This window comes from Corylus avellana, chromosome 7 (genome assembly GCF_965113065.1).
Source record: "Corylus avellana chromosome 7, dhCorAvel1.hap1.2, whole genome shotgun sequence".
Classification (NCBI taxonomy): Eukaryota; Viridiplantae; Streptophyta; class Magnoliopsida; order Fagales; family Betulaceae; genus Corylus; species Corylus avellana.
The window spans coordinates 20,755,161-20,826,227 of NC_142496.1; the positions used below are offsets into that span (position 1 = coordinate 20,755,161).

Sequence of the window (71,067 nt, forward strand, 5' to 3'; positions counted from 1 at the left end):
TAAAATATGAATAGAATATGTTCCAGCAATGAGCTGTACAGTGAAAAAAAAGTCTTAAAACTAATATAAAGAAAAATAAATTTGTCATATTTTATTATTTCAAAGATGAATTCTTGGCTCCACCACTCCCTTATACCTAAAATCACAAAGAGTTGAATGAGTTTCTTCAGCCAGCCAACTCAACAGGATTCCAGTAGTTTTCAGAAGAAGAACCAGAATAGCTTCTGCTCATAACTGGCCAAATGTTTCTGCGTTCAAACCAGTATTATGAAACCAAACTGATCTTATTATGAAGCGGGAATTAGAAATATAATACCAAGATATGCAGTTCTGAAAAACAACAAAGAAAGAGCCATATTGACATTGAAGTTCAAAATAGCTTTGGCATTGAATGAAAACCAACACCATCAAAGGTTACACACCAATGGTCTCAACTACATTGTAATTCCAAGCATAACCCTTAAATATAGAGAGACTCTAAAAGGCTATCAAATGCAAAACACTTAATGGAAACATAAATACTTTGCATCCCACTAATCCTATGTGTGGAGTTTAGAACAAACAAGAGGATTAGGAATTTTAGCAGCCTACAAATAATCAGTAGGATTTGTTTGTGAAACTATTCCAACATGCAGATCGAATAACGAACAATTGAAGCCTCCAATCCAAGCAATCATAGAGATGACTATTATTTTTCCATTGAAACCAAGGATGACCAACCTCAGATGTCAATCGAAATGAAGTTATCAAACCCACTTAACATCATCAAATGTCAAATAGGCTTTTATATACTTCAACATCAAACTCCTAGAATGCTTCAAAAGATGCCCATCTCATCCATGAGTGTTGATAGCTTCCCAGACTAAATTCTTCGGGACTGGATTGGCAAAATTACGAGCCTGTAGAGCTGCAGTCCGGAGTGTTCCGATTGTCAACACATTGGCCATCCAGAATGAGACACAGTTGTAAGGCAAATTATGCTTCTTGCATAGTTCCTTAACAAATGGAGCGACTTTCCTGAGATTGCGACGAGGTAAACGGGGAAACAAATGGTGCTCAATTTGAAACTGCAACCCACCATGAAACCAATCCATCCAAGAGGGGCACGATATATCCAGCGTGCCCATCGTCTGCTTCTCACACCAATCAGTTCCAGTAGGCGGGCCAACATAAACACTGGAGGAGAAATGGTTCAAACAGAACTGAACATGTTGAATTCCCGTGACAGCAAAACTTGCAAGAACAAACATTATTCTCTCACCCCAATTGGGTAAGAAAGAAACAAGAAAAGGGTACCAAATCCAATAAAGAAGAACTCCCAAGATCTCCTGCCCCCTATTGGACACCCTTCTCTTAGATGACAACAGTATGATGGATTGCGCAAACAAGTTAATCCTAGCAAGACACATGACAGGATAAAATGTCCAATGCTGGTAACTAACCAAGAACCTAGCAGCAGAATCAAACTTCAACTTCCTCTCATAAAAGTAAGACGTAATCGAATTGAAGAGTTTGGAAGATACCACAAAGAAAGGAATGTGCTGCAGGTCCGGATCGAAATCAAGACTGTTGCAGCAAATGTGATGGGCATTGTGGTTCTTCTTCCACCAGGCAATACTTATCCCTGCAAGGCAATTCCCAGTAAGGATCTGAGCGAAGCGATTGAATCGAGGGGAGGACATTATTTGGTAATGCCCAGAGTCATGTCCAAGCCACCCACTCTGAATCCACATACACCCCATCAAACCCCCACAACCCAGATGCACCAACGTGCTATCAGAGCACAGAATACCGTAAAGACTAAAAGCAAATAGCATTACCACGGAGAAAAGCGTAAAGAACGCCGTATGTCCCTTCTTTTCAAACAGGCCCATCTTGGAGAACTCTGAGACAAGTTTCCTATAATCCTTGGATGCCTCTGAGACAGAGTAATCTTGGAGATAATACCCAGTAAAGAATTTGTCAAGGTACTGCCACGCAGTACCGGGATGGTACGCAATGAACACGTCTGTGACATCTCGGCCAGAGAAACTGAGCAACGGAAGCTCGCCACCTGGGTGGTCTTTAGCCCAATCCGACACATCGTAAATCTTGCCCTGGATAGAGATCCATAGATCCCCACGTCTGTTGTGCTTCGACAGGTCTTCCTGTGAAATGTATCTCTTTGACTCTGCCATTGGAGCTGAAGTTGAAGAGATTCAGAGAGAGATCTGAGAACCCTCTCTCTCTCTAATCTCTCTTCTCTTCCCGTATGGTTTGCTAAAGGAAGAGACTTTCCGATGAATGATTACACCATGCGAGAAGAGAAAGTGGTTTTCTCTCTCTGCGACTGAATTTTCCCTTTTCAGAGTTCTATTTCTGGTTATTGGGGAACACCAGAAGGTGATATATAAAGAAGGGTGGGGAGGGATTTCGAGGTTCGAGCCAGCAAGATTCAAGATGAGCCGCAGAATAGTTTAAACATTTAAAAATATTAAAAAAAAATAAAATTGGCTTTTGTGAAAACTCGCTTTTACCCCCATTTACTTTCTCTCTCATTTTTTTTTTTTTCATGATTAAATACTTTTTTGCCCATCCTAGTTTAACAATTTTATTTTTTACTCCATCAGTTCATTTTGTATCATAAATGATACCTTGATAATGATTAAAAATAAAAATAGTACATCTGATCTAATTAAAAATAAAAAATTTTAAAACTAAAATGATTAAAAACCTTAAAAATTAAATTTAAAAAAAATGGTAAGGAGTGGCTCGAACCACCCCCAAGTTGCAAAATGGGGGTGGCCGAAACTACGCCCAAGGCTGTTGGGGGTGGCTCAGCCACCCTTATTTAGTTTGAGGTGGTTTTTAGCCACCCCAGACCGGCCAGTTTGAGGGTGGCCGAACCACCGCCATGGCCCTTAAGGGTGGTTCGTCCACCCCATATTGGCCGATCTAGGATGGTTGAAACCACCAAAGGCAAAATGAGGGTAGCCGGCCACCCTTTTTCATTTAAAAAAAAAAAAAAATTAATTTGTAAGGTTTTCAATCATTTTAATTTTAAAATTTTTATTTTTAATTAGGTATATGAACGCGTGTCAATTTTTTAGAGATTCTGACGTAGATTTTGTCAAATTTTGGATGGAAGTTATACAGAGGTACCATCTCCGTTTTTAGTGATTATCAAGGTACCATCTATGATACAAAATGAAATCAATGAGGCAAAAAATTAAGTTTTTAAATCACAGGGAATAAAAAGGTATTTAATCCTTTTTTTTAATTTAATTTTGGAGGGTATTTAGGTAATATTAGTTGTTGCCTTTGATTTACTTGGCTTGTCTGGCAAGCGTGCACAGGCAGGTAAATTGCATCTTTGGCATGCGGATTAATAGATAAGTGGAATTGGGTCGTGACGCACGCCATGCGAATTTTTTTTTTTTTTATTAAAATATTAAAAGGAAAAAAAAAATTTGTCTGGCGTGCTTAGTAAGCCGGCGTGCTTAGCAAGCCGGCGTGCTCTTTTACTTCACCCATTGGAATTGGGAATGATTGACAAAAGGAGTTTATGGGAGATTTAATTTCAAATTAAAAAAACAAAAATGTATAATATTTTATATTCTATGTATTTTTCTTGTTAAAAAAAATTTAAGGACTAATAGGCATCGTCACATTAGCATAATAAAATGAATGTATGTGTAATATATAGTATAAGTATTACTCTTTTTTTTTTTTTTTTTTTGAGTAGAGTATTACTCTATTAATAGGTATATGCTACATCATATAAATACATATGGACATAATCTTATATTGCGTATTAACCGTATAAATAATTTTGTTGAAAACTTATTTAAACGCAACGGAAAAACAAACCTAAAATTTTATGACGGGTGGTCTAGAGCGCAGGCCGTAGAGTATACCTCACTTTTCTCATGCACTACAAAAAGAGACATGGTAGTCCTACAAATTTAATGGTGAATTTGAAAATAATATATATATGAATGAAGATGGTTGAGAGATGAAAAGTAGCATCTCTTACAAAGATCATACGATAGTCGTTAGAGCTTAGAGATTATAAATTAGAAGAGAGAGAAAATTCAATATATAATTTTGGGACACTGTATTTTATCTGTCAATTACCACCTAATTTACATTATCTTTCCAAACTTCAAATAGTTGTAATTAACCTCCAAATCATTCGTTAGGATTTTCTGTTAAATCATTCCTATATATCATATGTGTGAAAAATACAATTATACCATTATATTTATAAAAAAAAAATGAAAAAAAAAAAAAAAAAAAAAAAAAAAAAAAGAAAAGCAAGAAAAGCTTCCCTAACAACGGGTGTTTGGCAGGAGACCAACAACTTGGACATGGGTCCTAACTGTGGAGACCATAGCCTAGTCTCTTGCTAAGAGTTTGTTGACCCATGGTCAGGTTGTGGGATTCTTTGGCCATAAAGCCATGAAACTACTTTGTTGTTTTTTGTTTTTAATTTTTATTGGATCTTGGGATATTATTATTGTCATTTTATTTTATATCAGCAGCCCATTTTTCATTGGATTTAATCAAAAATTCTAACGAATTGGTTAAGTAAAAAGGGTAGATAATTGGAAGAATCAATTCCACATTTGTAAGACATTGCAAATTAGACGTTAGTTTGAGAAGGATAAATATAATTTTTCGAACAATTTCACTACATGTGTACTTTTCAATATATACTGTTATACATATCATTTAGTGTACTTGGAGTCTTAATTAATTAATTAATTAATTAATTTTATTTTTTTTAACTTTTGCCAAAGCTCTAAGAAAATAAAACATAATGCTCTAACATTACAGTTTCACGGATACAACTGGAAATGTCTTCCATCCCATTCTAGTGCCCGTCACATCCTTTTTGTATCCTCCACGATCCAACACGAACATTGAATTATTTAATATAAATAAACTAGTGAATGTAATGTTTAATACATCAAGAGAGATAAGAGAGAGTATTTGGGTTATTGAATGGTAGTTGCCAGCCACATAAAGGAACATTGGAATGTTAGATATGGTAAGACAAAAACCAAAACAGCTGTTTTATATTTCCTTCCATTACACACAATTCAAAACTGTAATCTTCATTCTCTTTAGACTTTAGTGATATACATTATTTTGTAGCTGTTAATTTTTTTTTTTTTTGGTGTATTTTTTAAATAACCAAACACAGTTTATAAAAGATTAGAATATGCCGATTGGATATGCTATAACAAGACTGTCAGCACCCAAAATATCCAGCTTCCTTTTGCCCTTTATCAGCGATCACCATCATCAATGTTTCTTATTATGCAAGTTTCTTTTTTCTTTTTGGTTATCTGCAGTTTATTATTCCTGTCTCTGTCTCTCTCTCTCTCTCTCGTACGGCCAGCACATGTTGTGGGGATCAAAATGAAAGAGGAAGTTTCATTTGAATGGGAAAAAAACAAAAAAAAAAAAAAAATGAAAAGAGGATGTCACATTCTTGGATAAGGTCTGAAATGCTTTCTGTGATTGGAAACAGCATTTTGTCTTTTTTGTTTTGTTTTTTGTTTTTTTAAATATTAATAAAAATTTATTGGGTAAAGTCCATTTAACTCCCTCAAACTACCACCTCAATAGTAATATACCCCCCCTCAAACTATCAATTACAATAATTTACCTCTTAAACTACCAAAACAATGACAATGTACCTTCCCAATGTTAGCAAAATAATGAAAGTACCCTTATATAATTTTTAATAAGACAAAAATATCCTTGAAATTTGAAAAAAAAAAATTAAATTTTAGAATTTTGTTTTTATTTTAGTAAGGGTAATTTCATCATTTTATTAAAATTGGGAGTACATTATCATTGTTTTGGTAGTTTAGGGGTAAATTGTCATAATTGATTGTTTGAGGGATAGATTGTCATTGAAGTGGTAGTTTTACGGGGTTAAGTGGACTTTATCCAAATTTATTCATTAGATAAAAAAGTAAGGTAATTTTTGAATTTTTTTTGCAAGAAAGAAGTGAGACTAGTGTTTTTTAGTGTGGAAAAACAAAATTCTTGGATACATAGACAATTGAACAAGTTAGTGTAACACCTCACATTTTAGTGTAGGCTTAGTATGGGAATTAGTGTGAAGTGTTGGGTTTAGAAATGTAGACTATTGATATTGACATATTAGAGTAAAAAAGTCAAAAAAAGTACTATTGTAAATTTTTACCAAACAAGCTCATTTTTATCTGGCACAACTTTTTAAGTACTAAACGTATTTTTTATGCTTCCTAACGTAATCTCAAACATGCTCATAATGAGTGAAAAATGGACCAAAGCTCCTTTAATGAAATTATAAGAGCTAATGAATTTCATAATTTAATGGTTTAATTCATGACACATAACATATAGGACAATATGATATCAAATCTTATTATTTCAATTTAACAGAACTTGGGATTAATTAAGTGATTTACCTATTCTTAACCCTAATTAATTAAGTCAACCATTTCAAATCTTCCAACATAAGGACCACAAATCATTCATGCAAGAGACCACCTAGTGTTTTGAAAAAGAAAAATAAATTGCTTTTCATGATAGAACCTACACAAAAGGAGGTGACATTCTACTTTTGGGAGGGAAAAAGCAAATTTTGTTGGACTTCAAACTCAACTTTAATTTGGTGGCTTGCACTCAACCATACCCACCTCCTTTAAGGTAAAGAATAGGTAAAATCGCTTAGATTGAGGTATCCAATCTGTCTATATATTCCATATCAACTTGAGGTATTCAATTTGTCTTAGAGCCTGTTTGAGATTGCGTTTGATAAATAGAGTTTTTAAGTCAAAAAGAGATTTTGGGTAAAAGCTTCATTTTTAATTTTTGCCAAAAGTGCGTTTCGACAATTTTTAGGCTTTTTAGACCTTTAAAAGCGCTTTTAATATTTTTATCAAACGAATATATTTTTCTTCAAACGAACTTTATGAGTGTTAAAAGCATTTTTTCCCTCAAAAGCAATCCCAAACAGGTCCTTAATATTTATATTTTGAACCTTTTTAGTATAAAAGTACATTTTTGTCGTTAACAAACATAAAACAAAAATGTAGACATAAAACAAATTCATAATAAGTAATTAACATATCTAATAAGCCAACCGAGACAAAATCTAGCAAAAAAAAAAAAAAAACTCAAAGGATCACAAGTCGTCAATGATAAGCAACGATAATAGACAAATTGACTATGAAACTTCTCCAATTACTTCAACATCATCAATTTGATAGACGAAAAATATTGGTATGGAAGTCCGAGATTTTGCTTTATTTACCCTTTTCCATTTTCCTTGTGACCAAATGGAAAGAAAATTTTCTTTCTCAATCGACTTCTCCCTCTTGCTTAAAGAGAGAAGCTCTAAAACCCATAGGGTTTCCAACCGTCTCTTAAGAGACCAACTGCCTCGCCATTGTCCCCACCGGTTGATCCTCTCCTCTCTGCATTGCCATCTTTTGCAATTAAACTTGTTTATGACCCGTTTATTAAACAAGTGAAGCAGGTCAACTAGTTTGTGAGCTAAATTGGTTTATGCTAAATCGAAATCTATAATTTTGTGTCAAGTTCGTGAGTCGTGTCAAAATTTGCCAACCCTACTGTCAATTCTTAACTCAATCCAACTTGTGTAAGAGTACTAGCAACATAATTTCTAAATCTCGTTCCCTTATCTAAATGTAGGAAGAAAAAAAATTCTAAAAAGACCCTTGCAATAGACTCCCTTACAATGTTCCCTAAACCAAGAGAACTAAAAGTGCTATCCTTAATCTACCCTAAAAAAAACTCTAGAGAGAGAGAAGAGAGAGAAGGAGAAAAAAAATTGAGGATCTTAGGGTAATCTCCTACTCTAATCTCATCGTTAATATTGTTATGAGCATGTTTCCTATATATTTATCGTATGTATTAGCTCTATAATGGTAGTTTTACGTATGAGTTAGTAGGAGTAATTCTATAAGTCTTCTTAGAGTCATTCAAAATGTGATGTGGCTTTTAAAATCACCAATAGATTAAAAATCAATAAATCATGTCTCAAATCCAAATGTTATTGTAAAAGCCACATCACATTTGGAATGATTCTAGGAGGATTCTAGGAAAACTTATAGCATTGCTCGAGTTAGTAGTTTTAAGCTTAGATTGTATATTATGAGTTTAATGATAGTCAATGGTTAGATTGATTATGGGTTTTGATTAGCATGTCAGATCTAGTTATTTTCTTGTGATTAGCATACTACTTAAGAGATTAAATATAGATCTACATGCTTTGATATGGCTTAATGGTTGGATTAATGATGGCTTGGAGGTTTGATGTAGATGAGTAATCATTAATGCGTATGTATGTTATATTTATGCTTAGGATGGTGCTAGGAAGCATAATAGAGCCTTAGATCGTGTTAGAATATGTTAAGTTATGACTTTTTTTGTAAATGAAGTTTATGTTAGACCATCGAACAATCGATGGTATTAGTGTTGATTGATCAGCACAATTATCGAACGATTGATGGTTAGACAGAGTAATAATTTTGTCCTCATATTACGTTTAATGATATTTTAGCTTAGATTAAGGACTGGTGTTAGACCATTCACAGATTTTGAGGGTAAAGAATGTGATTGAGTTTATTTATAAGAACTTTACAACCAAGGTAAGTAAAACTCACACAGATACTTTTTAATTCATTTGTAAAATGATTACCTTATGTATTAAACGTGCATGTAAACACCTTACATTAAACACATTTTAAAATGATTCGAACAATATTTTTGTGAAAATGAGTGATGAATAATGTAATGATGTAACATGAGTTTTGTAAATGTACGCGTGTAAAAGATAATGATTAACTACATTGTATGATATGGTACTTCATGTACGGATGATGACCATGAGCTTATCATATATCATATACGAGTTAACCCTATAGTGTAGAGATTTATGCTTGATTGTTTGGCCTTGATTTTAATGATTTTATAGGTGACTGATGCAACCATTTGCAGGTGGTGGTCACAAGACGACATTGTTAGTGGCATGGATCATACGGAATTTAAATATGGTCGGCCCACTAACAATGACAATATGCGTGCTTCATCGGGGCATTGGTGTTGTACTACATGTCTCTCTAGATAACACCGGCTCTACCAAGCATGGGGTAAGGGCTTGAATAGACCTCATATGGAATTAAACTATAACATGTCTACTTTAAATATCATGTACTATATCTATAATGCATTGTCATGATATTCTTGTCATTAAACAAAGAATTGCACTTTATATTATTTATTAACCTATTTTTTAAAACAATTGAGTTCACCTTTGATATCATGTTCACCATGTGTATTTTTATTTATTAAGTTGTGTACTTATGCTTGTATCATTTCCACCTATAAAACATATGTTGTTTTTATAGTTGATTGTGATTTGGAGGATGTTAATGTATGTCAACCAACGCATGAGACTTACTTTGATGACTTGGCTAAAATATTCTTTGTGGAGAACTCCGAGACATGAAATTGGATCATCTCCAGTTCATTTGAATTGGATCCTCGTCTCTAATAATTTATATTTGAGGAGTATTTTTGTTATTTCACTTTTTGAGAGAACAAAAATATCTCTAAAATATAACTAACTAGAAATAATCCTAATTCCTGAAATGTTGGATTACATGTGGACCCACGAGCATGAAGAAATTTTTACTTTCCTAGGGCTTGTGTACACTTGGTATTGTACCTTTTATTGATTAAGCAATGAGAGTCTTTCACATTCTCTCTTCTATTCAGATAAAAAATTTGAAAGATCATACCTTGTAACCTTTTATCAATCCACCATTCACTACTAGACCAACAGGGAGTGGCACTCCCATGTTAGTTGAGCAACCGTTGTTCTCGCATTTTATTTTTAGTGTTTTTTTTTTTTTTTTTCTCTTTGAATTTTTTGAATTAAAGTTATTTTTGTCATTGTGGGATATTGACATAACTTATAATTTAGTGGGACATTAACAATCGGACGACAGTTTAAAGAAAATTGTAAACTTTTTATTTTTTTTTATTTTTTAAAAATAATAATAGTTCATTCAAGAATTGATTAGGATTGACCCATCCACATTATGAAATAATTTGTACATTATGGAATAATTTGTGAAATAATATTACTCTCTTTGTTTGTGAAATTGGTGAGTTTGCTAGAGACAATCGAGAGAGGACGAAACGGAGTATATCGAACTTAGAAAACGGTGCCGTTTCTGTGATTCTTAAGTTTGTGCGTACGTGGCATGTTCTACACCGTTATTTCAATTTTACACGGTCGAGATCAACCAAAATTCACCGCAAGATTTCTCCTCAAACTGTAGAGGAACTTGATCCCGTATCATCTGCACACACGATCGTTATCTCCTTCAGATAAAACGAATATTCAATATGCCTCCTCGAATTCGTCCTCAAGAATAGCAGACTAGAAAACCAAAAACCCCACTATTTGGGGAAAGCCTCCTTTCTTCCTATCTGATACTCACTCCACTCACACCCATTTCACCGATTTGCACGAACTTTACGGAACTCCCAGAAATCCCATCAAGGTAACAATCCTCTTTCAACGAGTTCTTGCTATTTTTACTGTTGTATATGCTTTTCTTGAATCTTAATCTACGTTTGCTGCGCTGGTCTCTGAGGAGAGCGAAAAGATCTTCAAAGAGCTTAGAAATGAATTGGGTATTTGAAAATTTATGTCTTGGTGTCTTTGTGGGTGTGTTTACTTGCTTGTTATGATGTTCCGAATAGCGTAATTTTTAAGACCCATAAATGTTACGAGCCATTATTTGATCAATTTTTAGTTTTCGTGTTTGTCTCTTTGGTTTTTTGTTAGTTCGACGGCTGCCTTCTACAAATCTTATTGGTTATCTCTACATTTGCAATGTGGGAAGATATAAACCGCAGGTTTTTTAGGAATGTGGGTATTCTGTTATGGGTTTTAATGTTGTCATATCATATTTTCGTTCATAGGAACATATCACATCACATGTTGATCATATCATTTCATTTGAACACTTATTTTATATAATCATATGTAATCTAGGAAAACATGTGGCAATGTATCATTTCAATGCATGTAAACATTTCCTTTGATAACATAGTTCTCAAAATGTGCTTGGATTACACATTTTTATGCACAAAATATAGTTTCTGTAATTGAGAACATGCAATAAATTCTCCTCGAATTAGTACTTAAGAAAAACATGATCTTATTATTAAAAAAAAAAAAAAAACTATTTCGGCATTTTTGAGAAAAGTACTAGGTTAACGAATATTCACTTAGCTTACCTCAGTCTCTTAACCACCTTGAAATTACGTTGAATGTCTGAAAAAGTTTCTGCCGAAAAGCCTGAATAAAATAACAACATTATTTCATCACATTATCGAGCCTTTGTGACCTATCTCACTTAATCTATTTATGGACAGTCTGCAGCTAACTCTCTGCCGTACCACCTATGAATGGCTACTGACCTGAATTTTCTAGGATCAACAGAGCACACATAGAAATTTCTATGGGGTCCGATTTGAGCTACAAACTCCATTGGACCTATTTGTAATCACTACTCAAAGTAATGATCAATTTGTTGGATTTTCAGAATTCCCAGTAATTGAGTCGAAACCTTGAACTGTCACTGCGATCGATCAATGACAATTTTTCGTATGAGATATACATAGAATTTTAGCTCTCTGCCCTATCTTTCTAATGAATCAAGAATCAAGTGATTATGAGGTTTGATGAGTCATAAATGGTCAATTCCACCTGAAGGACTCGCCGTTAACCGACTTACTGACCTATCCCCGTTTTTTGCGTGATAACTTTTAATGTACCTAGCATATGGTTTTAAATCTGGTATCACCTGAAACTAAACTTCCAGAGCAATTAAGGATGGGAGATGTGTGGATTATGGAGCTCTAAATAGGGAAACAGTTAAGGATAAATACCCTATCCTAGTGGTGAATTAGATTTAGATGAACTTTGTGGGGCCACAATATTTTTCTAAGTTGGACTTGAGATTTTGATATCTTTGAATCTGGGTACACTTAGATGATACTCGTAAGACAGCTTTTTGTCTCCCTCGACGGAGCAAGCTTATTTTCTTCCCTCTTCCCCTGTTTTATTTTCCAGAAACAGAGCACATGACATATTCACATGTTTGTGCTCTGGCAGTTGAGTTGTAGTACATGTGGGTATCATTCCTCCACAGCAACTAATAAGAACTATATAGTTAGTGGCATAACCAAAATTTTCCCTTACCAAGAAGATATTGGTAGTAAAAATTTGCTTTTTTTTTTTAATGATTTTGATGTGCTCTATGAAATTTTGTTTTAAATTATAGGAAGAGAAACTTTACCAAGCAATTAATTTCATGATCACAAAAAAATACATTTAAAGTAAAATAAAAAAGAAATTATCAAAGCGAAAGTAAAACATTAAACTAATTGTTGATCCGATGAAAACTAAAAGACACTTGAGCAATTTATTCCACTTTGCAGCTTCACTAATACTTGGTGGAAGCTGCACTCTCTTTTTCATCTCAAGTAAAGTTGGCAGGACATTGAAAATCTGTAGCTTGACCATCTTCATAATTCCATTACAGATTTTTGTGCATATTGGTTAGGGGAAGCAATCGTTGAGATGGCACATTTGCTTTCAACTTCATGCACAATAAATGTCTCCTCTGGCTGCAAACCTTATTATATTCCATTGAACCAAGGCTCAAGAGCATTTCCTACCTCTTTTACTTTGCAAGCTTCCAAATCTCCATTTGGAAGGCTTGTATCATATGGAGAGAAGCCACAAATTTTTTTTACTGTCCATGCAACCACACTTCCTATAAGCAAGGAAGCTCCTCCTCAACCCAGCTCTGGCTCCCATCAGACCTTCAATGAACCATCCAAGCCACAGCGGGTCATGGTCATTGGTGGAGATGGCTACTGCGGTTGGGCCACTGCCCTCCACCTATCCAACAAAGGTTATGAGGTTGCCATAGTTGACAGCCTTGTACGTCGTCTTTTCGACCACCAGCTTGGCATTGAGTCCTTAACTCCAATCGCCTCAATCCACAACCGCCTCCGCTGTTGGAAATCTCTCACCGGAAAAACTATTGAACTCCACATTGGCGACATTTGTGACTTTGAGTTCCTATCAGAGACCTTCAAGTCGTTTGAGCCTGATGCTGTTGTCCATTTTGGGGAACAGCGATCTGCCCCTTACTCCATGATTGATCGGTCAAGAGCTGTTTTTACACAGAACAACAATGTGATTGGAACGCTCAATGTGCTCTTTGCCATAAAAGAATTCAGAGAGCAGTGTCATTTGGTGAAGCTTGGGACCATGGGAGAATATGGGACTCCAAATATCGATATTGAGGAGGGTTACATTACAATAACTCATAATGGAAGAACAGATACACTGCCTTATCCCAAGCAAGCTAGCTCGTTCTATCATCTGAGCAAGGTTCATGATTCAAATAATATAGCCTTCACTTGCAAGGCATGGGGGATTAGAGCCACTGATCTAAATCAAGGAGTGGTTTATGGGGTGAAAACAGATGAAACTGAGATGCATGAGGAGCTCTGTAACAGGCTGGATTATGATGGTGTGTTTGGAACTGCACTGAATCGGTTTTGTGTTCAGGCTGCTGTTGGTCATCCACTTACTGTGTATGGCAAAGGGGGCCAGGTAAGAATATTCTCCTCAATAAAACGATGGCATTGCTGCATTACTATAAGATAAGAATGAATGTTTAGAAGCAATTATGAGGAAGAGTGATTTCTTATGGCTGTAGGACAATTTTCAGTTCCTTGTTTTTTTATTTTACAAGAAAAGCTCTTCATTGTTAATCTTCTTTAATCAAGTCTTCAGAAATTTCTTTGAAAGAAGGTTAATGTACGATGTAATAATTGATCATTTTCTGCATAGTTATTTCTATGGAAAGCTTTTGCATGGAATTTGGGTAAATAGGAAGAGGATAAGTTAATATTTGCTGTTTATTATGATGCGGTAAAACATGCTAAAGTTAGGAACGTACCATCAACTGCAGCAATTTTCTTGTTATTCATGCTACTCATGTTTATAAATGTGCCTTACCGGGTTTTTTGTGCTTTTTTGTTTTGTTTAATATCTTCAGACCAGGGGATACCTTGACATAAGAGACACAGTGCAGTGTGTAGAGCTTGCCATTGCAAACCCCGCACAGTCCGGTGAGTTTCGGGTCTTCAATCAGTTCACTGAGCAGTTTTCTGTCAATGAACTCGCCGCCCTCGTGAAGAAAGCGGGAGAGAAGCTTGGACTGAATGTTGAAAGCATTTCTGTGCCAAACCCAAGAGTAGAGGCAGAGGAACATTACTACAACGCAAAGCACACTAAACTTATTGAGTTGGGACTTGAACCACACCTTCTTTCTGACTCTCTTCTGGATTCGTTGCTCAACTTTGCTATTAAGTTCAAGGATCGTGTCGACACCAAACAGATAATGCCCAGTGTTTCTTGGAGAAAAATGGGGGTCAAGCCAAGGACCATTACGGCATAATCCAGTTGACGATAAACTTGGGGCTGTTGATACTAGATAGAGAAAATGTTTCATCCATAAACTTGGACAAACAATGATGTATTAGCCTCTTTATTGTCTTTTTTCTTTTTTGCACCTTAATGAACTTTTGACATAAATATAGCCCGTGATTGCTTAGTTGCAATCTAGGAAGTGGTTAATGAGTTGTGTCGGTAGAAATCATGTCTCCAGAGTTGTGAGTTCTAGGTATCTGTTCGGAGGTGTTTGACTAAATACAGAACCCAGTATTATGTGCTAATTATATGCTACAATTATGATAATAAAGTGAATATCTGTGAAGGAAGTAAACATAGATATATTCCAAAGTGTTTCAATTTATTGTTTCATTCATTTAATCTTGCTAATGGCAACTCACTTTTGTGCTTTTCACGCCTAAAGTTCAAATAGATTAAGCCATACGCATGCAATAAATGTTGTATCATTGGGCTCTAAACAAGGGATACGGATCATGCTTATAACACAATATGAATACCCAATTCATTAACTTGCAAATGGGTGAAATTGCAAAATGACCAGGCAGCAAAAGCCTTAAGCTTTGTCTGTGCGTTGAGCATTGCCTGTAGTGATGAACTTGAGGTCAGGACAAGGTAGAATAACTCTTGTTAACATCGAAGCACTGGCCCACTGTATTCCAACAACAAATTTCTCATGTGGTTCTCTAGTTTTTATCTGATGATACAAATGGAAATCTATCACAATCGTGAATGAATTGATCTAATTCTTGTCTGTAACGGCAACTGCTCAGACGTATCTCCGTCTCGAACAAAATTGAGTACAACTGAAGCCAACTCATCTTGATGTTTAGTGTATTCATGATCAGCTCCTTCTATAATATGTAGCTTATGATTAGATATGAACTTGGCAAACTCCATAGCATCATCAACTGGTACAACTTTATCCATGGATCCATGCACAGTCAACACCCTGTAAATAAATAGCATCGGAAAGGGTTCTAGATAATGGTGACGGTATAATATGTATGCGGAAGCAACATTTAATCAATTTGAGTGCAAACATAACTAAATGCCTCGCCGTTAGAATGATATTTTACATACCCCACAAGATGGCAAAGTGAAAGATCATATATTTCAATACCTTTACAAATATTACTTCCTACATAATATTTTTACTCCATAATATGGAGGGACACATGGACCACCGCCTATTCTCTTCACAAATCCGCCTAAAAGTGTGCCTTATGTACCACATGGGTGGGCATGAGCGTGACTGTTGCACATCGTGTACCAAGAGCAATTTATTATCCATGTGTACATGACATATCAACAGCCATATCGGGGAGTAAAAGAATCTTGTTGAGATATGTAGCATTTTCCATTAAAAAGTGGTGGAAGGAGAAAATCTAGAAGTAATTGTACTCGAACACAATGAAACACATGAGATTCATCTTGGGAGTCATTCAAGAGCAAAACACACATACATACATTCGACTGTAATAACATATGTTGGAAGAGAGCACATTAAGTAAATCCCTGGGCTCGAGTCAAGTACTGACTTGCCACTTGGTTGTATGCTAGTAGCTTTAAGTAAAAGCTGGTTGTTTTCCCCCCCAAACAGACCAACATAAATTGAAAAAAGACCAGGCACATTATAGGTATTTAGCCTTACAAAGTGGTCCTTTGTTTGACATTTATTGTTGAAACTTGAGGGAGATGATTATGCAGTACCACAAACATTGCAGATGCAATCCATTAAAGCAATAGTTGACCTGTCTGACCAACAAGGGAAAGAAAAAAAATCACTGACCTGCAGTCTTGATGAATCAAAAGGCAGGCTGCATGAGTATCAGTACTTAGACGGTCCCTCAAACTTTCTTCTGTCACACGATACTCAAACTTCCCTGTGAATAAGAAACAGTCAACCAGGTAACTGTCAATCTAAATGAAATATAATCCAGGTACTAGATAAATAGTTAAATACCAAAGAGCTGCTGAAGCGTGAGTGTTATTACCAAGAATATGTGCTTACAAATTTTGTATCAGCATTCAATTTTGAAAACCAAGGTAATAACTATCAGCATTCAATTTTGAAAACCAAGGTAATAACAAAAGCTTTCACGCAATGTTAAAAAAATGCAGATAAACAGAACATGTTATCAAATGACAAACACAAAACTATGTAAATGATATAACATTAGACTAATCAATCACATTCGATTGCTTTACCTCTTTTATTCTTAACATCAATAAATCCATTTTGCTTGATTCTTTGTAAAAAATCTTTACCCAAGCGACCTTCAATGCCTCTCTCCAGATTAAATCGGCCAGAAATGTTGACAACCTTTGAAACGTCATTAAACATCGAAGCATACAAGAGTGCTACATTGCCCCCTGCAAGACCTCTTTCAAGCATATATTAGACAAATCCAAACTTTGATTATATGGATCTTCTAAACTATCAAAAATCAATGAGGCACCAGAGAGAAGAAACTACTATTGTTTTCTTTGCTGATCAACAAAATTTGTTCTCTAGACAAACCCTTTAAAATGCATTGCATCTAAATCAATATGGCATGAAAAGTGATTTCCTTGGAAGGGGCTATCATCGCTCAAGAAGAAACTAAAGCTTCAAACTTAAGAATTTTCAGTAGTAACATATGGTAGTAACCAAAAAACCCTTGCATCCCGATAACTAAGGGAAGATTTTATATGCATACAAAAAGAAAGAAAAATAGTTGAACCATTAGCAGTGTAAAACCATAATCTTTCACCAGGGAAAAAAATCTACAAGTATCTTGACATCACCTAAACATGTAATAAGATTGGGTTGGAGTGAGATGACAGCTGGACTCTACTATACTGAACTCTGTTTAAAATTTTCACCTGCCTTTTAATATGGATTGCAAAATTCCACTCAGCAGTTATAAGTAGGATCCTATAGATTGGAGATGAATTATTAACACACCTTTACTGTGACCAACGATTGCAGTTATTAAACGTTTCTCCCAATGGAAGTGTTGAATTACTGCACGTAAATCATCAGTTTCTCTATGGTAGTTACCATACTGGAAGGAACCTTCACTTTCCCTGAAAAATCCGTAACATCATAAAATCATTTTAGTATTCCCATTTTCCGAAATTTTAATACTTAGAGTATCTAAAGGCAATTCCAAGAAAGAATTGTTCTATATTTAAATTTTGCAGCCGATTGATTCATTAGTCTGAAGTTACAGCCTGCTTTTTAATTGAAGGCATTTAAAAGGGGCCAGCATAATTGTTTCTGGCCATTAGAAGCCATCCTTCCTTACACTCATAACCACACCCACATATTAGGAGCAGAATCCAGGTAAAGAAAAATTAACAAAAATGCTAAGGAGGCAAAAAGAGCCCTTCAAAGACTGCAACACCTCAGCTGTGAAACAAACTTTTTTAATTTCAATCTCAATAAAGTAATTCACACAATTTTTTTCAAGGCAAAATACACAGATGCAAAAAGAATATTTACTTTGGCTATCTCAGAAAATTGAGAGCACAGGAAAAGACAACTTTCAGAGAAAACAGGATGGTTCGGGCACACTGTAGAATTAGGTAAGATTCATGTCAAATAAAAGCTGAAACAATGATACGTTGTTATGCAAGTACATCTGAGTCCAATCAGCCAAAAAAACTTAGCTGAGGTTTTGTACTATAGTGAATGCCTAATCACTCGAGACAGGCCACTAAAATATTTCAAAGATTCATCCCTGGACAACAGAAAAGAGAAAGTGGCACACAAATACAGAACCTCCAATCATATGTTTTATGTTCACTCTATACTGTTAACCAAACAGCCCTTTTGCTATTCCTTTTAGTGCAACCAGCTTACCCGTTGCCAGCAAAGTCAAAGCGGAAGGCACTGATTCCTTCTTTTTCTAGCGCAGCAGCAAGGTTCACCATTGGAATACGTTCCTAGAGATTAACGATCATCTAATCAATCAGATTAATCCATACCAAAAAAATGGAACAAACACTCGAAGGATACATCTGCTTATCAGGAAAAATAACCTTCGAGGATTGCAATCCATGGCACAATACAACAAGCTCCTTTGAACCTGTATCATGTAATATTCCCACAAGCTTTTCACCGTGGCTGTTTTTTATAATAACTCTCCACGGATGAGTCACTGTAGAGAGATCGAAAGGAGAAGACATGGGTGTGATTCAAATTGAATTACTAGAATAACATGCAGACAATATAACAAAGAAAAAGAATATGCATTTTGCATGCCAAATTAAGTGCCAATTAGATGTATTATCACATATACTTGTTTCTGCAATAAAATATATATATATATATATATATATATATATATATCAAGCACAAATAAAATATATAGAAACAGCGAACCTTTCAACCAGATACTCTTCTCTGCTTGATGAATTATATTTACAGGGGCACAAATTATATATATATATATATATATATATATATATATATATATATATATATATATATATAGCAAATTCTTAAGCCTCTTCACCCCAAATGGGCAGAGTAGAACTTGAAAGGCAGAGCTATTAGCCACAGCATCAAAAACCCAGAAACACAAACAGGGTGGAACTAATACTAAGCAACAATTGGCATGTAATGAATCATGATCCCAAGTAAATGCAACGACGAAAATTCTTTTAACTTGTGAAAGTAAACATAAAAAGCATCAATGTACTGTAGGAACCATTATCCCTCATGCAATGGATCAGTTTATTTGTTGTCGTAGAAGACCCATATCAGAAAATTCATAAGCAGGCCATTCTGGTCACCTAAAATGACCTTGAATTTGAGATATTCCCACTAATGGGAATGGGCAAAGAACAATCCTTCATAAACTTTGGTTGTTAGATAATAGTTGAAAGAAGTTCGAAGCGTGGGAAGATAAATATGGCTCACCAGAGTGTTGGGCCCACTCTTCCTGAGTCGGACTCGGCCGAGGTATCGACATGGGTTCGGCTTAGGGTTCTTTATGGCGCGAAGGAAAGGACGAGTCGGACCTGGTTTGAAACCGAGTCGTGTGTTTTTGCTTTTTCCGGTTTTGTGCCGATAGACCGAAACTCTGCTGTGACAAGGTCAGCCACTTGGCAGTTGACACCTGTTGCATAAGATTTTTATTTTTAAAGGCATGATTTTAAAATTACTATTAAATTTGATTATTTTCAGAGAATAAAAATCGTATTTATATAGCATTACTCTTCAATTAATTATTTTTTAGTACATATTCACTATATGGAGATGAGTGAAAGATTTTAAAAAGTATCGCATATAGGTACTAATAGACACCTCATAAACGTAGTTAATTCTTCCGTTCGATAATTTAATTGAGTATCAGGGATGGTTTTGGCCAACCCCCATTCGGCCATTTGAGGGCAGCCGCACCCCAATGCCTACGAGAATGATTTGACTACCCTTTAATTGACCATAGACTTAACATGACACACCAACTATCAAGAATGGTGGTTCAACGGCCCTAAAAAATTTTCAAAGTGATTAGGCATGTATTAGGGCTTTGGTTCGAATCTCTACAATGGAGAATCCTTACATATGCTTAATTAGTATTAGTCATCTTGGTTCTCATTGATGCCCTGTTAGGGCTGGGTCAGGCTATAGCTCAATCGGACTTGAGGGAGAGCTTACGATTCTCACAATTTATGCTCATCTTGTGCGGCTCCCATCAGGTAGGTGCTACTATGGTCACGCCCAGGTAAGATAGTCACAATTAGTCTCCCCGTCCTACCCTTTTGATTAAAAAAAGAAAAAAACATGACACACCTTTAAATTATTGGATTTAACATGAATTGAAAGGCCAATTGTATTTTTCAAATGTCCACAAATACTATCTACAACACTTCCTAAAGCCAAGGGACCCGTTTGATTTCAGTTAAACCATGCGCCCTTAGAAGGATTTTTTTTTTTTTTTTCCTAAGCCTGAGAGTTTGTCTTTGGGCTTGGATTAATGACCAGGCGTCCAGTTCTCTCATTCTCAATACAAACTGGTTTTCTTTAAAAATAGTTGTAGAAGTTTAACCGGATTTTCTTGTTTTTTGTTTCCATTTTCTGTGCCGTAATGTTTCACCAATACTCGTTCAATCTAACGTGTCTACACGCTATATTGTCTAACGTGTCTACACACTATATCGTCTCTACAGCCACGTTTAGGGGTGGGCAGATTAACCGTTTACTGCCTATCGACTGCAACCGAACCGACATTAACCGCTTATCGACAGAAGTTGGTCATTAAACAATTAAAGATTTTTATATTGTCGGTTCGGTTCAATTTATCGGTATAAATATTTTTTTGTTGGTTAACCAAATTAACCAATAATAAATATTGTTTTAGTAGAATGATGATTACGAATGCATTACCTAGGTTTTTTTAATAGAACATATTAGTTGATGGATTCTAGAACCAATTTATTAGTAGAGCATATGTATGGTAGACTATTATTATGTTAATTAATGGGTCCATTTAAAATTTGTTTGGTTCAATAAGCTATTTTAGTCAAAAAAAAAAAAAAAAAAAAAAAACAACAACAATTTAAGCCCTCAAAACAATCAATTTTTGGCCAAATTAAAAAAGAACCGAACAAATTTTAAACGAAATATCTGCTTAAGTAAAACTTTTGAAATAAATCCTTATCAAAATGTAATCAGTGAATTAACAGATTTAACCGACAATTTTGGTTAACCGAACCAAAAATAGCTCTACCGAACCAATACCCGCCCCTAGTCATGCAGATCCAGAATAACTTAACAAAAAAAATAATTCTAAACATTATTCTCAAATGCATAAGTAATGGTATTAATTTATTATAAAGACAACAAAAAAATATACTTGCTACAATCACGCTGATACAGGAAAATAAGAGAAAGGATAGGGGGAGCAAAAGGAAAAAAAAAAAAAAAACAAAAACAAAAAAATTTATTTAGCTCTACAATTAGTCTAAAGGGAAGCTAAACATTATTCGCAAAAGCACAAGTAATGACATTATATATAAAGACAACAAAAAAGACAAGTATCTTCCAATGCGCTGCTTGATCATTACTACTAGAGTCGATGGCATTTGATTCCTTCCACAGTATTCAGTCAGTTTGACTCCCAGTGATACATGAATAAAACCTCACAGTGCGGCAAACAGACTACAGTACTCAAACACGGAAGGGTGGTAAGTAAATTTTACTATATGCACATTGAATCTCATAATTAGGCACTTGGCAAGGGGTCACACAAAACTGTGTCATGCTATGATCCCACAGGAGCGATGCCCTTACTCTTGGCTGCAGCAGTTGCAGCAGTTGCAGCAGCAGCCGCTGCTGCGGCAGCAGATGCAGCTGGATTAGGTGTTGAGGGAGGCACTGGGTTGGACTGTGAGGTACTCTGTGTTGTAACTATTTGCTGCTGCTGCTGTTGTTGCTGATGATGAGAGTTGACTTGGGCAAGCAAAGAGTTAATCTGACTTCCTGTAAGTGTCTCCTGCTCAAGCAAAGCATTAGCAAGTGCATGAAGCTCCTTGCTATGGGTGGTAAGAATCGTTCTTGCATTGTTGTAAGCCCTTTCCAAGAAGTTCTTCACTTCTTTCTCAATGAGGAGTCTAGTTTCCGTGCTCATACTCTTCCCATTGTCGTCATAATTGTGAGTGACAACCCCAACTTCTTTGCTCATACCATACTTAGTAACCATCGCTCTTGCAAGAGAAGTTGCTTTCTGGAGGTCAGAAGATGCACCAGAAGTAACTTCATTTTCTCCAAAGATGAGCTCTTCTGCAACTCTCCCTCCCATGCAAACATCTAGCAGGGCAAGCATCTGCTTGCGAGAGACACTAGTTTCGTCCTTGTCAGGCAATTGGGTAACCATGCCAAGGGACATCCCACGGGGAACAATTGTTGCCTTGTGAACTGGACGAGCCCCATCAGTATGTATAGCCACAAGGGCATGGCCACCCTCATGAAAAGCTGTCAGCTTTCGTGATTCATCAGATATGACAGCGGACTTGCGTTCACTTCCCATCATAATCTTGTCCTTTGCATACTCTAGATCATCCATGCTCACTGCTTTAGCACCATCCATCGCAGCCTTTAAAGCAGCAATGTTGACCAAGTTTGCTAGATCTGCACCTGAGAACCCGGGAGTTCCTCTAGCAATAATCATCAAATCAACATCGTCTGCCTTCAGAACCTGTAGAGAGAGCAATTTTTATTGCAACTCAGACTCAGACTTTGAATTACTACTAGTTTGGGATATTTGTCAAAAACAATAATCAAATGCCTCCATATTGGCATCAGCCAAGAATGAAGACATCCTTTTATATTATAGATCTTATGATTTAATGCTACCACCAAAACTACTGATCCACAAACGACTAAAATTTGCTACAAACTAGTTTGTATCTAATTCATATAAACCCATATAATAAAGTGACATGTGTCTCATAACTATTAAAAAAATATGCGAGAAGCACATGTTATTAAAAAAACACGTCACTTTATTAAATGGGTTTGTATGAATTAGCTACAAACCAGTTTGTAGCAAATTTTTGTCCCTTTACAGAGCTCATAATCTATCCTCATGTGCTGATGGATGAATAATATTAATAAACCTGCTGCCAAGCCTTTATTAGTCGCTTCATTTTTTTCCTAAGTAAGAGCATTAGCAGCAGCTTTCCTTTGATTTTTCCTAGGTTTATGGCACAAAACTACTTTTTGCTTCTCTATGAAAATATATTTCACCATAGCTTCCCTTACCTTTCCCTATACTATTAAAATATTATTTTTTTACAAAATACAAGTTCCCTACCTACCCTCACTTTTTTCACAAAATCTCAGCACAATCCCCAATTAAAGACAAAAAGATGAAAGATGAGAAGAGAAAGAAAAATGTTTATATTAAAATAATGTATAGAGAACCACTTTTGGTTCCCTACACATTGGGAAACATTGTAGCAATCCTTAAGGGTTGGTTAAGGTATGGAATCTGATGTGAGTAAGTTTTTGTGGTTGTTTTTAAATTTTTCCTAAACATAAGGAAATGAATGGCATATAGGGCATCTGCTGCTAGTACTCTAACACTTTGAGATAAGTGGGTCAACATTAGAAAGAACAAACAGGTTTCAAACATTGGTCTCAGGTACCACACCCCAATGTGATTATGACATTGGGTTAGTAGGCATCTTCAATCACACAACAAATATTTCCTATCGTGCAGCAAAAACCTAATTTGAGCTGACACAATTTTAGTTGCGCCATGTCAAATCAGTTGGAAGAGGTGCAGGCAACTGATGGTAAACCATGCCCATAACATTTGTAATTCCCATCTAAGCCCAAGCCAGATTGCAAAGATCAGGATATTGCAGTGGCTAAAAAACTTACAATGAGTAAACCATGCCCATAACATTTGCAATTCCCATCTAAGCCCAAGCCAGATTGCAAAGATCAGGATATTGTAGTAGCTAAAAAACTTACTATGACGCAAAATATTAGATAGCCGTGCACCAGCATGTAAATGTACGAGACAAGAGTACAATTTGCGTGCATGTGCAAGCACATCCGCATGCACATGTGTATAAGAACACTAATATCAATTTCAAGACTAGCAATGTTTAAAGAGGATAAATTAAATTAAGCCATGCCTGGAAGTTTATGAGGGAAAGAGGAAGGATAAGAATGATCCTGAGAGGAAGGCGAGGAATGGGAAGGATAGCGAATTTCTTGACCTTACTTTTTTTAAAAAAAAAAGTCATACTGTTTGATAAATACTAAAACCCTCATCACTTATCTCTTCCATTCCCTCAGTTGAATGGCAACTTGATCATTAAACATGTTTCCTCACCCTCCATATCCACCAATTATGGACCTCTAAATATAGAAACTTTTGCTCCCTTATTTCCTTTCCCACCCACTCCAATTACATCCACTAAAAAAGGTAGCTGGTATGGGTTTACACGCAGATAGTCACGACAAAAAGACATTGTGAAAACAGGACGGTTAGTCATGGCCAACCCAAGCTTAGTCTTTCAGAAACGATACTTTAGATTTCAATAGGGGTGAAAAAGAATACCTTTGACATGTGGGCTTCCATAATCTGCCTTCGCCCTTCAACATCTGGATTAGGAACAACAATGTGACGATCAAACCGTCCAGGTCTCACCAATGCCTTGTCTAATGACTCTGGAAAATTCGTAGCAGCAATCACAATTATTCCTTCATTTTGTTTGAAGCCATCCAGTTCAACAAGCAACTGATTCAAAGTCATTTTCATGTATTGCTGGTCCTTTGGATTACGACTTCCTCCTATGGCATCGATCTCATCAATGAATATTATACAAGGCGAACGTTTCTTTGCAGCTGAAAAAAGATCCCTCACCCTCCGAGCTCCAACACCAACAAACATCTCTTCAAACTCACTGCCACTGCATGAAAAGAAAGGTACCCCAGCTTCTCCAGCAATAGCTCTAGCTAACATTGTTTTGCCAGTGCCGGGAGGGCCAACAAGCAAAACACCTTTTGGGAGCTTGCCACCTAGACGAGTGAAGCGCTGCAACAAGGGAAAGCAATTTAAAAGACGAACAAAGTAAAAATCGAACTCTATATAATTAAAAAAATAAATACATTGCAAGTAGAAAGAAGGATCAAATACCAAAGAATTATGGCACAAGACCAGAAAGCTTAGGGTAGAACAACAAAGGAAGAAACTAACTACTTACGACATCCTAAAAATATTTGACTATGCGAGCAGAGAGACAAGAACTATATCACACAGACTACCAAAAATCTTCTAGGAACATGTCTCTTCTACTTAACCTCCAAAAAAAGGGTACTTGGGTCAAGGCTGGATGTCAAAAAAAGTACATGAAAATGTCACTGAATGTAGAGAAAAAATGATTCCTATTTTCTTTTTTTTTTGATGTCGGGGAACCTCTCCAAGGCAAGGCCCTTTGGACCCAACCTTGCAGAGTAAACCCCGGTTCCGTGCACCGCACCCTCAGAAGTTTCCCTACATGGAATTAGTTAAATCGCTGGCTTTTCACCAGGGGATGTGGCCCCAAGGGATTGTTTGCACCCATGAGGTGTTGAACCTTGGACCTTGGAGCAAACCCTCAAGACCAAGGCCTTCACCACTTGGGTCAACCCCTAGGGGTTAAAACAAAGTCAAACTATTGCGTATACTTAGCAAACAAGGATTAAGTTTGTCTCTCACTAAATTGGACAAATCCGATAGGGGCAATTAATATACATGTTGTGACAAATGCAATTAACCTTAGGGTCTCGGAGATAGTGAACAATTTCTTCAAGCTCTGCCTTTGCCTCATCCACACCTTTTACATCGTTGAATTTTGTGTTAGATTCCATGCTAGGTTGTACTTCTTCATGTAGACCAAGCCCTGAAAAGAGGAAACAAGCAAAGAAAGCTTTTCATTGGAATTCTTAACATGAAGGAGCACCTGTAGTAGCAAGACATAGTTTATACCTTTACTAATTCCTCTATCCTCAATGAGTGCTCCTACACCAGACATCAAGAGAAAGGCAAGTGCAATAGTACGAATTGTGCGCCACAACTGCTCTTTGAAATGCCCTCCTTCGGTAGCTACCATATGAATAGGAGTACCTGCAGTTCCAAGAATACCATCTTTTGTAGCTTTTCCCACATTCTTAAAGGCTGAAAGACCACCAACACTTTCTTCCTCCCTTGCTGAGTTTGCAATACCTGCAAATTTAAACACACATTTTGCTCAGCAGCTTAAAATCATAAGACAGACAAGGGAGGGTGAGAATGCGAAGTAAACAGAACTCTTCATATTTTATTGGAGACATTAGATATAGAAGGATATCAAGTCAAAAACTAAGTTTTAGATTAGAGAACCCAGCATGTGCAAGCACCACATACATGGGTCCAAAGAGCACAATGAATACCATGTGCTTTCAAGATGAAATATTAGTTTCAAAGATGCTATCTTCATTTCTGGTACAGTCTGCAGATATCTGCAATCACTTTTATAATTTGTAAAAAACTTTAAAGTTAGCATTATGCCTCCAAGCCAACCAGCAGTATTGTTTTAAAACAAAATATTCAACTTAAATATGGAAACCAATTCCCCTCTAGGAAAAACAAAGGGGGATAATAAACGAGATGTAATTTTAACTGCACATAAAATTAGAGAGAATAAAGAGAATCTGATCAACACCATCCTTATCTTCCTAAAACTAATAGAAAATCAAAATCTCCATGGATTCTGAATGACAATATGGTCTCTGTTGTAGCGAGGACGGGCAGTCTTATCAAGCCTCATTTCGTAGTGCGGCAAAAATTTAGATTCCCACATGATAAATAAGGTTGTTAGGTTACCAAAAACACATCAAAAGAAACACATTACAGAAAAAGAATGGGGGAAGAATTAATTAAAAGGAAAGGAACAGCTCTACTCATATACCAACCTCTCTGTAGTGTCTTGAGTAACTCACTTTGATCCAGCCGGTCAACCTTGACTAATGCTTTGACATATTCAGAAAGTGCTGAAGAGTTCGAATGTAAAGATGGTTGACTTTCAAATAGTCTTATTACTGCTTCAGGATCATTTCGATGGTAAAGTTCTTTAAGGTGGGCAACTTCACTTGCTTCATCTACATCACGTACTCTGCGAGCCAAACTGCCAACATAGCTAGACTGAAACCGCTCTTGAGCACTAAAAATCCGATTAACTGCACAAAAAGGAAAATATCAAAAGATTGCATAAACTACCCAAAACATAACTATAGTTTCATAGGCTTGACTCCTATGGGAGAAAGTTTTCACTCTATCCCATATTGTTGGTCCTCCATTCTATTTTGGGATGTCCCCAAAATATTATCCTCTTTGAAAAGTCAATGGATGCAACATTAATGACTTTCTAACTTACCACTTCATTTTCAAAAGACTAACCCCCCTTTTGAGTTTATTAAGAAAAGTAATGTCAAAAAACTTCATTTTCAGAATTCAATACCCCCTTTATTTTTTATGATGTGAAACCCCACCAAGGCAAGACCACTTTGTGTACCTACCCCTGAAGGATAAACCCCGGACTTGTGTAATGCACCCCCACCACACAAATCCATTAAATCTGGCTTTCGCCAAGGGTGTTGCCCCAAGGAGTTGTTTGCACTCAAGGGGATTTGAACCTTAGACTTGATGGTTATGCCACCAAAGTCCAAGGCCTTCACTTCACCACTTGGAACCTCATAACAATATTCAACTATAGAAAAGCTAACATTGATAAGCGAAAAGAAAAGAGAAAAACAAAAGAACCTAAAAAAAAAAAAAGACAAAAGCTTGTAGTCATAAGTGAGAAACAAAATCTTTTATATATTTGGACATGAGTAGAAGACGTAAGATATAAATATGAGAGTTTTGATAGCCTGAAGTACACAAACCTCCACCACGTCCAATGTTATTGACAGGGAAATAAGTTCCAACAAACAATCTTCTAAAATTTCCCAACTGTGATCGATGACTTGAAACCTGTTGCATAAATAACATGACGTTTAATAGACCCAGTAATAGCAATTAGTTGTAAGACACTTTTATTGAAAACTAAGCATTTCAAATGATTGGGGACATGACACTATGGTCAATCCATGTTTCACACTCGCATGGAGATCAAAAAAGGCATTAACTATCATTTAGCAAATATTGCAGATATATATTATGTGTTTTGTGAAGAAAGTTATACATTATTCATTATTTACATAACTGTGTAACACCTAATATATAGCAAGTATGCATTAACCAAGAGAAACCTTTATAGCTTTGTCCCTTAGTCTAGATTTAGGGAACTGACATCCAGAAAACCCTTTTTTTTTTTGATAAGTGACATCCAGAAAACCCATGTCAATCAAATCCACAGATCATAGAGACATAGACAGCATATAATGTTGTGCAAGCAATTAGGCAATACAAAAAGCATGCTACAAGCGCATATAAATGACAGACAAATTGCTAGTATGTTCAAGCAAACTAATCCTAACTCTAGCAAGCAAGTGCACAAAAAAAGTCCTTTATACACATACACACATGTTCATATATGCATCCATAGTGGCAGTGCATTAGTGACAAAAGGTTGACCATATAGAAAAAATGGGGGGAAAAGAGAACAGGAAAGTAAAACTTCTGTGCTAGGATTCTACTATAATAAGGAAGCAATTTCTTTCCAATTTATTGGGTTTAAAAAAAAAAAAACAAAACAAAAAAATAAATTTATAGTGATTGCACAATCGACCAAAGTATACTTTTAAGATGCTAACCAAACAATGCAAAAATTGCTTTGCAAGAACTGAGAACGCAGAGAAATCCACTGAAGCACAAAACTAGCAACATAACTTAGAGAATTCACTGCTGCAAGAAGATAATAACTTTTCATAAATATAATGCAAGATACAACCCTCATTTGTGAAGCCGAACAAACCATACCCAGAACAAGATAAGTGATGAGACAAACTCCAATTTAATAGAAAGATTGGATACAGATAAAGAAAGATAAAAAGTCTCATCTTTGGATTAAAACAACCAGAGATTTCAGATAACCCTCTGTTCCTTTGCTTATGAAACCCAGTGAAAGAAACAATTTTGGAATGTTAAACAGCCAAAGGTTTCATTTTTCATACGTACTTCGAGCATTTAAACAGACCATATAGCTCCTGAATCAAATACACTAGGGCTCCGTTTGATTTTTGATCGAACCAAACAGACTCATTCACAAACAAACACGGAATAGATCCACAAATATCAAAATAAATTACAATACTCGGTTTTGACAACCCAAAAATTATATTTAAGACTAGGGTTTCCAAAAATTCACCCAAAAATACAAATATTATTGATACTCCTGCGACAAAAATTTTTTAAAAAAAAATATATAAAAATTTACAAGTTGCAGCGAAGATTCAACAAACCTGAGTGATGAGGCGCCTCAAAGCCATCTCCTGCACAGAGACCAGAAAGGTCTAAGCTTTCCCTCACCGGAACCTCCTCTCTACAAAACTTTTTTCTCTCTCTCTAAAAGTTTCTCCGCTTTCTGCGACTCTATATGTTCGGCTGAGAAGGCAACTAGAGAGACGAACAATCGAACGATGTGGGTAGACCGAGTTGATGCAGGTGCTGGGTTCTAAGCTGCGCACGCTGAGTTGATGCGCACCTCAAGTCTTCATTGAAAGGAATAGGCGAAATGCCAATAATAGCCCTGGAAGCTGAAGGATATTTGCAGTGACGATATGCCATCCAACTATCCAAGCCAGAGAGGGGTGGCAATTGTGTCGACCCATAGGAATAATCGATGATTATGGGGGTAATTTGAATACGACTCTTTTAATCATGATTTAATTGAAATGGTAAATTTTTTTAAGGTAACTACACTAAAAACTTTTGAACTTTCGTTCGATTTGACAAACCTCTCATAAACTTCAAAATCTCTCAATTTAATTTTTTGAATTTTCAATTGCAATCAATTTGGACATCTCCGTCAGATTTTAAATGTTAAATAATGTTTATATCCCTGACTTTTTTATAAAATTTCAATTTTACCATTAATTTCAAAACGTCTTTTTATTAAAAAAACTAAAATCAAGGATATTTTTGTCTTTTTCTGGTATTTCTAATGGCTAAATTTGATGAAGGAATTCAAGTTGAGAGCAATTGAAAGTTCATGGACTAAATTGAGAGATTTTGAAATTTATGAGAGTTTGTCAAATTGAGTAGAAGTTCAGGAGTCTTCTATAAAATTACCCCATTTTTTTAATTATAACATTTAAATAAGTCGATGACATTACTCGCATAACCTGTTTATAAAATAAATTACATTGGGTGGACCCAAATACTATCCATTTCAACTTTTTTTACACATTTAATATAAATGGCTTAAATTGACCAAAATACTTGGTATGACCTAATTAACACATATCTTATAAGTATAAATTATATTAATTATACAAATTTACAACTAGGTTGATGACAATCAATTTACAATATCCAATTATCCATAATTATGATTAATAAACATAATCCAACCGCTTCATGCATATTCAATCAAAATAATATTACAATCCAGTAATGTTCATCTACATAAACAAACATAGGTATTTGTGAATAATGTGGAAGATAATGATGGACAAGAAATGATTGATATTGGAGAACGAAAAATGTTATGGGTCAATTTTTTATTTTATTTTTTTATTTTTTCATATTTAGCTCATCTCATCTTACAAATTAATCATTAGATTTGTAGATTTATGTGAACCCTACATAAGTTAATGGTAGACCTTATAAATTTTAATCTATTAAACTTATAAGAGAATATAAGTCAAATATAAAAAACTTATTAATTCTTAACATTTCTTCGGAATAACCATAAAGTGGTTTAAATAAATTGAGATGCATAGGTGTGGATTTTATAGTCAAAGTGTACTTTTCCGTAAAAAAAAAAAAAAAAACTCAATGAAAAACAAAGGTGTGGTGTGAAGTATAAATATGGGAGAAGAATCAAATGGTCAAATCAGCTTGCAAGCTCACCTGGGCATTTTTTTTTTTTAGTCACTTCTTGGGCTTTAGTACGAGAGATTGAGGACCTTTAGGTGGGGTAGGTGTTAATAAGTGTGAGAGAGAATTCCCATTGAGAAAAGGTGTAACATCCTTAATTATTTATACAATTATATATACCTTCAAGTGCGACTACCATGCCTTGACAATTACTACCCAGCAGAATTTTTTTTTTTTTTATTTATTATTATTTTCTTTTTCTATCTGAAACTAAAGTCACTAACATAAATGCAATAGAGCTCTAAGGCATAATCACCATTGCATTCATTCGCATCCATGACTGGAGGGGTGGTTTGGGGTGGCCTGCAAACCACCTTGGGTGGCTTACGGCCACCCTATAGGGGTTGGGGTGGCAGTGGCGGTGCCACCCCTGACCACCTTTCAATTTATTTATTTTTAAGATTTAATTTTTTAAATTAAATTAATAAAAAATAAATATTTTAATCAGATAAAATGAGGAGTTTTGAGTGGACTAATGACAGTTAACAAAAATTGACGTTAGAGAGTTTTCTAGTAGTTTTGAGTGACCCAAGGACTAAATTTCTAAAAAAAAAAATACCTAGAGAGTTTTTAAAAAAAACGCGTTGACCTAAGAAGTTTATATATAATTTCCCAAATTTAAATAAGTTATAATTAACTGATATTAGGGACTATGCATACTATCTATTTTGGCTCACCCTTTTTTGTATCCACGATCTCTTTATATTTATGTCACATTAAAACACTTTTTCAAAAAGAAAAAAAAAAGTATGGCTTTATCCTTAAAATACTTTATTTCTTAAGGCCTCGTTTGGTTCGCGGATTGTCTAGTCCATTGGAAAAGGATTAGCTACCACTAGATTAGCTACCACTGGGAATAGATTAGCTAATCCTATTCTTTTGTTTGGTTGTAACGCTGGAATAGACTACCTAATCCTATTCCTTCATTTGGTACAGTGCAATATGTTGGTGAATGGAATTGTATTGTGATCTTATTTCCTAAAATACCCTTATAATATAAATACAATTTATATTATTAAGGACTTTCATTCTTTTTTTTTTCTTTTTTTTGAAACATAAACAATTTTACTATAATTTTTCTTTTTTTTAGTTATGTCATGTATATATAATTATATATATATATACACGCTTGAACAGGTATGAATAACCTGTGTTCAAGTGTGTGTATATATATCAGTGTGATTTTTAATTCAATTATATATATAACTAAATTAAAAATCACACTAAGAAAGTATAGAGAAAGAGAGATGGAGAAACAGAATAAAAAATAAAAATAAACCCTAAACAGAATCAAAGAGAAACGATACAAAGAATGGAGAAACAGAATAAAAAAAAAAATAATAAACCCTAAACAGAATCAAAGAGAAACGATACAGAGAATCAAAAGAAATAAAAAAACAGAAGAAAAATAAAAAAAAAACTCAGAAACGTTTTGGGTACATATATATACACACACACACGCTTGAACAGGTATGAATAACCTGTGTTCAAGCGTGTGTGTATATATATATACGCTTGAACACAGGTTGTACGCTTGAACATAGGTTATATATATATATATATATATATATATATATATATATATATATATATAATTGAATTAAAAATCAAACTGAGAAAATATAGAGAAAGAGAGATGGAGAAACAGAATAAAAAAATAATAATAATAATTTTTTTTTTTTTAAAAAAAAAAAGCCTAAACAGAATCAAAGAGAAACGATATAGAGAATCAAAAGAAAAAGAAAAAAAAGAAAGAAAAAAACAGAGAAACGTTACAGAGAAAAAAAAATCCAAGAAATAGAGAGAGAATGAAATAACCAAGAAACAAATAAGAGAAATCGAAGAGAAGAAAAGGGGAGAGAGATTGCTTGCGTAGAGAAGAGAGATCGTTGCTCTTTGAGAGATGGAGATCGTTTTGCAGAGTCTCCTTGAGAGATGTGGGTGCTAGAAGGGTGGGGTTTTTGTGGGTAATTTACACGATAATTTTAATCCCACAGGAAAGGATTAGCTAAGCCACTCGTTTTTGAGTGGCTTAGCTAACCCTGTGTATATAGGATTAGTAATCCCATGGGAATAGCTATTCCCAGGAATATAGTGTTACCAAACAAAGGACTAGCTATACCTAGTGTTAGCTAGTCCAATCCAAGGGTCTAATCCGCGAACCAAACGGGGCCTAAGTTTTTGACTAACTATTCTAACATGCCCCCTTGGCCTGATATTGTACATTTACCCCTTTACAGAGTTCTAAGGTTGATGCGCCCCTTTGGACATCTGAGTACATCTTGCGGCCACCGGCTGCACTAAACATATGCATTTTTCTTTTCTTTCCATGTAATACCCTACACTAAACACTACAAAAAAAATGATGAATTAGTAACGTGTGTATTGTTTATCATTTTTTGCCATGTCACGATGACATGGTAGTAATAGACACATTACCAAATAAAAAGGTAATGTGTCGGTTTTGACAGGTCACCATTTTGTGATGTGTCAAAACCGACACGTCACCTTGTAGTAACGTGTCAAATTTTAGGTAACCTTGGCCTGATTTTGACACGTTACTAAAAAAAAAAAAAAAAAAAAATCAAATATGTTGTTATTTTTTTGACGTATCTGTTTTGACACATCAGTACTAGGTGACATGTCAATTTCGACACGTCACCTAGTGGTAACGTGTTGTACTGACACGTTACCCTTTGGTAACGTGGCATTCTCAAACGTTATCAATTGGTAATGTGTCATATTGACACGTGTCACCAATTGATAACGTGTGAAAATGACATGTCACCACTAGTTAGTTTTTTTTTTTTCAATATATATATATGATTGTTAGAAATTTTTTGAAAAATATAACCGTTATGACCGTTAAAATATGAAAAATGGCTGTCTAAAATATCTCACTTCAACATTTTTTTTTTTGTTATTTTGGAAATTTGTTGAAAATGTTTGAAAACGTACTCTTATTTAAAATTTGTTGGAAAAAAAAATAGTAATTCCTCACATCTTTAATAGTTATAGATCAAATAAAAAAATATTTTAAAAAAATAATATTTGAATGGAATATGTATATAGTTATTTAAAGTGAATAGTTAATAAAAATAGTGAGGCTGCTGAGGTACTGCTCTAAAATGATGAGTACCTAATTTTGGTCATTACGTGTGTAAAAGTCGTTTATTAAAGTGCAGTTGACCTCCAATTTCACAGCAACACGTACGTACATTTTTTAAACAAAATCATGGGGAGAGTGTTATATTTGGGCATCCATTTGAAAATAATAATAATAATAATAATAATAATAATAATGTGGTTTAAAAGGGTGGCAAAATCCACATTTTTTATTATAACATATATATAGCTTAATATATATGTTAATTAACGTAATATGTATATATAGTATTTTAATATATATATCTATGGTAACCCTAGATAGCATATATGGTATAACTTTATATATATATATATATATATATATATAGTAACTTAATATATATCTAGGGTTATATATGTACATATACCACACACACACGTACTTGTGTATATATATATACCGGGGCTTGAATCATCTCTGATTAGAATGCATTAGAAATTTATTGGTTAACCATGTGGTTTTTAGTATTAATATTCTAGACTATTAATACATATATACAGAAATGCTTAGTGTTCTCTTAGTCTTAAGTATGTATTGCTTTTAAAAACGACAAAGTTAGTAAATTAAGAGCCATAATTTTTTTTTATTGTTTTTTTTTTTTAACAAAACTCAATTTTAGTGACGTGCCACCTGACGGGCATCGGGAAGGCGCGCCAAGCCTGCACACGGCCTTCCCCTTCCTCTTCCTTCTTTTTCTTCCCCCTCCTTTTCTCTTCTCCTCCTGTGCGCACAGTACTCCAATAGTCTCTCCCTCTCTCATTTTTCTCTTCTTCTTCTCCGGCACTCTCTCTTTCTTCTCCTCCCGCGCATTGGCTGGCCAGCTCTCTCCCTCTCTCATTTGATTCTCTTCTTCTCCGGTCGGAAAACTCCCCCTCCCAACAGTCTCTCTCGCACTTCGGCGGTGTGACTCTCCGGCACTCTCTCCCTCTCCGGCAACGTACGTGTATATATATATATATTTTACAATGTTTTCAATGTATTGATTGTCTACATGGTATATTTACGTTTGCAATTTATCTTTTTTATTAAGTGTTATATATTACTTTCAAATTTGGTTGTTAGTTGCATTTTTTTTGTATGCTAGGCCATTTATTTAAAATTGTATTTTAATTCATATTGTGTAAATTTTATAAAAATCAAAAATAAAAAAAACTAATTAACCTAGATTTATTTTCTTTAGGGTCCCCATAACAAATGCATTTAAATTAATTGGTGACCAATAATTTTGCTTAGGTTATTAAGATTATATTTGTGCAAATTTTATTGAAAAGGAAAAAAAAAAAAAAAAAAAAAAAAAAAAAAAAAAAAAGACAAGAACAAAAAACAAACTAACCTAGATTTATTTTGTTTAGGATCCCCTAGCTCCATGTACATTTAAATTTGGACTAGTCTTAATTTAGTTTATTAGGTTTTGCAAATTTAGCTTAGGTAAGCGTTGGAAAAACTTTAAAAAAAAAGAAAAAAAAGAAAAAAGAAAAAGGTAACATGCCTATATATTTTTTAATTTAGGGTCCCCTACCTACCAAGTACATTTAATTTGAACCAGTCTTGATTTAGTTTATAAGGTTTTTGCAAATTTAGCTTACAGAAGCGTTAGAAAAATTTTAAAAACTAAAAAAAAAAAGTAACCTAGCTAGCTGCATTTTTTTTTAAATCAAGGTCCCCTAGCTTCCAAGTGCATTTAAGTTTATGATAATTAATATATTTTTTTCTTTTTCTTAATTATGTAACATTATGTACATTTAAATTAAGAAAAAGGAAAAGTAATTATTATTTTTTTTTAAAAAAAAAATAATTTAGTTTTAATTATTCCTTAATTATTAGGTTCCCTATACTTACACCAATGCATGACGTGTATGTGTTTAGGGTAATTCTTATATATTTGTTCCTAATTTACGTGGTAACGCTATGGATAAGAGTTGGATGACGAAGTCCAGGGGTACGAAGGAATACAAAAACGAGTGTAGATCGTTAGTGGACTTCGCAGTTCGTAACAGTACAACTCCAAATGGACTAATTGTTTGTCCATGTAAGATGTGTCGCCTTAACAGGCGACACCCGCCGGGTTTAGAATAGGACCACTTGACATGGGGGAAATGAATGTGGCCCCATTACAAAGACTGAATTTATTACGGTGAGAGGCCTGTACAAGATCCTGTTGAAGGCTCTAATTTGAATCGTCCGACCGCAGATGCAGCTGCAAGCACAGATCAAGGTGGCAATATCCACGCCATGTTGCATGATTTATTTGGCATGCATGATGTCATGTAAGACAACGTTGAGCCTCAAGTCATTGTGCATAGTGATGAAAAACACATTGTGCCTGACGAAGTTGACGGAGGTGAAGCACAAAAGTACGATGACTTGCTTAAAAAGGCAGACAAGCCACTTCCTGATAAGACTAGACATAGCAAACTTAGTGCCACTGTACATCTGTACAACTTGAAGTGTGTGGGTGGACTGAGTAATGCGATATTTCTCATCTTTCCTCGAGTTCATCAATCAGTTGTTACCTTTGGATGATGGTGCTCTGCCAGTTAATACATATGAGGCCAAAAGATTTCTAAGGGATATGGAATTCGGGTATGAGAAGATTCCAGCATGTTGTAATGACTATATGTTGTTCTAGAAGGGCAATAAGGACTTAGATTCATGTGTTAAATGTGGAGAATCTAAGTGGAAGGACGAAATTCATTTTGACGAGGATGGTCAACCCATATCGTCGAGTAAGAGACGTCTGGTGAAGGTGTTATATTGGTTTCCAATCATACTACGACTACAGAGGTTGTTTATGTCATAGCATACCGCGCCCTATATAAGGTGGCATGCAGACGGCCATTCAAAGAACGGCGTATTGAGGCATTCGGCCGATGGTGAAGCATGGAAGTCATTCGATAATTTATACCTGAATTTTTCATTAGACAGCAGGAACATAAGACTTGGCCAAACCTCGAATGGATTTAATCCTTTTGGGAACATGAACACATCCTATAGTACTTGGCATGTAATGCTTGTATCGTACAACATGTCGCCTTAGATGTGCATGAAACAAACGTCTTTCATATTATCCTTGATTATTTCAGGCATAAGTTCACCTGAAATGGATATATATATCTACTTGCAACCCTTAATTGAGAAATTACAAGAACTATGGAATGTATGGGTATGAACATTTGATGTCTCCATGAAAAAAGAATTTTATGTTCCAAGCGCAATTGATGTGGACAATTAATGACTTCTCGATATATGCAGACTTGTCCGGGAGGCTTACCAGGGGTAAAAAGGCGTGTCCTTGCTGTATGCATACAACAAGGTTTAGACGGTTAAAAAATGGGCACAAATTTTGCTTTATGGGACATAGACGATACTTGCCCATTGATCATCCGTGCATATGGAATAGAAGAACATTTGACGGTAACCAAGAAGTAGAATGTGCCAGGTGGAGAAAAAATCCTGAGACAGTTAGAAGGGATGTTATTTAGGGATGAGAGTGCTGGTAAGTCAAAGTCTGCTGATAATATCAGTACTCATTTGTGTGTTAAACATCAATGCAGATGTTGACGACAAATTTAAAGTGTTAACCGTAAATGACTCGTACAAGTTGTGGGAGATCACCGATGGGAAAAGAATCGTGATGGAATATAATGGCACGTGGTAGCCCGTAGGGCGAAGCGGGGGGAAATTTAGATGGATGACGAACAAGATTGTCAAGAGCGGGGCTTTTGTCAGGATATCCGACAACTGGAAGAATGTACCAGAAAATACAAAAGAGGATTTATGAGACTCATTGATGGTATGTGTAGATTAGATGTTCTTAATTTATAGGAAAAATTACAGTTTACCCCCTCAAAGTTGACAGCGTTTTTCAATTCGAACATCAAAGTTTTAATTTTTGCAATCCACCCCCCTCATATTCCAATTTTTTGCAATTTGACCAATTGTATCTAAAACTTCCCATATTGTCCCTAATTTTTATTTTTATTTTTATTTTTTATAAAAAAAAAAAAAAAAAAAAAAAAAACTCAGGGTGGCCGTAGCCACCCCTTTGGCCATCTAGCCATTTTTGCACTCCCAAATTTTTTTTTTTTTTTCATAAAAAATAAAAATATGGGGCAATATGAGAATTTTAGAATAATATTGGTCGAATTGAAAAAAAAAAAATTGAAACTTTATGGGGGTAGATTGCAAAAATTGAAACTTTGGTGTTCGAATTGAAAAACGCTGTCAACTTTGATGGGGTAAACTATAATTTTTCCTAATTTATAATATGTAGCATTTATATTTAATTTTGTAAAACAATTATCTAATGTTTAAAATATAATGTACTCATAATTTCTCAATTTTTAACTAATCCAGAAGCGCTTCTACATCTTGTCTGGGTCAGATATGGCGGCAATAAAAAATGATGCGTTCAGAAACATGAGCGAGAAGCTGAAGCTTTGGAGACACAAGTTAAAAAATAAACTCCACATTCACCGTGAAGATACTCCTGCGATAGTGAGGGCGAGGATGTGGTAGACCCTTGCAAAGTACAACCTCGTAGACGTGTGGATATATTGTTGGAGCAATGATATGATCCCGAGTATCAAGTAGGTCATGAATTTAGTTTTATTTGCGTAGTTTCATTAATTGTAATTGTTTGATGGCTCACATATTAATAACGTATATATGATGTGTTCGTAAGACTATGCTCAACATATGAGAGAAATACGAGCATTGAATAAAACACCACACTGCACTGGCTCGAAGAGCTTTGCAAGGATGTCACATGAGGAAGTATGTTTGTCATTTACTATATATATATGTGTGTGTGTGTGTGTGTGTGTGTGTCATCAAGAGTTTAATATATATACGAACATATGTTTATGCTGTCGATTTTTGCAGGTAATTACTTTGGGAAGGGCTCCTACGCGAGTGAAGGCTTACATCAAGACCCATAAAATGAAAAATGGTAGCTTCCTAACTCTAGAGGTCGAGGAGAGAGTTGTATGCTGCTTACACCTTGTCTTGAAATTTTATTTGTGTATTAACTTATTTAGGATTAACACTTATATAACAATGATCGTGTGTAATGTAACATACAGGCACGAATGAGGGAGCTCTTGGATACTGACCCTGCAGAATTGGCAAATGGGCCCCAGGGGAAGATTTGGTGGGCATTGAACAACGCATTCGTCTAGGCGCATAGCAATAAGCCTGAATATGCAGGTCGTGTTCGAGGAGTTAATAAAAATATTCTACCTGTGCGCGGCAACATCCACTCCTATTACACACCGTCCCAAGCACGATCACAGAACCTTGGAAGCTCGACGGTCTCGCGTGATGAACTTGAAAGAGCAATTGAAGTTGAAAGGGATCAGCACATGGCACAAATGGCTGCACAGAAGGAGCAGATGGATACGATGTTGGCCCAGCAGAGGGAGCAAATTATTGCGGTGATTATCGCACAAATTACTGAGCAGAAGGCTGCGCAGATGGCGACATATGAGGCCTGTGTTCTTGTGCTTGAGAGTTCGAGACATGTGAGCTTCGAGTCGGAGGTAACTAATGTTAGGGCTCTGTACGACGCAGAGTCTCCAGCCTTTGTGATTGTGAGATCCTCAGCGAATAGCCGATCAGGTAACACTATATTCTTTTTGTTTCTCTTTTAGTAACACGATTATTTTCTTAGATGACTATCATTTTAATGGCTAATAATTTTGTTCGATAAACACACTTTGTTTGACTATTATCTTTATCTGACACATGCATGCATATAACACAATTAAAACATAATGTGTAGAGGACGTAAAAGTATGTGAAAATACAGACTAAAGGAAGAAAGTTTGTAAAGATAAGAATAAGAAAAAAGGGAAGAAGAAGAAAAGAACACAAAGGACTACATCTTTATTCAGCGATTTGAAAGTTACAAGAGAGAACAATATACATGCATATGAAGAGAACACATCTCATATATCATGGCATGAATCATGGGTTGTGATGAAGAGTAATATACAATCCCATGAAACATGGATGAGTAAATCATGAGATTGTTGCCTTGCTTCAATATGCTTGACTTGATCAGATTTTATCTTCTAACACTCCCCTGCAAACTGATGGTAAGAACATCCTTCAGTTTCATAAACAAAAACAAATAATTGGCCGTTTGTCTGTTGAATCTTGCCATAAACCATCGGGGGCAGTCGGATTTCTCCACAAAATCACCAAAGGGAGGTCGGATCTCGCCGTAAAATACCAAGGAGCAATCGGATCTCGTTGTAAATTTCTAAGGGACGGTCAGATTTCGTCGCAGATACCAAGGGGTGGTTGAATCTCCCTGCAAAACCAACAATGGATGGTTAGATTTCACCATGATGACCAAAGGTTGATGTCGGTGTGCAGTAACTGTGGAGAAGGAGTGAGCTTGCAATGTGTGACTCAACAAACATATGTGATGCGGCTAAGGTGCTTGATGAAATTACTCAGAGAGACAGCGGAAAAGGAACTAGAATGACGTTAGTCAATTTATTACTCTGATACCGTGTGAAAATACAAACTAAAGGAATAAAGTTTGTAAAGACAAGAAGAAGAAAGGGAAAAAGAAGATAACACAAAGGACTACATTTTTATTCAGCGATTTGAATGTTACAAGAGAGAACAATATATAGACATATGAAGGGAACACATCCCATATATAATGGCGTGAATCATGGGTTGTGATGGAAAGTAATATGCAATCCCATAAAACATGGAGGAGTAAATCATGAAATTGTTGCCTTGCTTGGATATGCTTGACTTGATCAAATTTTATCATGTTAATTTGCTGATTGATTGTTTGTTTTATCATTTGCAGTTAGTACGGAGAAGTTGGACGGGTCATGATGGCGTTCATTCGGATTTGGTTGGGTATAGTTTGAGTCATGTATTCGTGAACAACTTAACTTGTATATTTTGTATGTTTTGTTGATGTATATATGATATATTTGTTTATTAGCAATGTTGATGTATAGAGATCGTTTTAATTAGTTGGTGGATTATTTGTGATTGTTTATAGTTTTTGAGTTAGTTGGTGGATTATCGTATATTAGGTGCGCACGGAGAAATTGTATAAAAAAAAAAAAAAAAAAAAAAATTCCTGCCACTAGGGTGACGTGTTAACATTTAACATGTTACCTATAACGTGTCTAATTTGACACGTCAGCCCTATGATGATGTGTCAAATTAACATGTCACCACAAGCTAACGTGTCAGTATGACACGTTACCTTGTGGTGACGTGTCAAATTGACACGTTACCTTGTAGTGAAATGTCAATTTCACACGTTACTAAATATTTGGTAACGTGTTAAAAAATAACATGTCAGTACAAGATGACGTTACCATACATTTGGTAACGTGTCAAATTTTGACACGTTACAAAAGGGTAAAGTATCAGAACCTGACACGTTACTAAATCTCCAGTGGTTACAACCAATTTTTTAACCCGTTAGACACGTTACTGTTGACACATCACTACCCATTAGTAACATGTCAATAGCCTTGACACGTTACTAACGGTCCGTTACAAATAAATAAAATTCTTGTAGTGATAATTAGTGCCTAAGTGTTTATAGTAGTGTTGGATATATTAGTCACAAATCCCAAGAGGGGGAGAAAATTAAATTTTAAACACTTAGGGGAAATTCCTTGTGAAAACCGCCCTTACAATCAACCTCAGCTAAACGTAAGTCTGGACGATATGAATACCGTCTAAATGGTGACAATCTTCATGTGAATCAAATATGGTCAACACTACACATACGCGGTTAGAGGTCTTTAAAACCTTTTTTGAGTCTTAAGGCACCATTTGGTGTGTGTCATAGCCTTTAGAGAGAGGGGAGAAGAGGACGGAGGGATTTCTTGTGGGTTTGAGCTTTAATCCTCTAGTGGGTAAGCTACAAACCCCTTTCTTTAGTTTATTTTATTTATATTTTGTTTACCTTTTGTAATGTGTTATTTTTTGTAGGTGCATGTGTACGTGTCTTATAAATTTTGATGGTAAAGTTAAGTTTTTCTTGTGAAAGGTGGTAACTTTAGGGCTAGAAAGTTTGGATTTTGGTTTGAATATGTGTCCAAGAACGTTTTGAACTTGCGAATTAAAGAGAAGATCTCTAACTCCTATGTGTGTGGTTGTGTCATGTGTGGATCCTTGTGATTTTTCAAGTGTTGGAGATGAAAACTTTGGTTTTGTAAGAAATGTTTAATTTTGGGATAAATCTTGAGACTTTATTGTTTGAGCTTTGTTTTAGGATATTATTAGTGTCTAGGTTAGTGAAAAAAAAGTATTTTTAAACCTTAGAACATGTTAGAAGAGTTAAAGGTAAGATTGGTTTTATGGAGTTAAGAGCTTTTGTCTAGAAACCGTCCTGACGGTTCGAGAATCGTCTTGAGGTCTAGACCGCCCCCACTGTCTGTGTACCATCCTAACGGTTTGGCTAGCATAATGCTTAAAAGTCTTAAGTTGGAATCTTGGTCTAGATGTGTAACTAATAGTAGAATACCTTGCAGATGATGGAGGCGTCGAGTACCCAAACAATTGCCTTGGGAAAATCTACGAGCTTATAAGAGAGTAAATTTCATATGGACATTTAATTTAAGATTTTCGAAGCATAAATATTTTGCTTCAAAGTATTATACACTCTTACAATGTCTTGAACATCTTTGATACAATATATGATATGAACCCTAATTTTGCAAGCATGATGAAATGAATTTTACCAAATGATGATTAGATGACTATATTACTTATTGATTTACATGCACATGACAATTAAAAAAAAAAAAAGGGAAAGAAAATATACCGCGCCAAACTAGATCAACCTTCTTTAACTTCCGATACTCTCTCTCTCTCTCTGTATCTCACATTGTCACATGCAATAGAAAGTAAGTGAATGATGGGATAGGCAGAGCATTGGGACCGACCTACTTCTTTATGACTTTTATATTTCAATGCCAGGCTTTAGGGACTTAATTGAAATTTGGTTAATAAAGGAAAGAAAGATGGAAAAGTTACTGAATAATTACTATAACAAAAAGGAATGGGAAATTAAAAACTGTTGTTTCCTATGAGCATATATCTGCTGGAACTCAATCACAGAACCAATCATGCACAGAGGAAAGCTGAGTTGCTTTTATCTCTTTTAGTCATTATGTTAAAAGCCCATAATCAACTTCTTATCATCTCCTCTTTTTACTCTTTTCTGGGGGATGGGAAGGGGAAAGGTGGTGTAAGTTAATATTCAAGGCATAAAAAATATATTATTTGATAAAGTAAATACAAATGATAAAGGAGAGATTTTCTGGTACTGGGAAGAGAACAAAGGAAAAGACAGAAAGTGCACGTCAGAACAAGCCTGTTGGCTTGCCTGTGGTCTTGAATGGGTTAAGAGTTTTTAAAACAATCCCTTCTCATCCACATCTCTCTCTTTCTCTATCTCTCTCTCTCAACACCCTCTTGAATGGTTTAGTTTGTCTGCTTAATGCTGAATCTTCTTGGTTTTAGCAACTATCCACCTAGGGTTTGTGGCTGCAAGAGGTTTGTTGCTAAACTACGTTTTAATTCATTCCATATTTTTCTTTCTTTCCTTCTTGGGATTATACTTATACTTATGCAAGTCTTTCTAAATTAGGGTCTGGGGCTAAGATCTCAGGAAGCCATGTCATAGAGGATCTCTGAGCTCATTTAATGAATCTCATGCTTTGTGTCATCATTCCCACAAAGTTGTTTAGATTAATATAGAAAGGAAGAGGATGAATGAGACTTCTGCATCTGCCTCAACAAATCTAGCACCACCACCAAAGAGGAAGAGGAGTCTTCCAGGCAAACCAGGTTAATTTCATTATAAAACAAATTGATTTTCCATTTTTGTTTGATGGGTTTTCATGATTTGTTAATTTTGAACCAGACCCAGAAGCAGAAGTGATAGCTTTGTCTCCCAAAAGCCTCTTAGCAACAAACAGATTCGTATGTGATATCTGTAACAAAGGGTTTCAGAGAGATCAAAACCTTCAGCTTCACAGAAGAGGGCATAACGTGCCATGGAAGTTAAAGCAAAGGACAAGTGAAGTGGTGAGGAAGAAGGTGTATGTATGCCCGGAGCTAACGTGCGTTCACCATGACCCCTCAAGGGCTCTTGGGGACCTCACAGGAATCAAGAAGCACTTTTGCAGGAAGCATGGGGAAAAGAGGTGGAAGTGTGAAAGGTGCTCAAAGCGTTATGCAGTTCAATCAGATTGGAAAGCTCACTCTAAGATTTGTGGCACTCGAGAGTATAGATGTGATTGTGGAACCCTTTTCTCTAGGTAAGAGCAACATATATGCTATTGCATAGTTATGAGAGAAAATAAATTAAATCTTTAATTATTCCATGATTGAACAAATAGCTTTTAAATGCTCCCAATTTGCATCTTCTTCTGCTATATATGTATATATTGTATGTCGGTGGGGGTAAGAAGAAGAAGAAGAATCTCGATTTAATAGCAAAAATCAAATTTATTTCATTATTAGCATTCCGAGATTCATCTCAGTCTCATATCCAATATTTCATAATTAAGTTTTAAAGTTAGTGCATATGATGGTGTACATAAATAATGTCATATTATTTGAATTTTTTAAAAGGCTGTGTCAAAATTTATATTATGTATTTGATTTAAATCTTAACCTTCAAATTATACTATTTGATCTCATTTTCAAATGGAGCATGGAGATAAAAAGAGAGTGAGAAGTGAGGTTGAAACTTTTTAACTCGTAATGGCTACTGTAAAAGTGGCCAGATTAGGAACCTTTAATGGTAGACTGCTGCAATGTTTTTTTGTCCTTGAAGAGAAAAAGGTGTGATGAGAGAGAGAGAGTACTTTTACACTGTTTATTTAAGCTGTATTTTTATGGTTCCTCTTTTTGTTTTTTGTGCTTGTTTTCATGGTCACAGGAGGGACAGTTTCATCACCCACAGAGCCTTCTGTGATGCTTTAGCACAGGAGAGTGGCAGAGCAATCACAGCGACAAACTCACTTGTGTCCCCACAAACCCAACTCCATAGCCAAGGAATCCAGTCACTGAAAAGAGAAGAAGAACTACAACCATGGTTGGCTTGTAATTCACCACTAAATCTCTCCTCCTCACATCTATTTTCAACAAATTTAGACCACCACGATCAAAACCCTAGCCCTAACACTAACCCTGATTCTACACTACTCCTCCCTCCCTTTCAGCCAGCTGCTTCCCCACACATGTCAGCAACTGCATTATTGCAAAAAGCAGCTCAAATGGGTGTTACAATGAGCAAGCCCTCACTCTCCCCTACAGCTGTTTCTTGTTTGGGTGTGTCTTCACGTGATGAAATGGGAAGTGGGTCTCATGCCTTTGCCTTGGCATCTTTTGGGAATAAAGCTGCTGCTGCAGCTACTGCTGCTGCTGCTGTCACCAGTAGTACTAGTAGGACTGGATTCATTGAGCATAATTCTCTTCTTCATGACATGATGAGCATGACATCTTTGCCTTGCTCATCTGGGTTAGTTGAAGGATCGTCCTTTGAAGAGGATTATCATAGGATGATGATGATGAATCCAAAAAGAGAGGGTGGTTTTCAGGATGCTCTCTCAAAAGCAAGCAAAAGCATTAATGGAGGAGGTGGCAACGATGGGCTGACAAGAGACTTTTTGGGTGTTGGAGCAAGAGCAGCATTCTCTCATAAAGATTTTCTCAACATGGCAGCCTTTGACTACATCAATCCTTCTTCAACAACATACTCACACCAGCACAATCAGAACCAACCACCTTTTAATCACCTTTAGAAACAAATTATAGATTTTGCTGGATCAGGTTTGCTTGTTCAGAATTATCAATTATTTAGTGTTGTAATTCAACATATGTTTTTACCATAAATGGAGAAATATGCAAAGTGATAAGCATGCCTTATTCATTATGCACAGAATCTTTAAGAAATTTATTATTATTATTTTTTTTTTGTCTTCCATTGTGAGAAAGTGCCTGTTCATCATTTTTGCTCCTCCAACTTCACTTTTCCGATCGTCCCTTTTTTTGGGGACTAAAAAAAAAAGTCCCTTTAGTTTTTGGCCGAGTGTCGGGTGTTTCATTTTTTTTTTTTTTTTTTTTCCTCCAAGTAAAACGACAAATCAAACTATTTTGGGCACTTTTCTCTTTTTGTGAGTAAGATGAGATTCCCATTACTTTACAAAACAATTCAAAGAGAGTACAAAAAGAAATCCAAAAAAAAAAAAAAATTACTACTACTAGATGATGATGATGAGATTCCCAACAATTTTTCCTTAATTTATGAAATAAAATTACTTTTTCATTCCATGTAAAAAAACACTTCACAATAGATTTTCTTATTTTTCCTTATATGAATTAAATATTATTTCTTTTTATCATTATAACCAATGAGAGAGGAGAGATGAAAAATAATTGTTGGGACATGTAAAGGAGAGAAGAGAGAGAATCAATTTTTTATAATTTAATAATGCATTGGGCATCTTAGATGCCCTTTGATGTTGGTTATATTTAGGGTTTTTAATGTGGGTGTTTTTTCTTGATTTTCTCTAAACATAGGGAAGAGAATGAGTTATAGAGAATCTGCTGCTAGTGCTCTAACCGATATACATGGGTAAACTAGCGCATAACTACTTTGGTTGGCATGGTTAATGATTTTAGGGGCAGGAGAAGACAGTTAATAACTACCTACCTTTATATATAATATATATTTTTTATATATTAAATACATAAATTAATTGAAATCGCATTAAAGCCTAAGGAATAAAATTGATTTTTTTTTTCTTTTAATTATTGGTGGTTCAAGTAATTGGCATGCTATTTTTGCATCAATCTGAGATAAAATATTATTAAAAAGAGAATATATTAATCTGGTTGGTACAGGCTTGACAACTCGACAACGTACGTCAATTAATTAATCTGAAATGATTAACAAATAATTTAATAGAAGAACGAGTGGGTGTCATTACTTTACATCATTTGACAGTGCCATAAGAAAATGAAAGAAAAATTATTTCATTTTGTGGATCGTAACTATGCTGCCACATGGTCTGCATGATTAGGGCCTCTAATTATAGGGAACAAATAGTTAAAGATGAAAATAATTAAATGCCTAAGATATCATATCATATTATATATAATAGCCAAAACCCTCTCAGAAGTGCATGCCTTAATATTTCGACATGTGGCATGAACTATTTTTTTAAAAGACAAACCTGTTTTTTATGACATACTTTTTGTACTGGTTTTTTAAGAGTGAATTGATTTTTACTTAAAAAATCGGTCATTAAATTTGCGTAATTAAGAGCATTTAATTATATTTCAAGAGTTTTCTATGTATAAATTATTCAATAAAATTAAGTATTATTAATGTCCAATTCCAATAAGGATACAAATCATATGTTTTTTCCTTTCTCCATGTTTTCATATTTATTAAGTAGTGAACCGATCCTTGAATATATGTATTAATACCTTACTTAAAGCCTAACAAAAACGTTGTGTACTGGAATAATAGTCCTCTCTAGGGTTTCGCTCTAGGCAAAAGCGTGAGGTGAGAATTGCTAGTATAGGATTATGCTCAATTTGATTGCATTAAACGCATTATGTACAAGATTGTGTGTAATTGACACATTGTACGATTATTCTTGTGGTTGTTTCTTTTAAAGTTTTTTTTTTTTTTTTGACATATCCGCACAAGAGGGGGCAGAGAGATTCGAACTAGTGACCTCCACTTCATTAAGTGTGGTCCCAACCGATTATTCTTGTGGTTGTTTCTTTTAAAGTTCACGCTGGATGTTTAGAAATTTTTTTGGAAAATGCTTCCTTTCTTCATCAAGTCATTCTCTTATTCTCGCACTTTTTAAAATCACCATTAGATCTATGGAGTCATATGGGTCTCAGACATAACCCCACAAATCCAATAGCAATTTTAAAAAGTGGAAGGATGAGAGAAGAATGAGGGAAGGATGTGTAACACTTCTCTATTTTTATTTTTAAAAAATCGCTTATAAGATAGATAGTATTGAAAATCAATAGCATTCAATTCATAACATTAAACCATTAAAAATCGATATTAATACTATTATATCCCCATATCTTTTCCAAAGTTCAATTCTTGAAAGTCTCTTTTTGACAAAATTAAAAAAAAAAAAAAAAAAAAAAAAAAAAAAAAAAAAAAGCGCTCAGAAGATGGAAAGTCTCTAAACATTTTATTCAACTACAAATCACTCTCTTAGTTTATAGGGAAAACTATAAAATGGCCCTCCAAACTACCAGCAATTTGCAATTTAGCCCCCCAATATTTAAAATATAATAAACTAGCCCACAAACTACCAACCAGTTGCAATTTAGCTACTCCTTTAGTCAGCACCGTTAAAATGGATGGAAAATACAAAACGACGTCGTTTTGTTGAGGTTAAGTTACTAAAATGTCCTTTTTGAAAACTCATAAATCAATTTAAAAAAGGCCCCCAAAATACAAAATGACGTCGTTTTTTTTGAGGTTAAGTTACTAAAATGCCCTTTTTGGAAACTCATAAATCAATTTAAAAAAGGCCCCCAAATAACGTCATTTGGCTTGAAAAAAAAAAAAAAAAAAAACCCTTACACTTACCGAAACGACGCGGTTTTGGTAAGTGTTTAATACCCTAGTCCCTAAGCAACTTCGTCTTCTTCACTTCCCTTCTTCGCGCAGCAGCCCAACTCGAAAATTAACTAAACCAGCTCAATCCCTTATCCTTTTAAGAGTACTAGCAGTAGACTCCCTATAACCCATTCCATTTCCTATGTTTAGGAAAAATTTCAAAAAAATCACAAAAAATCAACCACATCAGAAGCCCTAAATATAACCAACATCAAAGGGTATCTACATTGTAGATGCCCAATGTATTATTAAATTATAAAAAATTGATTATTTCTCCTCTCTCATTCACATATTCCAACAATTCTCTCTCATTTGTACTCTCTCATTGGTTGCAATATTAAAAATAAATAGTATTTAATTTATATAAAGAAAAATAAGGAATCTATTGTGAGAGCACTAGCAGCAGCTTCCCTTTGATTTTCCATAAGTTTAGGGCACAAAACTACTTTTTGTTTCCCTATGAAAATATATTTCACAATAGCTTCCCTTACGTTTTCCTATACCATTAAAATATTATTTTTTTTATATATAAAATACAAGTTCTCTATCTACCCTTACTTTTTTGACAAAATCCCAACACAATCCCCAATTAAAGACAAAAAGATGAAAGAGGAGGGAGGAAAGATAAATATTTATATTAAAATAATGTATAGGGAACCACTTTTGGTTCCCTACATATTGAGAAATACTATAACAACCCTTGAGTGATGGTTAAATGTAGGGAATCTAATGTGAATAGTTTTTTGTGGTTTTTTTGACATTTTCCCTAAACATAGGGAAGTGAATGACATATAGGGCATCTATTGCTAGTGCTCTGAAGTTTTTTTTTTTTTTTTTTTTTTTTTTTTTTTAAAGAATCAAAAAGTAGTTTTATTCCCTAAATTGAGGAAAAATGGTTGGAAAGCTGCTGCTAGTGATCTAACAACCCCATCGCGTCATAACCCCCTTCCTTTAAAATAAGACAGAGAAGAAAGAACTAAGAAGCATCGGAGAAAAGAGAGGGAAAGAAACAAAAAGATGAGAAAGAGAAACAGAGGAAGAGAGGGAGTTGAATTTTAATTAATTTTTGTTCAACTTTATATATAATAAAATAAATAAATAAATTCTTGACCTCTGACCCAGTATCTTGGCTCTGCTCTGCTATTAACAATATCCATTCAATTTGAAGCTTGATTTTGCATTGAGAAATAAAAATAAAAATAAAAAAATTGGGTGATGATAAGCTTGATTTTCTCTTTGTTCTTAACTCCAAACGATCATGGGTTTTGGGTTGTGATTTTCAGATTTTGGTTGTTTGTTCTGTTTTCGTCAAATTTGGCTTAAAGATTTGGGTTGATTTTTAGTTGAAGAATGAAAGTGGTTTGAGCATCTCGATGAGGTTTACCAATTACAAGTTTGAAGTGGTGTTTGGATGGAATAATATTATGAAATTTATACCAATTGGATTGAGTTTGAACAGAAATTTGACAAAGAAGAAGACGAAGAAGAAGGGAAGTGGAGAAGAAGACGAAGCTTTGCGTGTTTAGGGACTAGGGTATTAAACACTTACCAAATTTTGTGGGACTTTTTTTTTTTTTTAATTTGATTTTTTATCCCAAAAGGGCATTTTAGTAACTTAACCTTACCAAAACGACGTCGTATTGAATTTTCCATCCATTTTGATGGTGTTGACTAATGGAGTGGCCAAATTGCAACTAGTTGGTAGTTTGAGGGGTTGCTTTATTACATTTTGAACATTAGGGACCTAAATTGCAAATGGCTAATAGTTTAGGGAGCCATTTTATATTTTTTCCTAGTTTATAACTTTCCTCCTTTTTTTTGGTCCTCTATTGTCTATTCCAGTCTCATTTGAAAATTTTCCTGTTCTCCAATTTCATGATCTCCCAACTCAATGTTCAAGTCTTTCAAATCATTCCATAAATGATCAATAATAAATTGGTTGGTAAATCCTAATGACCAAAAACTCACTCCGGCACTTGCATTAATTTTTTCCGATTTGATTAGTTCATGAATTATTGGATTTTCATAAATGACGAATATAACTAATGAGAAATGTTATTTTGTATTTTACCGTCCATCTCCATCTATCATTTCTTTCAAATAATCATTGGATCGGTAGAACCAGCATAGGTGAAAGTATGAGTCCTAATGATACAATGGTTGATTTAAAGCCTTATGAGAGATAGATGGAAGAATACGAAACTAGTGCATTGAGTGCATTGATTCCTCATAGAAAACTTAAAAGAAAAGAAAAAGGCATATTGGTTTTCTAAATAAATATTAGTTTATATTACACAAATGTTCTGTACACGTTCTTGTACTCGAAGTAGAGTTTTATAATAACTTGATTTGGTGCCTAGTGGTGCCTGGACCAAAATATTTAATATGGCACTTGCAATTAGAATACTAGAATAGTTGATTTATTTATTTTATTTTTTTAATTTTCTAATTGGCAAGTTGAATACAAAATACTAATCTCTATCCAGTGGACCAGTAACAACAAAGCAAGCATAATACAATTTGACTTGAGAAAAACCGAATGAAGCATCCTCAATTTCTCCGATCCTTGGCAAACTTCATGATTCTTTCTGTGGCACATCCCCACCATCATTGAGCTCGTTAGTGATGGAGATATGCATTATTTGGGCTGTCTGTTTATGCTTTTTGCTGGTTGGTGATGCAGTACTTGAAGTTGATCAAGTTGAAGCCTCTCATCACCCGTACAGAAATCTTCAATCACTTTCAAGAGAGCAGCCTTACAGGACTGCTTACCACTTTCAACCTCCTAAAAACTGGATGAATGGTATGTTCTGCACAACCTTTTAATTTTGTTTCCGGCTTCATAAATTTGCTCCCTTTAATTTGTTCTTTCAATGTTATTCTTGACTCTTGAGTTGACTTTGTTCTTTGTTCTTTGTTCTTTGTTCTTGTAATTAACAAATGGCTGCTGTTGAAACCCAGATCCAAATGGTATGTTTCCACAATTTCCTCATCTTGTGCTGAACAATTTGAAAGCTACGATGTATGGGGAGTTTACCATGGTCAATTTCATCTTACTGCAGGACCAATGTATTATAAGGGAGTTTACCATCTATTTTACCAATTCAATCCATATGGTGCGTTGTGGGGAAACATATCATGGGCTCATTCAATCTCATATGATCTTGTTGATTGGGTTCATCTTGAGCCTGCAATCAACCCATCAGACCCTTTTGACATCAATGGCTGCTGGTCCGGTTCAACTACATTTCTTCCTGGGGGAAAACCTGCCATTTTGTACACTGGAATTGACCTCAAAAACCGCCAAGTTCAAAACTTGGCAGTACCCAAGAATGTTTCTGACCCACTGCTAAGAGAATGGGTGAAATCTCCTCATAATCCTCTACTCACTCCAATCGACGACATTGATCCACAGAATTTCAGAGACCCAACAACTGCTTGGCAGGGGCCTGACAGAGTATGGCGAGTCATCGTTGGGAGCAAGATAAATGGTCTTGGAATGGCGATTCTTTATCGAAGCAGAGATTTTGTTGAATGGATTAGGAGTGAGAATCCACTGCACTCATCAACAAAAACTGGCATGTGGGAATGTCCAGATTTTTACCCTGTCAGTGTCAACAACACAAATGGAGAGGAGAAATTTTCCAAGCATGTGCTCAAGGCAAGCTTCCATAATCAGGACCACTACATATTGGGAAATTACGTGCCCATGACAGACAAATTTGAGGTAGACACTGACTTCTTGGATGAAGGTTTTGACATGCGATATGATTATGGGAATTTTTATGCTTCTAAAACATTCTACGACAGTGGTAAGAAGAGGCGAATATTATGGGCCTGGGTGACCGAGTCTGATGGTGAATCAGATGACATTGAGAAAGGATGGTCTGGGCTTCAGGTAATCCAAGTTTAAATTTTTTGTATTCATTTTAGTCACCTGATGAATTAGGGGGCTACTTTTAAGTAAGACATGGGTCTGGGCAGATCAGGCCATCTTCTGCCTTAGTAGGAGTCTGTCAGGCTAATCTGGTAATGATCTGACATGAGACCACAATGTTCACAAGTATTTCAACCAATTAGACTCTTCATAGTTGTTGATGCAGTTTTTTGGACGGCTGGACCGGTTATGGGTCACATGCAAAACAGAGAAGAAAAAGCTACTGGTATGGCGCCAGCTTTGGGGGTGGATAACCTACGATGCTTAAGAGCATGTTTTGGATTGTGTTTGGAAAATAGAGTTTTTAAGTTAAAAAAATGTTTTTTTGATAAAAGTTTCATTTTTAAACTTTGTTAAAAGTGCGTTTCGGTTATTTTTAGAGTTAAAAGGTCAAAAAAATACTTTTGAAATTTTTTACCAAATTTCTCTTTTTTATTTGGCGTCACTTTTTAGGTACTAAAAGTACTTTTGAAGCCTCTAACACAATTCCAAACAGGCCCTGAATGTGCGTTTGAATGACCTAAAAGTGCGTTTAACACTCAAAAAGTCCGTTTGAAGAAAAAAGTACCCCGTTTGGTAAAAAAAGTTGAAGGTGTTTTTAACAATCTAAAAAGCCTAAAAATGGCCAAAACGCATTTTAACAAAAACTTAGAAATGAAGCTTTTGTCAAAAAAAACACTTTTTGACTTAAAATATCTATTCCTCAAACATAATCTCAAACATGTTGATCATTTTTTTAAGAAAAAACTAAACATATATAGAGTTAGGAGAAAGAGACCTTATTTGTACCTGTATGTGTAACCCTTTTTATGGGAATGCTCCTTGTCCAACATGGAAATAGTGCGTAATTTTCCTTAATAGGGTATGTCATATACCATATTAATCCTATTAATGGCCATTTGGGAAATGATGAGAGTGTATAGTTTCCACTTGGAGAAGATTGTTGATCTATTTTCCAAATGAGGGTAATCAATCAGTGCATCAACAATAGTAAAAGTGGTTAAACACCAATCTTGTTTATAGGTAAGCAAACGAAAACTTTTGCCTTTGAAAATAATTCTATATATTGTCTATTACTGCCATTGAGCAAACTGGTTTATTGTCATGTTCAGCTTTCAACCATGTAGGCAAAGTGTTTGATTAAATGACCAAAAGCATCGTTTTATTTTGTTTTCTAGTCAATTCCTAGAAGCGTTCTGCTTAGTGGAACTCGGCAACAATTAATACAGTGGCCAATCAAAGAAATAGAGAAACTACGTACTAACAAAGTGAGTTTCCATGATAAGGAGCTCAATGATGGTTTCATTTTCGAAGTTTCAGGGATTACAGCTTCACAGGTAACTCACATTATCATATTCATTGACTCTACTTAGGCTTATATACAAATACAGAAGTTGATATACTTCCATTTTCTTTTTTCTCTTTTTCCATGGAAGGCTGATGTGGAAGTTTCATTTGATCTGCCTAATTTGGATGAAGCTGAGTCTCTAGACCCGAATTGGGTTGATCCCCAACTGCTCTGTAGTCAAAAGGGAGCATCTGGTAGAGGCAGAGTAGGGCCATTTGGTTTGCTGGTTCTGGCTTCCAAGGACTTGACTGAACAAACTGCAGTCTTCTTTCTCATATTTAGAAGGCATGACAATTATGTTGTGCTCATGTGTAGCGATCAAAGCAGGTTGGTTTCTGATTAAATATCCTTTCAAATCTTTCTGAGTTACTTTTCACTCCTAGCTTGATATGAAAGCAACAACTTTGATCCTCAGGTCTTCGTTGAGGGAAGGGCTTGGCAAGACCATCTATGGAGCATTTGTGTCTATGGATCATCGTGAGAGGAAAATATCATTAAGAAGCTTGGTATGTAGATTGGTAGTTTAATTATTATTCACTCGCCATATATATATATTGTATAATGTATCTGGTTTTATGTTTGTACAGATAGACCATTCAATTGTTGAGAGTTTTGGTGCGGATGGGAGGAGTTGCATAACTGCTAGAGTTTATCCGAAATTGGCGATTCATAGTGAAAGCCGCCTATATGTATTCAACAATGGAACTCTGAGTGTTAGAATTTCGAGCCTGAATGCTTGGAGCATGAAGAGAGCTCAAATTTTTCCTATGCAAAAGAGACGAAAGCAACAAATCAATTACAAGTAAACGTTTTGAGGGTTGAGAGCTGAAACGTGATAAACAGCTCAACACCTCTTAATTTCTTTCTTTTTGTTTTGTTCTTGATTGGTCAGCTTCTCTCATATGCTACATTAGCTTGTCAAGCTAGCTAGCTCGTTTGGTTTTTGGCTTTAGCCTTTTCCCAAAGCCAATGGCATCAGGGTATTGAAGCCTTGATCCTTCTAAATTTGACGTAGTGAAAGCGAGAGATCGAAGAGAAGAGTTGTCTTCAATTCGAAATCAACCTCGTCACATTCAACTTCCAAGAGTTTTCTCAAAACTTGGCAAGGCAAGGATGAGAACAGAAGATAACTTTCTTTTGTTTGATCACTGCAAAGCTAATCTCTTGTTCTTATACCCCATCAGAATTGCCCTTTCTTCATGCATTCGATGGCCGAAGCCACAATGTTGCTAAAATTTGTGAGGAATCGACGGTAACATTAGTCGGTGTCACCACACATGCACGTCATGCGTTGCTTCGGCTCAAGTGTGGTGCACGTGGCCCCACCTTTCCTGTGCCTTTTTATTTCATGAGTTAGCCGCTCTCTCCCACGTTGGCTCTTCATAGTTGGTTTCTTGTTTTCGCCAATAATAATCTTCCGATCTGATTTTGTTGAACTTTTTGAGGTGTTCTCCGAACACCATGTTGGTGCTTCCCAACTATGGATTCAATTTGACCTTCATTAGTGCCCTTTCATTAGGGGTGAAAGCTAAAATCGCTAATTGTAATTGTCGAGGTGGTTATTAACTGACTCTACTAAATGCCTATACGGTTAATCAGCGGTTAGCGGTTAACCGTTTTTTAAATGGGAAAAAAACAAAAAATTGTGCTTGGCTCGGCTCGCCTGCCAGGCAAGCCGAGTACTTGAATCTTGGCTCTTGGTTTACCCAGCTTAAGTACTTGACTAAGGCAATATTTAGAGGATTAGGAAATGACATGTGCTTTATATAGATGAGTGAAAGTGGAAGTGGACCAAGTGGTGGGTTTTTTTTCGATGTGGGACGAACAAGAGGCAATCGAAAACACTTAAAATTGTCCGTGTGAGAGTATGGGACAAGGCTGTCCCAAGAGACAAATTGAAAACCTCACTTAGACGGCCGGTTTGGGGTGGCCGAAGCCACCCTCAGGCCAAACAGTGGCCATTCGAGTGGTCCAGCCACCCCTAATGGCCATATCAAAAAACAAAAATAATTATATTATTTTATATTCTTATTATTTTTTAATAAGTGAAACACATGACATCTTTGTAATCGTTAGATCTCTTTAAAGAGATTTTGACCATGAACTGAATCCCAAAATGGATAGGAGAGGATCCCATTCTGTAGGGGTGTTCAAGCGGTTATAACCGGTGGTTATTGGCTATAACCGCTAACCGCAACCGCCTTGGGCGGTTATCACTTTTTGACAACTGCAACCGCCTAGGCGGTTAGCTGTTATTCAATCCAATAACCAGCGGTTTTATAACCCTTTTTTTTTATATGGGTTTTTTAAATGTTTTGAACCTTTAATTTGTCTTTTTTTGGACTTATTTTAAACATTTTGGGCCAAAATTTTCCTCTAAAACAACGTCGTTTTGAATGTTATATTATAATCATTATTAACATAAAATATAAAATATTTATATTATTATATATAAGGGTATATGGTTAGCGGTTATTAACAGTTTTTTGCAATCCTTAAAACCACTAACTGCAAATGTTCTAAACAATTAACGGTTAATGATTAGCAGTTATAAGCTGTTAGCGGCTACTATTCCAATTAAACCCCATTGGTTCAGTCCAATCGACATCACATTCTCATAGAATCAGAAGGAAAGGAATACACGAAAGGCAATTTAATAATAAAGCATATTTAATTTTTTCAACTCCTTGGTACGGCACGTGACAAAGACATGCGCCGATAGCGATGGCCGATGTGGTCTTGGAGGGCGGTCTGAGGGTTTTGGGTGCCATGACTTTCGACGTGCAAGGTGTAAACAGTGGTGATAATATTTGGGAAGAAACTAATAATAATATATTAAATTATAATAATGTGATATATATATATATATATAAAGAGATTGGGCACAGGGTTCCTCGACAGCTTTATATCAGGAAGTGAAGCGTATATTCCGTTGGTTTTCTTTCGAGCAAGAAAGCAATCGAGACAGGCATATTTCAAGGTTCGTCACAGGCAGAGAGGGAGAGAGAGAAATTTGTGTATGATTACCAGAAGGTTGTATCCATTGATTGATTAAGCAAAACTTGCATATATGAACTTGTAAACGGGCTTTCTTCAATCTTAACCACCAACCAGGTTCCCACCATTTTCAGGGAGGAAGAAACACTGTTTCAGAGGCGGTATGAGAGAGTTTTAGAGAGAGAGAGAGAGAGAGAGAGAGAGGGGGGGGGGGGTGTAGAAGAATGAGTAAAGAAGATGATGATGACCCAGAAAATAGGAAGTCGAAATCGGGGCCAAGATCATCGGGGCTGTACGATTGGTTGACAAACTTTCACCGCGATCTGATGGCCGGGGCGGTGTTGGGGGGGGGTGGTGCACACGATTGTCGCCCCAGTAGAGCGAACGAAGCTTATCTTGCAGACCCAAGAAAGCAACCTGGCGATTGTAGGAGGCAGTGGGCGTAGGAGATTCAAGGGTATGCTCGATTGCATCGTCCGTACGGTACGAGAGGAAGGCATTCTCTCTCTTTGGAGAGGCAATGGGAGCAGCGTTCTTCGCTATTACCCTTCTGTCGCTCTCAATTTCTCACTCAAGGTATTTATTCTTTAAAAAAAAATCCTATCTTTTTATGTTGCTCTTTTTCGCTGATTTCATTTGTTTTTTGCGTTTGAATCTGTGAGTTTCTGTGATGTATGAACTTAATGAATGGAAGTTGAATTGGTTGGTTCTGATGGGTTTCCCGTTGGAGTTTCCCGCAATGGTTGAAGGCTTGAAGCAACGTTGATTGTCTTTTGCATATAACATGAATGATGAAATGCTTCAATGTAGAAGTCGTTGGGTTACTACGCAAACCGTGAATTTGGTACCATATTATGAAATTTAGGTGATTTGGTGTTGTTGACTAGCCTTGGTAGGTGAGCTAGTGTTATCTACGCATGGCTTGGCCTGATTTAGACCAATTTTATACAAAAATTATTGGAAGTGTTCCAATTGAATGTTCTGACTTTTTAGTGAAAGATAGCAACTGTTCCGTATAAACTCTTATATTTGGTTTACCTCCGAGGCCAGTACTGAAACAGTCCCCTGAAGCATACAAAGTAAGAAAAAGGGATAAATGCATTTTTGGTACGTGGTTTGGAGTTTTGACAAATAGCTTTCTGAGTTTTAAAAAGTGATTAATCACTCTCTGGGATCAACCAACACAGAGTCAATGGAGTTCTTCATTCTATTGGAATTGGCCATTTTGTGAAAAAAAAACTTTGTGCACATATCACTCTTCCTCAACCACAAAACCCTAGATTTCTGCCACCAACTCACTTCCTCTGTGAGAGTGGAACTCTCTAACTCGCTTACAACTTCTGCCTTCTTCATACAATCCTTAGCACCTAAAGATCTCTCTTCTTCAATGATATCAAAAACACGTAGTTCTTCCAAAATGATATTTTTCTTCCTCTCTACATTACCAAACACCTCTTCATTCCATCTTCTTAAATCAATCAACTTTCAAAGCCTTGAGCTTTTTAGTTAAAATGAAACTCGGAGAGCCCTGAAAATGATAAGAGTCACACCATTGTTTCATGTTGTCCACAAAACCCTTACACTTTAGCCACATATTTTCAAATTTGAAGTACCTATTACCCCTTTGAAAGTTACCACAGTCGAGGATTGTAAATGATTTGAGCAAGTCTAGGAAGCCGACTCCTGGATACATCAGGAAACTAGGCTTACCACGTCGGAGAGACAAAAAATATATCAATTCTAGACCAAGAAGGTGACTCCTAATTATTTGACCAAGTAAAAGTTTTGCCAACAAGAGGAAGGACCATCAGGCTCCGATGAAAATGAAGTCAAAGAATTCCACTATAGTTAGGCATAAACGAACTTCTCCCGATCTCTCACTGGGGAACCAAGTAATGGGGCATAAACTCACCCCCAATGCACCAAGGAAAGTTCCACCAATTGGGCATACCAGCCAGATCATCCCAAAGAAACCTTCCATCACTCTCCTATCCGACATAATCTAAATACCACCCGAAGCCCCTCTTGAGTCCAAACAACACTCACAACACTACGGGACATGGCCTCCACCTTTAGGCCATATTAACTTTTTCACTCTGAGTAGGTTCCCCACCTGTAGGCATTTATCCCCCTTATTCAACCCTCTCACGTTTCAAGATAGTAGTTTTGGCTTCATAAAGAACTGAAATGACCCTCTCCTTTCCTTTTTCAGTGCATGCACTCTCACTTTTAGAGTCTTAATTAATGGAGCATTCCAATCTCTTTAACTCCCTATTGCATTTGATGCTCAGTTTAGAAATGGAACCCAAACCCTTAGGAAGACAACTCACTACAATAATTGTCAAAATTGCCATAAATTGCTCCTCAAAACTAACACATGAAACCCCCAAAACATGATGGATCTCCTTCACTCTTTGCAGAACCCAATCTGAATGCTTCGACCACGAGTGACCATATTTCCCTTCATGGTAGGGGAATAGGAGCTTAGGGGAGTGCAATAAGCTTCCTCCTGATTGATAAAAACCACGTCTCGGTAAGGTGCCAAATCGAGCACTTGTTGACTGATTTCTCCAATACAACGCACCTCCTTTCTAGTAAAAGCAGGCAGAGGAGATCCCTCCTTTTCAAGGCTGACTCCCCACCCAAGCCAGTTGAAGAAGAGCTAGTAGTACTAGTAAAAGACCCCTCTATGATTGTGGCCTTGACGACAACCTTCTTCTCAATGTACATCGGCAACTCTAGGCCACCGGTAGCACTGCTGGCAAAATCTAAACCATTCTCATCATGAACTAAAGGCTTCCTTGAGCCACCGGCCCACTGGCATGATTTGAAGCCACTACGCGGTCTACCGGCGAAGAGGCACCGTCAAAGCACACGCCTCGAGCCACTGTCGACATAGTATGGGGTTCATCGGCCGAGGCCGTAGGAGCTCCGGGCTGACCTGTACGTAAGCTCTTACCCACATCCAATCCCATAACATAAGACTCGCACCATATTCACAATGTGACCCAAAATGAAATGGCTAACCCACACTTGACCCTTTCATTGCATCCGAACCCCACCCTAAAGGACCCACACCCGAAGTCCTTTTCCACTTATGTGTTATTTTCGTCTAGGGCTTGAAGTAATATTCAGCCTGGATAACCCCAAAGCCCATTAAGGCATTTCCTTTAGGATCTTGAGTAGAGTGGGCCACTGGAGTGTGGGCCTAACAGGATTACGGGGCCGTAGAAGGAAAACCCAGGCCCAAACTTGACTCAATCTATTTTAAACGCTGCTCCACGTCTTTTTTTAGGCTCACCAACGTCTCTCTAAAGGAGTAGAGATCAAGATTAACACCCTGAAGTCCTCTTCTCAAGCTGACACTACCAGCTGAAAATATGGAATCTTCAACTTTCCTAGACGCAAACCCAAAGGAAGACGTCCCTTACACACTCTGTCCCCTCAAAATTATTATATGAGCCCTTCAACGACGAGGTCATAGCTGAAAACTTCCTCGTTGTAATAGCCTCTACTTGTAACGACTCAGGGAAAAGTGCTAGCCACATCTGTGCTATTATCCCAAAATGACTAGTCAATTTGGAACTTTCCTAGAATTCATTATAAAGCCCAGTTTCACCTAGTAACTAGGTAATGTTGGACTTAGCACCATGACTATCTTTATAAACTACCTACTCTATGTGAACTTCTTCTCATCTTCCCAGCCAATATGAGACCGGTGTGTTACAAACTCCCCCTCTTAAATTCTTGACATCCTTGTCAGGGCCACGTCATGCAGTGCTCTAGTACCACATGACCTGGCGTTATTAGGTGGCTCTGATACCACTGTAATGACCCAGGAAAAAGCGCTAGCCACATTTGCGCTATTACCCTAAAAGAATTAGTTAATTTGGAACTTCCTTAGAATTCATTATAAAGCCCAGTTCACCTAGTAACTAGATAATATGAGGCTTAGCACCCATGACTATCTGTATAAACCACTCACTCTATGTGGATTTCTTTTCGTCTTTCCAGCCAATATGGGACTGGGGTGTTACACTGTGTATCCCCCTCCCCCCCTTTTTCCTTCAACGGAGGCCTTAGCACCATCTTCTTCGTCCCCGTGCCCGGTGCTAATGGACTGCCAGAGTGATGCCCAGCTGTCCCACCACCACCATCTTCTTCGTCTGACCCGTGCCCGGTGCTAATGGACTGCCAGAGTGATGCCCAGCTGTCCCACCACCATGTCGTGATCGGAAGAACTGCAAAACCACTCGTAGCTCTACGGCAAAGGACTTCCAGCCCCAGCACTAAGATGAGGCCCCAGGCCCCTCTGTCTACCTCCCCCAAACTATGTCATCACCAAGAACTGCCTATGCTTATTGGAGCAGTGTTGGGCGTGGAGAGTTGGGAAACCAACTCTTGAGCATCTCTAAAACTCCTTCCTCCCCTCCTCTAGAACCACTGCCTTGACAGTGGCTAACAACCAAGAGATGTTGACATTGCCCAAGCATAAGGATCGGGCAGTTCCCCTGTTCCTCTCAAAAATCCTACACACTGGAGACCTACCCTCCCGGGCCTCCCCTACCAACTCAAACAGTATGGACTCAATACAACACCCTCTTATCAACCCCAATTAAGAAAAGAACTGCAAGCACGCCCCAACTAGAGAGAGAGAGAGAGAGAGAGAGAGAATAAGCTTGGTGTTAACACTAAGCTTATAATTGTAGAGTTTATAACCTTCTAACTATAGTTTTTGAGTAAAAAGAAAAGAAAATGCAGGAAATCAAGAGAGAAATGGGCCAAGTACAAAAAAAGTAATGGCAAAAATAAATTATAGTGTCATATCCTGTCATTTTCTTAGAGAGGTTATGGAGGGTAGTCTCAAACACTTCAGCAAAAATAAATGCCAAAGTGTTTCTTTTCATAGTTTGTAAAGAAATGTCAAAGTGTTTCTTATCAAAGTAATCAGTTAGATCAAATACAAGTTATGTGATTAGCTATACAATGAGTGGTTATGAGAGTCAGAAATAAGGTTTGATTTAAATATCCAAGAATTTCATGTGAAAATCATAAAATCTGGACTATTCTCCTACGTATTGGTAAAATTTTTCAAAACACTTTTTAATCAATAGTTATTTAAACTAGTTTTCACCAAAATATTTTTGTTATTTGTTTTCTTGAAACATGCTTTGTAACTAATTTTTAAAATCAAAATATAGGAACTGTTGTTATTTATTTGTGGTTTTAAAGTCTAAAGATGGGTTGAGCCACTGAAGTTCTTTGGGTGCGGCCCAAACCACTCCCAAAGATGACTTGAAGGGTGGCTTGGCTTGGGAAGCTGGCGGAGCCACCCCAAAGGCCTATTTGGGTTGATTCTGCAACCCCAAAGGTTTTCTTTTTGGGTAGTTTTCCTTTCCTTTTTTTTATTCTTTTGCTTTTTTTTAAAAAAAAAAAAAAAAATTATTTAAAGGTAGAATTATAATTTTTTAGGGGTTCTGTCTGAAAAAATAGACTGAAATTTGTATCACACGATTTGATACAGGAGCACACCACAATGATCCTTAATTCTATCAATTTAAGATTATTTTTGTACCCTAGGGATCAATTTGAAAGAAGTCGAAACCCTAGGAATCAATTCAGTAATTTAGCCTAAATTTAAATTTGAAGGTTGTGGAAGATAAAAGTTCCATGGAAGTATGTCCATATTAGTATGTTCTTCTGTGACCTGTAAGTTACTTTACTTACATGCGTAGCCATTAAGCCACAAGGAAATTTGATATAACTTATAAGTATCTCTACATAGTAGAGCAAATACATACCCAAGTATTTCATTACATGATACAAACTTAGGAAACACATATCTAAGACTAAATATTAAACTTCAAAAACCATTTTGGCATCAGAAGAGGTAGATACTGTTGTTGTTGTTATATCTGATGGTTGACGGAGAACTTCCTAGCAGTAGAGGAAGATTTCCAGTGATCATTTCTTTTTAAGCTATGATGATTTCTGGGTCTTAATTTATTTTTCTTTTCTCCCCAACGCAGGATCTCTATAGAAGCATGTTAAGAAGCGGGAAATCTGAACGTGGTCATTTTCTGTCTGGTGCATCTGCCAATTTTATTGCTGGGTCTGCAGCCGGTTGTACAACATTGATCTTAATATATCCTCTTGACATTGCACACACCCGTCTCGCTGCTGATATTGGGAAAAGTGAAGTTCGTCAATTTCGAGGCATCTACCATTTCTTGACTACCATATGCAAAAAAGACGGGATTCGGGGGGTTTACAGAGGGCTTCCTGCCTCTCTACATGGGATGGTTGTTCACCGCGGCCTTTATTTTGGAGGTTTTGATACAATAAAAGAGATGCTCACAGAAGAATCAAAGCCCGAGTTGGCATTGTGGAAGCGATGGGTGGTGGCTCAGGCAGTCACAACCTCTGCTGGGTTGTTGTCATATCCATTGGACACCGTACGGAGGCGGATGATGATGCAGTCCGGCTTGGAACAGCCTATGTACCATAGCACTCTGGACTGCTGGAAGAAGATTTATAGGACAGAGGGGTTGGCTTCATTTTATCGTGGGGCTCTTTCAAGCATCTTTAGGAGTACTGGTGCTGCTGCCATCCTGGTCTTATATGACGAGGTGAAGAAGTTCATGAATTGGGGTAGATTGTAACAGGAAACCATTTTGGAGTTATTTCATCTTAATAGAGAAGGTTTAAAGAATAGATTAGAATGAAGCAATGAGATTTACAAGCGGAAAATCTTGTAAAGCGCAAATGAGAGCTATACAGATTGTGTAAAACATCCAATAACGACATTCATTGGCCGCTTCGCCCTTTGAGGCTCTGGCAATTTATGTCTTAATTTTTTGTTAAAAAAAATAAGACAACAGATTGGCTCGTTTGCAAATACTTTTCAAAATGTGTTTTATGCTTTTTGCTTGTGATATGACATAAATGTCAAAGTAATTTTGAGCGTTTTGTATGTTGAGCAATTTGAGTTGATTGTTAATACCTTTATTTTTATTTTTTATGTATTTAAAAAGCAAAAAATGGTCTTCAAAAGTAGTAACAAACGAGCCTAGAATGCTGGTAATCTTATGAGGCAAGTTGCACTTCATTGTCTACTTTACTTCTCTTTTGCCTATTTTCTTAAAAATTAATTAATTATGGATTAGGTAAAGGTGGAAAAGGGAATATTATAGGGGATATGCGGAAGCATGTAAAGCAGCAAAACCCAAAACAGGAGAGAGAGAGAGAGAGAGAGAGAGAGAGAGTTGCTTGGTAGATATGATTCATATGAAGGCTGCTGACTGGAGGACTCAACCTGAAGTCTATGACACTCACGTAATACTACCAGTTTTACCTGCCATGCTTTGTACGGAGTTCTAAACATTAATCTGCCTCGTTGTCCCATTAGACAATGGGACGGAAAGATAAATTTAATTTACACGTAAATAAAATTGAAGGTAAAGATGTTCATTTGTTTTTGTTGGTGCAAGCATCTTCATTCACCTCAACGCCGGCCGCCTTATAGGGAGGAGCTCCTTTGCAAAATAAAAGATAAACTGTTAGAAAACCACTAGTCTTGAAGGACTAGGGGGGGATATGTAGGAATTGTGTGTATGTGATAGTGAGCTGAGTTTTCTTGTAATCATTGTCGAGCTAATTTTAATGGAGGGGTCTCGCCCTTTATATGTAAGCTGGTGTTCTCACCCACTATCGCCTAGGGCTCCATGGGCCTCCAACTGGCCTTCTTATTGAGGAATATAGGGTCGTTCTTGGAATGATTTTTGGTGTGAGAGGTAGTTATCTGGTTTGGCGAGAGAGGGGATTGACTGTGGTGTGTCCCATTGACACGAAGATACATCATGTTGTTAGTCTTGGACCTAGTGTGGACTTGTCTGCTAGGCTTGGTCCTACCATAGTCTTGCCCTCGCTTGGTATTTACATCTTTTAGGCTTCATTGGGCTTTCATTAGGCTTTCTCTTTTTTTAAAAAATTAATTAATTAATTAATTAACAAACAACCCAAAGCATTCAAAATTAACAGACTTTGATTCAAAATTAACAGACTTTGATATAAATTTAAAAGGAGTAACAAAGAGAGAGAGAGAAAGTTTCATAAGTGATGTAAGTTTAACTCCACACTGGTGGGCGGTGGGCGTTGATGCAAGATACAGTGATTTGGCTGACTGATGAAAGATACGAAGGAGTAGTTATTGGAGAGTTGCTACTATACGGTCTTGGCAAAAACCATGGGTTTGTCGCCCACCAATCAACACGTGACAAGACTTCTTACACTATTAATTGTTAAATTATTTTAATTATAAGATTAATTTTTTTATTAATTAAAATTTTGAAATAATTGATAATTTAACATGGTATCCAAGTAGATGTTTGCATTGGAATTATGACTCACAATTTACTTTTATTTCTATTAAGTATTTTATGTGTCAAATCTTTCTTAGTCACTTAACTTTTTAAGATAAGTAATGATTTAAAAATTCTTAATTAATAAATGAGATTAAGCCAAATCAGTTTTCAATCACCTTTATGTTTCGGAAGAAAAAGAAGAAATAAGTGGGAACCCCACCATGGAAGCCAAGGCTACCATGACATCACAACCCAGAAAAATTAAAAAAAGAAAAAAAAAAAGGTATATTACTTTTTAATTTGAATTAATATACTGATTCAGTATTCAAAGAGGCTTTTTTTTTTTTTTTGAATAAATCAAAGAGGCTTTTGGACTCAAAATTTTATATCCACTAAGGAATTTTATATGGTTTCCCAATTGCCATTTATTACTTTCTTCTTCTTCTTTATTTATATATATATATCTTATACGTCCAACTTTATATTTATTAGTCTATTAGCGAATATACTATCAAACACAAGCTTAATCGGCTAGGACCACACTTAATCAAGTGGAGGTCACTAGTTCGAATCCCCCTCTCCCCTCTTGTGCGGACATGTCAAAAAAAAAAAAAAAAAAAAAATTGGTCCATATACTATGATCTAGTAACAAATAAATCAATACAGCTTATAAATTCTTATAGTATGCCTAAAATTATAGTCTTTTTTGTATAGAACACATGAAATAACAATTTTATCCTAATATAAAAAAATATTAAAAAAAAAAAAAAAAACTTAATTTGGGGGTGATTAGCCACCCCTTCTGACTCGTTTTAGGGTAGTCAACCATCTAGTAAATTGATTTTAAAAGTGATCGGTCACCCTAAAACTAACTAGAGGGGGCGGTGGTCATTGACAATCCCAAGAGCTTATGAGGATTGTTGCTCACCGCAAACAAATATTTTTTTAATAATATTTTTATTTGAAGATAAAATTATTTGTTTAGAGCTTTGTTAGAAAGGAAAAAAAAAATGACGCAATATAATAATATTGTCTTTAATTTATTTACTATAAAGTGGTAGAATTATTCGTGGAGGAGAGAGAATAGGAAGAAGATTCTTCTTACGTTTGGGTTGTTGTAAAATGAGAGGGTCCACGTAAACGGAAGCCATTGCATGTGTGCCACGTGTAAGATTGAATTAAAGAAGTTAAAAAAATAAAAATGAGGGTGGGACCGGCACTCTCCTCCATAGATTGCGGTTGTTGTGGTGGTTGACGTTATTGTTATCGCCAAGCTGTCATTTCCAAATCCAAAGGAAAACTGGGTCCCACTGATTTGAGGTGGGGTTGGACTCTAACCCTTAATTATCACCTATCACATCCCATCATTCTTTTCCTTAATTGGGCAAAACATCTTTTCTAAAACCCCCTTTCTTTTTTTTTTAATAAATTTCCAACAAGTTTCTTTTCTTTTTCTCAATGCTTTTCATTTCATATCATTGTTTGTTTTTTTTTTTAAGTTAAAAAAATAAAAAATTATTTTGATTTGATATAAAGTTTTAAAAAGTATATTGAGTTATTTGTTATTTTTCAAGAAAAAAAAAAATTATCAAACAAGGTTATAGTTCTACTTTCATATTTAGGGGTGAAACCGACCCTCGTCTCGAAGGTTTTCACGTAGTCATCCTCACCTGCGGTGACGGAATTAGAGGAAGGCTAGAGTTGGTCATGGCTCCCTCTACCTCGCTCCAAATATAAAGAGCCCAAAAAAAATTAAAGGAAATATCCTCGTTCTTAGAACAGTTGTGTCAAATAAATGACCCGGCTTATCATAATAAATTATTACGTCCTAACTTGAGTTAGACACGGGAATTTTTTGTTCCTCCCGAAAGAACTATCACATTAATGCTAAGATTAAAAAGATCAGGATTCATCGTCCCATATATCTACTCAATATCTATGGTCTCTAAAAAAATTGGAAGAAGAAATTAGGCCTATATCATGTCATGTGATATTTAAAAATTAAATATCATACGTAAAATTAATCAGTCCAATTCACACTGGTACGACCGTGTCCATTTGGCAATATTCGAGCCAAAAGTAGTACATAAAAGGTTAGCCAACATGGGCCCACCAAAGTTCACAATTTTTTTGGTCAAAACCTGTTTGTAGACACAAACAATTACACTTTAATCAAAGTGTGTGACTAAGCATATCTTTTATACATACATGCATCATTTCATCTAATATTATCATGTATTTTTTAATAAAAAATATTAAAATAGCTAGAATCAGTTTGAAGAAATAATTTTGTCCATTTCTAAGTGTGGGGTTTTTTTTTTTTTAATTATAATTATTATAAGAATATTGTTTTTATCATATGATATTGATGTTTGTGTCTAAATACAAACCATATCTCCGAATTTTTAATTTTCTGAGACATGTCTAATAAGAGATTGGCATTATTAGCTAGGTGTATCCATGTGCCATGGTGAAGCCATGTGTAGTGTCCAATCACAAGGTGACAAATTTAGGTTTGTCTTTGCATTCATTTCAGGTGTCAACCTCTCGATCTACCACGGTCCACACTTCACATCTCTCTTTATCACACGATCCAAAAAACTACTAACATGTACTATATTAACTATATACATATTTTTAAGAGTCGGTACTATTTTATTGTGCTGATATATCAGTGTTCATCGACTCTTATAATTAGTGTAAAATTTGATAAATTCTTCCTTTTTAATATAAGTATGTCGGATTATGTGAATCTACGGGAATCTTTGGGAAGAAGACAAAAAAAAAAAAAAAAAAAGAGCAAAGCAACTTTTTGAGATTTGAAAATACTTTATTCATGGATCTCAATGACCAATTAACTAATAACTCTCAGAAAATAAAAATCTCGAAAATTTCAAGAACCCATTCCTCAGTATTTATGGATATTCGATAAAGTGATGATATATATAAATTCGATTAGCATGATATATAAGAATATGTATACGCATTGGAACAAAAGGAGCTGTGTACGTATGATTTAGAGAGTATTTGCAATAATTGGAGGAATTTTGTCAGAATGTCTTTTGACATCATCATCCTTCCTGCTTCACACAAAGTAGCCTCAAGCATTAGCTACACCCTACTTGGAAAGATCTACAATATTAACGGTTATGATCCTCCCATGATTGGCCCGGGGCCCCACTAACCCAAAGAATCAGAGTAGAAGAAGAAGAACTACTATTTTCTATTCAGTACAGTATAATATATATATATATAACACACACACACACCAACAATTATTACAGATGCAAGAGGAGGCCACCGGAGACACGAAACTTTACCTGGAAATTTATATAGATATATGAATCAAACGGCCCAGATTGATTAATAAGTTGTAGGACACGAATCTACCGGACTATTGTAACCGGATGGGACTCGGTAAACGAAACCTGGAGGCCAAGAGACGTATTTCAAAGCATACACGTGTTGCATCTACAAGAGCGAGTATCCCTGACGCAAAGGTCTGTCAGAAGCAAAGTCGCAGCTATCTTCTTCTTCTTCTTCTTCTTCTTCTTCTACTAAATCTAATATCACTATTGCCCAACAAACAGAAACAAAGCAAAAGAGAAAAGGGAAAAATTATTTCCTACAATGGCTGGCTGGTTTCAATTACAAGAACGACAATATATATAATAGGAGTAATTAACGCAGACTACCCAGAAATTACGGGCGGTGTCATACCCAGAGAGCACCGACTTCGACGAGCTTGGGGACGAGGTGGCCGCTTAGGTGGAGGGCGACGAGGGACTCCAAGCCGCCGACGCACGTGCCGCCAATGAAGACGGCCGGGGCGGGACTGCGGGGGGAGCAGTCCGCGTCGGCGTCCAGCGGTGCCGGGGAGGGGAGGGCGGCGATCTCGTGGTCGTCCAATTCGATGACGGTGGGGTGGACGCCGAGGGTGGCCAGCAGCTTCTTCATGACGTGGCACATGCAGCACGAGGATCGGCTGAAGATGATCACCGGGTGCTCCGATATAAGCCGCCGGATGCGTGCCTCCGCCGACTCCGCCACGTCGATTGACAGCGACGACGACGACGCCACGCTTGGTGGGCTCAGGTCGAGGCGGACGACTTCGTTGGAGCAACGTCGTAGGCCTTGCATCGCTCGCCGGAGGGTTTTTCTTCTCGATTTCTTTTGGAGTATTAGAGAGAGAGAGAGAAGCAGAGATGGCGTTGATGTCAACGGGGCCAAGTGGGTTGCTTGTGGGAGGTGGGTTCCTGGGGAGTTTTATAAATGAGAGGATGGTGTGGTTGCTTACATCACAATATACTGTTACTCCATGTATTATACTAACTTAAGCTTCTTCGTAACCAAAAGGTTGTAGGGAGAGACAATAATGGCAATCCCACGCGCTTACGTCCCATTATTATTACATCTATAAAGTTAGGCTAAATGATTGGAGAGCGTGGGAAAAACGAGGTGGCCACGCGCGTGGAGACCGCAGAGTTCTGATAATACGGACGGTAGTTCGGGAATAGTGGATATCTGCCGGCGTAGTGGCGTGGGGCAGTCACATGGGGTGGTAAATGACCGATTGCGTCACATTGACTTCGACGTGGAAGGGTAAGATTTAACCGTGACGTAACCAAAAGCCGAGGCCCCCAGTGTCGTAGAAAAGAAGGCCATCTGACGTGGACCGAGTACCGGGGGGAGAGGGGGGGTGGGTGTGGTCCCACATCCATGACATAATCATCGGAGTGAAATTCACTTTCCTCGTCACCGTGACGTTCCCAGAGGAACACGTGGCGATGGCTTTAACTTTCCTTCGGGCCAAGGGAGATGGGTGGGGGGGGAGGTGTTTAGCGCCTCCACCAATGAGAGGAGAGCACGTGGGGTAAGCGACTGTGTCGTGATGGAAATTGAGTGGGGGTGACCTTGTGGGAAGTGGTCCCTACCATCATGAATGAAGGGTTGGAGACCGTTGATGGTGCTGGATAGGGTGTCTGCCATATGTATGAAGGATGAGTAGGGATTGCATCACCACTGGGGGGAGAGGGCCCCACAAACCTTGTCAGTCCACCCCCTGTTAACTACTTTCTCTCAACACAACACAGCACATTTATTTACTAAATTATTAATTATTATTCAACTCTTTTCCACGTCACTACGCTACAAAACAGTAACTTCCTAAATTCACCCTCCTACTTTTCAGTACTTCCAATAAAAATAACTTGCATTATATATATATATATATATATAATAATATTCTTTTAGCCAAAAAAGCGTATGATTATTCAATTCTCGCCGCCACCACCAATACATGGATCATAACCCATTGTTTAGTCTGTCCGTATTTGTAAAAATAATAATTAAATGCTTAAGGTTGATGATCTAATTGATTCACGTTTCGTTGACCACCGAAAAAAGAAAAATAAAATAAAATAAATGGAGGAGAAATCTAATAAATTACGC

General features: G+C 36.2%; 8 protein-coding genes across 10 annotated transcripts; 4 read left to right on the plus strand and 4 right to left on the minus strand.

The window, feature by feature from the left end:
• Positions 1-335: 335 nt before the first annotated feature.
• On the minus strand, positions 336-2,362 carry LOC132184796 (acyl-lipid (9-3)-desaturase-like). The gene has a single exon (XM_059598557.2). The coding sequence runs from the start codon at positions 2,175-2,177 to the stop codon at positions 834-836; it is 1,344 nt and encodes a 447-aa protein (XP_059454540.1). The 5' UTR covers positions 2,178-2,362; the 3' UTR covers positions 336-833.
• An 8,051-nt stretch (positions 2,363-10,413) lies between these two features.
• On the plus strand, positions 10,414-14,916 carry SQD1 (sulfoquinovosyldiacylglycerol 1). The gene is made up of 3 exons (XM_059597203.2): positions 10,414-10,580; positions 12,633-13,717; positions 14,166-14,916. Exons 2-3 carry the CDS (start codon positions 12,671-12,673, stop codon positions 14,565-14,567), a joined length of 1,449 nt encoding a protein of 482 aa, XP_059453186.2. The 5' UTR covers positions 10,414-10,580; positions 12,633-12,670; the 3' UTR covers positions 14,568-14,916.
• On the minus strand, positions 14,707-19,597 carry LOC132183786 (putative uncharacterized protein YDL057W). Of its 2 annotated transcripts, XM_059597204.2 has the most exons (7): positions 19,491-19,597; positions 18,608-18,726; positions 18,429-18,511; positions 17,529-17,650; positions 16,790-16,954; positions 16,371-16,464; positions 14,707-15,530 (listed from the first exon to the last, which is right to left on the minus strand). In XM_059597204.2, the coding sequence occupies exons 1-7, from the start codon at positions 19,540-19,542 to the stop codon at positions 15,299-15,301; spliced, it is 867 nt and encodes a 288-aa protein (XP_059453187.2). In that variant the 5' UTR covers positions 19,543-19,597; the 3' UTR covers positions 14,707-15,298. The 2 variants fall into 2 exon arrangements, with proteins under 2 accessions (XP_059453187.2, XP_059453188.2); XM_059597205.2 differs by lacking the exon at positions 17,529-17,650 and having other exon boundaries at positions 16,790-16,965.
• Positions 19,598-21,503: 1,906 nt separating this feature from the next.
• FTSH4 (FTSH protease 4) lies at positions 21,504-29,845 on the minus strand. The gene is made up of 7 exons (XM_059597168.2): positions 29,514-29,845; positions 27,996-28,083; positions 27,024-27,287; positions 26,059-26,295; positions 25,848-25,972; positions 24,649-25,125; positions 21,504-22,770 (listed from the first exon to the last, which is right to left on the minus strand). The coding sequence occupies exons 1-7, from the start codon at positions 29,538-29,540 to the stop codon at positions 21,838-21,840; spliced, it is 2,151 nt and encodes a 716-aa protein (XP_059453151.2). The 5' UTR covers positions 29,541-29,845; the 3' UTR covers positions 21,504-21,837.
• A 13,796-nt stretch (positions 29,846-43,641) lies between these two features.
• LOC132184329 (protein indeterminate-domain 12) lies at positions 43,642-46,290 on the plus strand. The gene is made up of 4 exons (XM_059597919.2): positions 43,642-43,852; positions 43,947-44,146; positions 44,223-44,619; positions 45,246-46,290. Exons 2-4 carry the CDS (start codon positions 44,068-44,070, stop codon positions 46,108-46,110), a joined length of 1,341 nt encoding a protein of 446 aa, XP_059453902.1. The 5' UTR covers positions 43,642-43,852; positions 43,947-44,067; the 3' UTR covers positions 46,111-46,290.
• Positions 46,291-51,507: 5,217 nt separating this feature from the next.
• Positions 51,508-55,240, plus strand: CWINV6 (6-&1-fructan exohydrolase). Its single transcript, XM_088518093.1, has 6 exons — positions 51,508-51,774; positions 52,034-52,869; positions 54,087-54,245; positions 54,345-54,583; positions 54,672-54,762; positions 54,844-55,240. Exons 1-6 carry the CDS (start codon positions 51,597-51,599, stop codon positions 55,060-55,062), a joined length of 1,722 nt encoding a protein of 573 aa, XP_088374219.1. The 5' UTR covers positions 51,508-51,596; the 3' UTR covers positions 55,063-55,240.
• Positions 55,241-57,119: 1,879 nt separating this feature from the next.
• On the plus strand, positions 57,120-64,126 carry PM-ANT (Mitochondrial substrate carrier family protein). The gene is given in 3 exon segments (XM_059598316.2): positions 57,120-57,597; positions 57,599-57,829; positions 63,283-64,126. Coding segments are annotated over 3 exon segments (984 nt in total). The 5' UTR covers positions 57,120-57,477; the 3' UTR covers positions 63,916-64,126.
• A 4,831-nt stretch (positions 64,127-68,957) lies between these two features.
• Positions 68,958-69,897, minus strand: LOC132184666 (glutaredoxin-C6). 2 transcript variants are annotated; one of them, XM_059598384.2, is made up of 2 exons: positions 69,337-69,897; positions 68,958-69,188 (listed from the first exon to the last, which is right to left on the minus strand). In XM_059598384.2, exons 1-2 carry the CDS (start codon positions 69,754-69,756, stop codon positions 69,186-69,188), a joined length of 423 nt encoding a protein of 140 aa, XP_059454367.1. In that variant the 5' UTR covers positions 69,757-69,897; the 3' UTR covers positions 68,958-69,185. The 2 variants fall into 2 exon arrangements, with proteins under 2 accessions (XP_059454367.1, XP_088374483.1); XM_088518357.1 differs by having other exon boundaries at positions 68,958-69,896.
• Positions 69,898-71,067: the final 1,170 nt, after the last annotated feature.

Bases quoted from the DNA above. Each gene is read 5' to 3' on its own strand.
- LOC132184796 (XM_059598557.2), bottom strand. From the start codon at position 2,177: ATGGCAGAGTCAAAGAGATACATTTCACAGGAAGACCTGTCGAAGCAC.
- SQD1 (XM_059597203.2), top strand. From the start codon at position 12,671: ATGGCACATTTGCTTTCAACTTCATGCACAATAAATGTCTCCTCTGGC. The intron at 13,718-14,165 runs GTAAGAATATTC...TAATATCTTCAG, and splicing joins TGTATGGCAAAGGGGGCCAG to ACCAGGGGATACCTTGACAT.
- LOC132183786 (XM_059597204.2), bottom strand. From the start codon at position 19,542: ATGTCGATACCTCGGCCGAGTCCGACTCAGGAAGAGTGGGCCCAACAC. The intron at 18,512-18,607 runs GTTATTTTTCCT...GTTAATCTCTAG, and splicing joins ATGGATTGCAATCCTCGAAG to GAACGTATTCCAATGGTGAA. The intron at 17,651-18,428 runs GTAAGCTGGTTG...CGGATTTTTCAG, and splicing joins TTTGACTTTGCTGGCAACGG to GGAAAGTGAAGGTTCCTTCC.
- FTSH4 (XM_059597168.2), bottom strand. From the start codon at position 29,540: ATGGCTTTGAGGCGCCTCATCACTCAG. The intron at 27,288-27,995 runs GTTTGTGTACTT...CTTTTTGTGCAG, and splicing joins TAACATTGGACGTGGTGGAG to TTAATCGGATTTTTAGTGCT. The intron at 22,771-24,648 runs GTATTCTTTTTC...CTCTCTCTACAG, and splicing joins TGGAAGCCCACATGTCAAAG to GTTCTGAAGGCAGACGATGT.
- LOC132184329 (XM_059597919.2), top strand. From the start codon at position 44,068: ATGAATGAGACTTCTGCATCTGCCTCAACAAATCTAGCACCACCACCA. The intron at 44,147-44,222 runs GTTAATTTCATT...ATTTTGAACCAG, and splicing joins GAGTCTTCCAGGCAAACCAG to ACCCAGAAGCAGAAGTGATA. The intron at 44,620-45,245 runs GTAAGAGCAACA...TCATGGTCACAG, and splicing joins TGTGGAACCCTTTTCTCTAG to GAGGGACAGTTTCATCACCC.
- CWINV6 (XM_088518093.1), top strand. From the start codon at position 51,597: ATGGAGATATGCATTATTTGGGCTGTCTGTTTATGCTTTTTGCTGGTT. The intron at 54,584-54,671 runs GTTGGTTTCTGA...TTTGATCCTCAG, and splicing joins ATGTGTAGCGATCAAAGCAG to GTCTTCGTTGAGGGAAGGGC. The intron at 54,763-54,843 runs GTATGTAGATTG...ATGTTTGTACAG, and splicing joins AAATATCATTAAGAAGCTTG to ATAGACCATTCAATTGTTGA.
- LOC132184666 (XM_088518357.1), bottom strand. From the start codon at position 69,756: ATGCAAGGCCTACGACGTTGCTCCAACGAAGTCGTCCGCCTCGACCTG.